The 60,948-nt window shown below is 39.1% G+C and overlaps 1 protein-coding gene and 1 pseudogene across 2 annotated transcripts; both read left to right on the forward strand.

Annotated features, from left to right (window-relative positions):
• Positions 1-31,044: 31,044 nt before the first annotated feature.
• LOC143637037 (uncharacterized) lies at positions 31,045-32,128 on the forward strand (annotated as a pseudogene). Its single transcript, XR_013154359.1, has 2 exons — positions 31,045-31,392; positions 31,466-32,128. The product of XR_013154359.1 is annotated as an uncharacterized LOC143637037 (transcript).
• A 21,266-nt stretch (positions 32,129-53,394) lies between these two features.
• On the forward strand, positions 53,395-60,671 carry LOC143637044 (uncharacterized). Its single transcript, XM_077104515.1, has 13 exons — positions 53,395-53,645; positions 54,340-54,415; positions 54,550-54,639; positions 54,725-54,769; positions 55,809-55,889; positions 55,967-56,054; positions 56,137-56,189; positions 56,747-56,857; positions 56,922-57,058; positions 57,146-57,185; positions 58,010-58,072; positions 58,185-58,372; positions 60,130-60,671. Exons 1-13 carry the CDS (start codon positions 53,395-53,397, stop codon positions 60,596-60,598), a joined length of 1,692 nt encoding a protein of 563 aa, XP_076960630.1. The 3' UTR covers positions 60,599-60,671.
• The last annotated feature ends 277 nt before the right edge of the window (positions 60,672-60,948 follow it).

A 60,948-nucleotide genomic window follows, 5' to 3' on the forward strand; every position in this document is an offset into this window, starting at 1 on the left:
GTTGAAATTGCGACTGAAGTCTGCTTCTTGCATTGCCACGACACCAATCTTCCACCTAGAAACTGACATCCTCCAGTTGTTGACTTCCGACTCTGATTGCACCCTCCATAATCAGAATCTGTGTAAGCGACTAGCTCCAAGTCTCCTCCCTTCGCGTACCACAACCCCAGCTTAGGTTTGCCTTTGAGATACCGCAAGATCCTCTTCACACCCTTCATGTGAGATTCCTTTGGGTTTGCCTGAAAACGAGCACAAAGACAAACTGCAAACATAATATCAGGCCTAGAAGCAGTTAAGTACATTAAAGAACCTATAATAGCCCGATACTGAGTTGGGTCCACATCTGCGTCATTGTCTGTCTCAGCACCCAACTTATGGTTGACGCAGATTGGAGTATCACATGGAGTGCTGTCCTCCATCTTGAAACGTTTGAGCACATCATGGACATACTTGGTCTGATGAATGAACATCCCATCCTTCTTCTGATCAACCTGCAATCCTAAAAAGAAAGTTAGTTCACCCATAGCACTCATTTCAAACCTTTTCTTCATGACGGCCTCAAACTCCTGACACATGGAGACTTGTGATGCAGCAAAGATAATGTCATCCACGTAGACTTGCACCAGCAGGAAGTCGCTTCCTTCTCTCTTGACGAACAACGTGCTATCTATCTTCCCTCTTTCAAACCCATTTTCAAGCAAGTAATCTGATAAGGTTGAGTACCAGGCACGAGGTGCCTGATGTAGTCCATACAACGCCTTGCTTAACTTGTACACGTGATCAGGAAAGTCTGGGTCAGGAAAACCCGGAGGTTGCTCAACATACACAACCTCATCAACTTTCCCATTTAGAAACGCACTTTTCACATCCAACTGAAATACCTTCATCTTCTTATAAGCAGCAAATGCCAAAAACAATCTAATGGCTTCTAATCTTGCCACAGGAGCGAACACTTCATTATAATCAATCCCCTCTTGTTGATTAAAACCTTTAACGACTAGCCTCGCCTTGTTTCTTATAATAATCCCTTTCTCATCTCTCTTGCACTTAAAAACCCATTTTGTGCCTATCGCATGCACATTCTTTGGTTTTTCAACCAAAGTCCAAACTTCCATTTTCTTGAATTGAGCCTGGTCTTCTTGCATGGCTTCGACCCACGAGCTGTCCTTTAGAGCCATTTGATAATTCTTTGGTTCAATCTGGCTGATAAAGCAGGTGTACAAGCATTCGTTGATTATGCCTGTCTCCTTAATGCTTGTGTAAACACAGGTGTGCTCATTCAAGCTACGTCTTGTTTGTACACCGGAGGACACATCACCAATCACATTCTCCAAAGGGTGATCTTTATGAATTCTCGTGGTCGGAACAGAACCGACATGCAAATTGTCTTCCAAGTTAGAAGAGAGCTCGTCAATGGTTGTTTCTTGCTGAGAGTGAAACGGATTGAAAAATTCTTCTTCAGGAGAGGCAGCAGGGGTATCGATAGCATTTGATGAGGAAGGTTGACATTTTTCAAACAGCTGTCTTTGCACTAGATTTTCTTCCTCATCAAGGATCATCTTCGTAGCAACTCTCTCTTCTTCTTCTGCACTATCCAAAAACGGTATGTTAAAAGACTTAAAAAGTCTAACATAGTCGAAAAACTCAGCAGGTCCGTTGCTTGGTTTTGGCGGTTGGTAACTTGTGATATCGGTGTTACACACCACCTCAACCTTGCCGGTCGATGTATTAAAGACACGTCTGTCGGGAGTCCCAACAACATAACCGACTAAGATTCCTTCATCGGCTACTTCACCAAATTTAGAATTCGTCTTTAAAATCGAACAAGGGGACCCGAATGGTTCAAGACCACTCAAGTTGGGCTTCCTCCCATGCATAAGCTCATAACACGTTTTATTAAGTCTTTTAACAGTCAAGACTCTATTCAGGATATAACAGGCTGTAGCAACAGCTTCAGTCCAGAACACCACAGGAAGCTTCGAATCAGCCAGCATAGTTCTGGCTCCTTCAATTAACGTTCTATTCTTCCTCTCAGCCACTCCATTCTGTTGCGGAGTATACGGAGCGCTGTACTGGTGCTCAATCTCTTTCTGAAGGCAGAAGATCTCCATTTCAAAATTCTTGAACTCCGTTCCATTGTCACTCCTGATGAACTTAACCCTTTTATACGTTCTCAACTTTGGTAATCAAATTCTTCACCATCTGAGCCGTTTCATCTTTTGATTTCAGGAAATATACCCACGAATATCGTGAGTAATCATCAGTGATCACCAAGCAATAAGAAGTACCTCCTAGACTTTTTGCATTCACGGGACCGAAGAGATCCATGTGAAGCAATTCTAGAGTACTGACAACAGAATTGACCTTCTTGGTGTGATGGGATTTCTTGTGCTGCTTTCCCTTCTTGCACGGTAGACATTTGTCTTCAAAGTTGAAACTTTTCAAGGGAACACCCAGCACAAGTCCATTCTTGACAATGTGGTTCATCTTCCGAAGATGAATGTGCCCCATTCTCCTATGCCACAATTCGGACTCCAATTCGCTCGCTTTTGTCATAAGGCATGATTCTTCCGTGGCCATTTCAGTCGACCTCATATCCATAATATACGTATTTCTATCACGTGGAGCCTTCATCACAATCCACTCCTCTGGTATCTGAAAACCAGGATGTAACACAATCGCCTCATTCTTTGTAAAATGTACAGTGTACTCCTTATCACAGATCTGCGACACACTCAGCAGATTGTGCTTCAATTCTTCGACAAAGTTTACTTTTTCTAGAGTCATCTTTCCATTAGACACCGTTCCCATTCCTGTAATCTTGCCTCCACTTTCTCCTGCAAAGCTCACTCTCCCTCCTTGAACAGGTTTCAAATCGTGTAACAAGAATTTGTTACCCGTCATGTGCCGGGAACAGCCGCTATCCACAACCCAAAGATTATTGGCAGCCCTGTTCAACTGTTCCTGCACGATTAAAGCAAAAGATTAGAATCTAGGGACCCAAGACCAATTGGTCTTGGATCTATCCATCCCGAACTTTGGCTTTCCAAAGTTAGTCTCTTTATTATTATTAATGTGAGTCCTATTAGTATACCTCCTTGTAGATTGATTTGAGGCCTTCCAAACCTTTGTGAATTGAAAGAATTATAGCTTGTGGTTTGGTTATTAGCAGTGTAAAACTGAGATTGGTTTCTTTGAAAACCTGAATTTGTCACATTTCTGAATTTTGAATGGTTTTCATTTTTACCAGTATTATGATTACCATTAGACTTATTCTCAGTTTTAGTAGGCCTCACACCTCTGAATCTCTGCTTCAGAGGGCAATCTGCAACTAGGTGCCCTAATTGATTACACCTAAAACAACACCTATGTTCAACCTTTTTATCAACAGGTGTTTTAGATGTCGAGGCAGATTGGTATCAGACGTTATTACCGATATATCCGCCCTAGTAGATGTCGAGGCATTATTACCGCCCATTTGTCTCACGTAAGGTGGGACATACGGGTTTAGCGGAGATTTCTTTTCAGATGTTTTCTTTATCTCTCCACTTTTTGGTAATACTTCCTCTTGATCTGTCTCATTTGTAGGTTCCCTGGACGGATCAACACGAGATATCTCGATCTACGTAGGTTCGGAATCCCTGCGTAGGTCGTTACGAGCGTAGAAGACACGAATAGATCAAACACGATACGATAAACAAACACGTTATATTATAACCAAAACACGTGATACGATATCACTATTACAGACCCGAACTCTCTGGTTCAACTATCGTTCAACTAACAACTGTTTCAACAACTCCACTCAAACAAAACCGTAACCTATTTAAATACACGACAACTTCGCCTGGCATGTTCAGGCGAAGTTGTCCATAACTTCGCTTGACTAACAAGTTCGCCTAAACAGCGAACTTGTCAGTAACTTCGCTTAAGACATATAAAACATAATTAATCATTACAGACTCGATTACAGACATTAGACTATGAACTACTGACATTATGCACCAACAATGTTAATGTTTATGAAAAGACAACTTGTATGTTAAGACATGATTTGATGTTTTGTAATGTAATGCATGAAGTTTTAATTATTCTGCGAAAGTTTTTATTAACTCTGATTTTAGAACTGTGTTTATGAGTAAATCCAACACCAAAGTAGGGTTACCGGGAACGGGGCCTTAGAAGTTGGTATCAAAGCATAAGTTCGAGAGAAATAAGCATCCCACGTGCTTAGACTCGAACAGAGAATGGGACTTAAGGAAGAAAAGAAAGAAGATGCCAGTCCAAGAATGCCATGTGTCTCCCAAGAAAGCTTAGAAGGTAATCATATTGTGTAAGTTGATCATGATCTTGTGTATAGTAAGGAATGAGTAAGAAAGCTAACTTAATAGCTAGATATAGAATTGCTTGTTTACGTGTGAAGATGTGAAACGTGTGATCAACCAACTATTATACATAGGAACTAGCACAAGTGGACTCATAAAGGGAAATGTGTAAGACACGGAGAGTAATGTGATCAGCTAATCACAACTGGCCACTGTTATTACCTGTTAGCCTTACTATCCCTGTACTAAACAATTCCTAAAGTGACGACGTTTGTGTTTTTTTATAGAATACGAATGGATGGTGCTAAGAAGACTGCTGGACAAGGAAGTCGTACGAGTCGACGTGGTAGACCACGTGTTACCCAAATAGCCCCTGAGCAACCGATTGTGGAGTCTGATGAAGAGAGGAGCATGACTGTGCGAGACGAAGGAAATCAACTCGACCCAGCGATTCAAGCTGCTATTACCCAAGCAATAGCTGCTGCAGTGCAGCAACTTCAACAGGAAAGCCAACTGGGAGCCGTGCAGAAACTGTCGAGAAGACTGCAGAGGGTATTAAGAAGGACGAAGAGACTGAGAAAGAGGGATCAAGTGAAAATCGGTCCGAGAAGGTCAATAATGGTAAGAGAGGCCGTGGTGGGTACAGCTACAGGTTGTTTAAGGGTTGTGACCCGCCAAAGTTGTCTGGTACAGGGGATGCAATCGCTACTCTCCGATGGATAACTGCAATGGACAAGGTTATTCGAATTAGCGAGTGCCGCCCCAACCAAGCCGTGGGTTTTTCTACTCAGTTTTTTGAGGAAGAAGCGATGTTCTGGTGGGAAACGGTTGAGCAAAGAAAGACCCCTGATGAGATTGAGGCTATAACGTGGGGAGATTTGAAGGAAATGGTTATGAAAAAGTTTTGTGCAGACGCTGAAGTCGAAAGAGCGGAAATGAAGTTCCTGAATCTAAAGGCGGGGAAACTGACACACCGCGAGTACACCATTGAGTTCAACCGCATGTCCAGACTTGTCCCTGATATGGTGAACACTGAAGTAAAGAGGATCAAGTACTACTTGAGGGGACTTCCACAAAATATCCGCACCTTTGTCCGGGCTAGTAAACTTGCTACTTTTGATTCTGCTGTCAAACTTGCAGAAATGGTTTATGATGACCTGGCTGTGGATGATGTGGTGGTGGAAAAGTAGAATGAGAAGAAGTGGGTTGCTCCTGCCAAGCGACCTGGTACTCAAATGTGGAGCCCCAGGGATAAGAAACAGAAGGTGTGGGAGAAAAAGTCATGCAAGACTTGTGGGAAAACGCACGGTGGTGAGTGTAAGTGGGGCAAGAGTAGTGATGTGTGCAACAAGTGTGGGAAATCCCATGGATGGGAGTGCAGGCTAGGGTCAAATTCCTGTTATAAGTGTGGAAAGATGGGGCATTACGCAAACGAATGTAACGCGGATCCCGCCTGTTACAAATGTGGCAAGACGGGTCATATGGCAAGGGAGTGCACTGAAGGTGAAGCTGGGGGGAGCGGAAGAAAGGATGCTGAGCAGGCTAGGCCAAGGACCAGAGCCTACATGTTGACACAAGAACAAGCCAAACAAATACCAGATGTTGTGACAGGTACATTTCTAGTAAACTGTATGTTCGCTTCCGTATTGTTTGACTCGGGTGCGACCAAGAGTTTTGTATCTACCCAGTTTTGTAAGACAGCTAAGATGAAATGTTGTCGTGTGCCTGAAACTTTTATGGTGGAAACCGCTAACGAAACCTTAGTTAAAATTATGAGATTGGTTAAGAATTGTGGAATAGAATTGGAAGGACACGAATTCCCTGCTACCCTATATGTTTTAACCTTAAGAGGATTCGATGTAGTATTGGGGATGGATTGGCTGTCTAAATTGCAGGAGTAGATTGGTAAGACTTAAGTCTTCGGATGGTGGTACAGTAACGGTTTATGGTGATAGAGAAAGTTCAGGGCTTAACGTCATTCGATGATAAAAGCCGAAGGTTTGTTAAGACAAGGGTGCAGTGCCTACCTGGCGTACGTTGTCAGAGCTGCGACCGAGACGAAGGAAGTGAAAGACGTTCCTGTAGTGTGTGACTACCCAGAAGTATTCCCTGAGGACCTTCCGGGGTTACCATCGGAACGAGAAGTAGAATTCCAGATAGAATTGATACCGGGAGCACAGCCCGTCGCGAAAGCACTTTACGTTTGGCGCCGTCTGAGATGAAGGAATTAATGTCCAACTGCAAGAATTCCTCGACAAAGGTTTTATAAGACCGAGTGTTTCCCCGTGGGGCGCACCGGTATTGTTCGTTAAGAAGAAAGACAGAAGCATGAGGATGTGCATTAACTACAGGGAATTGAATAAGCTTACTGTGAAGAATAGATATCCGTTGCCACGGATCGATGATTTGTTTGATCAGTTGCAAGGTGCTAGTTGGTTCTCGCGAATAGACCTCAGATCGGGTTATCATCAGCTGTAGGTGAAAGAGGTGGACATCCCTAAGACAGCGTTTCGGACGCGGTACGGACACTACGAGTTACTTGTGATGTCGTATGGTCTAACCAACGCTCCCGCGGCCTTTATGGACATGATGAACAGAGTATGTCGGCCGATGTTAGACAAGACTGATATCGTTTTCATTGACGATATATTAATTTATTCAAAGACCGAGTCTGACCATGCTGAACACCTGAGGGAAGTATTGGAAGTTTTGAATAAGGAGAAATTGTATGCAAAGTTCTCAAAGTGCGCATTTTGGTTGCGAGAGGTGCAGTTTTTAGGTCACATAATCAATCCCGAGGGAATTACTGTGGACCCAGCTAAGATTAAAGCGATAAAGAATTGGAAGACTCCGCGAAACCCAACCGATATACGTAGTTTCCTAGGGTTAGCTAGCTATAATAGAAGATTTATTCCGGGCTTCTCCAAAATAGCCGCACCGTTGACCAGCATGTCCCGGAAGACTGTAGTATTCAGTTGGGGTAAGAATCAGGAAGAAGTGTTCGAAGAATTGAAGAAAAGACTCACTCAAGCTCCAATCCTTGTTCTGCCCGATGGTGAAGAAGATTTGGTAGTCTGTACTGATGCTTCGCATCAAGGGTTAGGTTGCATGTTGATGCAACGAGGGAAGGTCATAGCTTATGCGTCTAGGCAATTGAAAGTTCACGAATGTACGTACCCAACGCATGACCTAGAGTTAGCAGCTGTGGTGCATGTTCTCAAGATTTGGAGGCATTATTTGTATGGTACTAAGTGTACCATTTACACTGATCATAAGAGTTTGAAATACTTCTTCGAGCAGAAAGAACTAAATATGAGGCAAAGAAGGTGGTTAGAACTGATAAAGGATTACTGTGACATCAAGTACTATCCCGGAAAAGCAAATGTAGTCGCTGACGCCTTGAGCCGGAAGAACGCAGAAGTTATCGCGACGGTCAAGTCTTTCAAGTTGGTTATCAATTCGGATTTCTTCAAAAAAATCAGCACGGTGCAGTCAGAAGTGTTAGTAAATGAAGGGTTGATGAAGAAAGAGAGGATTTTTGGGTAGTAGAACGAGTTGATAGATAATACTCATGGTGTGAAGACTAGGTTTGACCGGATGTGGATCCCATGACATGGGAAACTTAGAGTCGAATCCTAGATGAGGCCCATAAGTCCCGTTACTCGATTCATCCAGGATCTACCAAGATGTACCAAGACTTGAAGAAGGACTACTGGTGGCCAGGTATGAAGAACGAAGTAGTAGATTATGTCAGTAAGTGCTTGACTTTCTTGCTGGTCAAGGCAGAGCACCAAAAACCGCATGGGAATATGCAACCACTGGAGATACCAGAATGGAAATGGGAACACATCACAATGGATAACTAAGCTACCGCGTACAGCTAGAAATAATGATACCATATGGATGATCGTGGACCGTTTGACAAAGAGTGCTCACTTTCTGCCTATACGAGAGGCTATCTCGTCAGAAACTTTGGTAAACGTGTTCGTCAAGGAAGTGGTTATAAAGCATGGGGTGTCGTTATCGATTGTGTCAGACAGGGATACCCGCTTTACTTCAAGATTTTGGAAAAAGTTCCATGAAGCCATGGGAACAAGAATGAACATCAGCACGGCGTATCATCCTCAAACCGATGGTCAGTCCGAAAGGACTATCCAAACCCTTGAGGATATGCTACGTGCTTATGTGTTAAACTTTGGAGGAAGTACACTTGGCAGAATTCTCGTACAACAACAGCTACCATTCGAGTATTGGTATGCCACCGTTCGAGATGTTGTATGGAAGACGTTGCAGAACTCCCGTGTGTTGGGGAGAAATTGGTCAAAGAGAAGTTGGAAGTTTAGAAGTGGTGCAAGAAACCTCTTCGAGGTTTGATCAGATTAAGGCCAGAATGAAAGCCGCTCAAGACCGCCAGAAGTCATATGCCGATAAGCGGAGACGGCCGATTGAGTTTAATGTCAGAGACTATGTGATGCATAAAGTCTCGCCTTGGAAGGGAATCATACGTTTAAAAAGGGGAAAGTTGAGTCCTAGGTACATAGGACCGTTCAAGATCGTGGCTCGTGTGGGCAAAGTGGCTTACAAGCTAGACCTTCCCGAAAAGCTAGAAGGAATTCACTCTACCTTCCATGCCTCTCACTTGAGAAAATGTCTAGCCGACGACACATCCATGTACCACTGCTGGACATCGAGGTGGACGAACAGTTGAACTATGTCGAGCAACCCATTGAGATAGTCGATCGCAACGAGAAGCAGTTTCGTCGTAAGGTTATTCCCTTGGTGAAAGTGGTATGGAAGCACCGTAAGGGATTGGATGCCACTTAGGAGGTCGAAGAAGAGATGCGCAAGTTTTACCCGCATTTGTTTAGTAATAATAGTTAGGTTTCGGGGACGAAACCTCTTTTAAGGAGGGTAGACTTGTCACATCCAACTTTTGTTAAATAATAAATAACAGAATGTTTTGTTATTAACTGTGTATTGTTAAATTAGTTGTGTGTTAAGTGTTTTGATAATATTTGGAATTGGAATTGTGAGTGGGTTGTGGGGCCTGTAACCCCCCTATATAAAGCCAACCCCTCCACCCTTTCACCATTCCCTTCCTTTCACACACACATTTTCTCTCAAGACCCGAATCCGAATTCGGGCTAAAGCAAGGAAGATCTTGGTGTTCAAGCGTCTTCAAACAACAAAAGCATGTCCATATCTACGTAGTGTTCAGTTCCGAACCGAACCCGAAGAAAAAGGTGACTTTTGGTTGAACAGGTTAAGTATTACGGTCGAATTCGTCATGCAAACTGATAGAACGATAGATCGGGTTGTAAGATGTAGAAAAACATAAACTTGGTGAGTTATAACCTCATGGGTATGATATAGGACAAAAAGGCGATGTTCGGACCTTATAAAACACGGGTATACAAAGTTGGTACAACCCAAAACCCATAAAAAGGGGTAAAATCAGGTCCTAAGGAAGAGTCACAGAGTAATTTGGCTTAAAATGGCAAAAATGAAGAAAAAGAGATAGTTTCGCATAAGTCGATTTCGCATCGCATATCCATGCGAAGCGAAATCGATATTTCACATCGCAAAACCATGCAAAGCGAAATTCATATTTCGCATCGCACAGCCATGCGAAGCGAAAAAGTCATGCGAAGCGAAAAAGTCAAGCGAAGCGAAATTCCATGCGAAGAGAAATTCTTCCATGCGAAATTTCATGAAATTCATTTTCTGATGCATTTTTGTTAAAGGGCTGTTAATGAAAATAAAATTTTTCCGAGCTGACCTGGCAGCTCAACCCCAACCAGGGGCTCTACCCTTTGGACCCTGCTAGGGGCTGCCGCCCCTAGACCCCGTTACCAAGGGCACTGCCCCCGGACCCCCGTTAGTTGTGGGTTTCATTGACTTAGATGTAGGAAGTAGTAGTAATGAATAATTGACACGCGTAATGTATTGTATAGTTAACCGTGCACAACTAAGGAAGGGCATTACCGTTAACAGTGAGAGAAACCGACTCCAGGTGAGTTCTACCCCCCCCCCCCCTTATCTGTTATGTTTTCGGGGCTATGTGCATACTCCCATGTGATAGTTAATACATGTACTTGAATGGTAAGTGTTTGATACGTGTGTGACTATGTATTGAATGCTATTATTATATGATGATATATGTATGATCATGTATATATATTATATACATAAGACAGGTATGGTGGTAAGGTTATTCGAGACAGTAGGGACCAGACCCTTATAATATCTGTGATGTTATGGACCAGACCCTTATAATATCTGTGATGTTCGGGACCAGACCCTTATAATATCTGTGATGTTAGTGACCAGACCCTTCCAATATCTGTGATGTCTAAGATAGAATAGCTTATGGTATACCATAGGGTTTTATGAAAGAAAGTATGTAAGAACGTATGCATGTATGTAAAGTATGTATGAAAGAAATGATAGTAAATAAGTTATGAATACGTATCTCCGGACACGTATGAGTATGGTATGAATGTAATGTATGTTAATTGATTAACTAGAACTCACTCAGCGTAGCTGACTTTTAGTATGCACGCAGGCAAATAGGTTGAGGCAACTGGCTTGAGGAGGGACACATGGCACGAGCCAAAGAGACTGGCATCTATGAAGAAGTGTCATGACCATTTTATGTTAATGTTTATGAAAAGACAACTTGTATGTTAAGACATGATTTGATGTTTTGTAATGTAATGCATGAAGTTTTAATTATTCCATGAAAGTTTTTACTAACTCTGATTTTAGAACAGTGTTTATGAGTAAATCCAACACCAAAGTTGGGTTACCGGGAACGGCGCCTTACAAGTTGGTATCAAAGCATTTAGTTAGTTATACTTTTTCAAACTACAATTCGTATTATGGACTTGTGTGTTTACTTGTTTACTTGCTTCAATTTCAATTTCAAGTTGTGGTTTCAATAAGTAAGATCACACCCCCCCCCCCCATTTGCACTCAGGACCGTCGTGTTATGAGTGGAAAAGGGACCCCCGATCCGAGTACGTTGATTGTTACCAACTGGAAAGGACCCTTGCGTGCGTTTATCTAAGTACGTTGTTTGTTATCAACTAGAAAGGACCTTGCTTGCGTTTTACATTTGTTCATAGAATTGTATGATTTTTTTACGTATATATCAAACTTGTGTGATTCTCACCAACTACTTGTTTGTTGACTATATTTTATATGCATGCTACTGGTCCGATTATTAGAGGTTGAAGCTTGATGAAGACACTAAATTTAGGTTATCAAAATAATTGGACAAGTTGTTGAAATTTTCTCTTATTAAATGTTATTACCTTGATTTAAACTTGTGTACTTGAAGTTTGAATAAATTATTGATAATATTGTCACATAATACTATCACATGTATTTTGAACAATCTGTACGTCACATTCGGGCGTTTCCGCTTAAGTCGGGGTGTTACATTTGGTGAGCAATGGACGAGTGGTGGTGGTGTGATTTGGGATGATGATTTTAGGGCTCTAATTCTAGCCAGCAATCGTACAAACGTGGTCGAGGCTGGCAGTGGCTGTGCAAGTGATGGTGAAGGCCGGTTGTGGTGCAAGCGACAGTGGTGGTCGGCGGTAGCACAGGCGGTTGTTGGGTTGGTCTCTCACCAGGGAAGATGACATACAATCATACATACATAAGATTTTTTTACATTAAAATTAATACCTTTTGTAAAAGTCCAAAATGTCCCTGCATACCTTAATGAAAAGTCAATTTTGCCAATGAGTTAACAATAAAAATTAATAGAGTTAATAATTTGGACGTAATTGATAAGAAGTGGAAAATGTCAATGGCCCATGTGCAAAAAGAAATCTTTTTTGGACCAAATTCGCACTATTGGACATCGTGATGATTTTGTCATTATCTATATACAAGTAAAAGTGATGGCTGGCGCAGCAGCCAGCCATTTTTTGTTTGTTTGTTTTTTTAGTCTTGGTACCATAACAAACGTAACGCTAACCGACCGAACTCTTTTGTTTTAGTTTCGATATCGTAATAAATTTGACGGAACCCGATACCCAAAACTCCCATTAATTTTTTTTTGTTAGTTTTTTTAGTTTTGGTACCATAACAAACGTAATGGTAAACGACCAAACTCTTTGGTTTTAGTTTCGGTACCGTAATGAATTTGACGGAACCCGATACCCAAAACACCCATTAAGAGAAAAAAGAACCTCCCCCCATGCACAAAATAAATTTTGTGGCTGAGAAGAGACGTTTCTTTTCTCCCCACATGGATAGAAGTGGATAAACTGGAATTAATATATATATATATGTGTGTGTGTGTGTGTTTTTAGTTTTGGTACCACAACAAACGTAACGCTAACCGACCGAACTCTTTTGTTTTGCTGTATATATATTTTTTTTTCTAAAAACATTCCGGCCGTTTTCGCGTTAAAGGCGTCCATTATAAGTCGTTATGATTAAATTAATATATCAATTGGCGATTAATATCCGACATTATAGTCATTAATATGGATTAATCTTGTCAAAAGGCGTTTATTATGGAGGACTACTGTGGCCGGAATTACAATTATCGCTGCCGGCGGTGCTAGTCGGGAAAACAGGAGGGGAAACCAGTGGGTGGGGTTTAATTTGTTATTTTATTATATTTTCATAATCAGCCCCTGAAGTTTCAATTTATTTTTAAAGAGAAATAAACATAAATTACAAATTAAACCTAGTACTTTCTAGTTATATTAAAACAAAGTTTAAATATAAGTTACAGATTAAAATGTTAACTTGAAATAAGTTAAATTGAGATAAGGAAGTTATAGATGTTGGATATTTTTTATAAAATCCCCGTTTAGATTTCAACCCGACTAAATAAGAACTTTAAATCATGAGGTTTTGTTATTTGAACAAAATGAATAATTACGAGCAACAATAACCGTAAATTATCTTGAATATTAGATTAGCGATAAACGATGAACATGAATACATTGAAACGTCAAAACGGTTCAGCGCAACAAGTACGAATAAGTAAAGATACTACAATGATGATTATCACATAGAAGACGTGCAATGAAAATTAATAGCATTATATTATATATATATATATATGTAAACAAACCGAAAATTCATATTGTATCGGGTTTTCGGGTTTGGAAAGTAACGAATGCTAGTGGATTCACAACTTTTGGAAATTTCGTCCCGAAATTACAAAAAAAAATAAAATTTTAAAAGTAAACAACTAATACAAAGAGTGGAAAGCATGTTTATACACGTTATCTATCTGAAAACGGATCAGGATATAAAATATTTGAACATTTATATATGAAAAGTCCCTACAAACATAATGATTGACTACGTGCTGATGAAAGATAATTATTATCGTTGATTGATATATTGAGTGGAGATAATACGAATTGCAAAACATAATGAAATTACACGTGACAGCATGTTTATACAAACACGTTATGTAATGTTAAACATAACTAATTTGGGAGACAACGTGGTCTGTAATGGCCATGGGGATAACGTGGTCTGTGATGATTATGGGGCTATTGTGGGCGTAAGGGGGGCCACAATAGTAACAAACTAAAGTTGAGTATAGCTTATGAGCCAAGTTCTGCTGCAACTTACTAAACTAAAGTTGAGTATGGCCTATGAGCCAAGTTCTGCTGCAACTTATAAACTAAAGTTGAGTATGGCCTATGAGCCAAGTTCTGCTGCAACTTACTAAACTAAAGTTGAGTATGGCCTATGAGCCAAGTTCTGCTGCAACTTATAAACTAAAGTTGAGTATGGCCTATGAGCCAAGTTCTGCTGCAACTTATTAAACGAACTAACTTGATTATGACATGAATGTTAAGAAAATAATGTGATTATGCGTATTGTGGGCGGATGGGGAGCCACAGTATTTGGTGATACGTGATAAATACTATATGTGTATATGTGTCTATATACATGCTATGTGATTAGCCATAGGAAATACTATGTGTAGAATATACTAATTATTTGCGTGTACACTATATAATGTTTGAGTTTACGTGGAATCATTGTGGGTGGAAGGGGGGCCATAGTGGTTGATGTTAACACGGAACCGTTGTGGGCGGAAGGGGGGCCACAGTGGTTGAGTTTATGTGGAACCGTTGAGGGAGGAAGGGGGTCCACAGTGGTTGGTTAAACACGGAAATTGAAAACAGGTAGTACGAACAAACAATCACGATTTTACCGAAATTTCGAATTTATATTATAAACTTACATGTGTGCATATGCACACACAAGGATATGGCTGTACATATTTATACAAACGTAAATACATATTTTTACATACGCGCGTACATACAAACTATGACTGTGTGGTACGCAGAACTAATTTCGTTAAACTTATGAAAGTCACCAACTATTCGTAGTTGACCTGTTTTAACATGCTTTTCAGGTAATTAGATATGAGAAGTAATTTCCTATGCGTTACGTGTCTGATTGGTGATTGATGTCATGGGCATTTGAGTTAGAAGTAAAGTAATTGAAGAACCGGTTTGATTGTATCACCTAGTTTGTAAAAGATGTTAGAACGATATAATATATTGTAAATTAGTTAGTAATGTTTCTTTATGAACAATGTATTTGATACCAGTTGTATCTGTTGCATTTCCATTTTACGCTTCCGCAATTCGCTTAACGGGGTGTGACAACCAGGCTCTCGGGGCCTGATGTAGACCATAAAGAGCCTTCTTTAATCTATAAACATGCTCTGGAAAGTCTGGATCCTCGAAACCGAGAGGCTACTTCACGTATACTTATTCATGAATAGCTCCGTTTAAGAACACCGATTTCACATCCATCTGATAAACCTTAAAATTTTTATAGGCTGCATAAGCAAGAAAAATACGTATAGCCTCCAGTCGTGCCACAGGAGCATATACTTTAGTGTAATCTATGCCTTCTTGTTGATTGTAACCAAGAACGACCAATCATGCCTTATTTCTCATGATTACCCCACGGTCGTCCTTTTTGCACTTAAAAACCCATTTTGTCGGAATAGCCTTTTTCACACGGTCGGGTTTATCAATTAAGTCCCATACACCCAGTCGAATAAACTGTTGCAGGTCCTCCTGCATTGCCTCCACCCAAGATGGTTCCTTGAGTGCCATCGTGACACTTGTCGGTTCACTGTGATAAAAGCAGGTGTATTGTGCAATACTAAGGATACCCGAAGAGTGCAAATCCGCATAAGCACAAACTATCAAATCCTCAGTAGGAGATAAGTTACACTCAACTTGATCATCACAAACATTAGCTAATTGGTGTCTTGTACGAACCTCGTCGTTCACATCACCAATTATCTATTCCTACGGATGATTAGAATGAATCCTTAAGGAAGGATTAGCAGGTACAGGTACGTTATCACCCAGATTGGTGATATTTTCCTCCTCCGTGTCTAAAGAGACAATCGGTGAATCATCATCAATTAGAATAGGCTCGTTTGTGTCTGTAGCTTCATCAAATGGAACTGACGATGAATCAACAAAATCAGCTTCATCGGAAGACTCAGAAACCTCATTAGACGTTTTTGATACATTAGGAAAGTCATCTACATCGACCGAGGAAGGCCTTGGAATAGGAAGACATTGTTCTTCCAAATATGCTCTTATAAAATCTTTAGGTACTTCTTCAACTACTGATGTAAACGAATTAAATAACCTGTCGTAATTGAAAATCCAATCGGTACAACCAGAAGAGATATTGAAGATTCGTTTCTTAGGAGAATTGTATCCCAAAAAATAACCCCCAAAGACTTTTTCATCAAACTTTCCAGCATCTCTCTTCAATACAGTACACGGACACTCGAACGGTTCCAAATACTTTAAGTTCGGCTTACGATTGTTCAGAAGCTCATAACTTGTCTTTTTGAACCTCTTTATAGTTAGTACGCGTTTCAGTGTGTAGCACGCTGTATTCACAGCTTCGTTCCAGAATTGAATGGGTAGCTTAGAATCAACAAGCATCATTCTTGCAGCATCAATCAACATACGATTCTTTCTTTGATACACGCCATTTTGTTGAGGAACATAAGGCGCATTGAATTCCCGATGAATTCCTTTCTGAATTCAGAATAAATCCAATACATTATTCTTAAATTCAGTTCCATTATCACTCCGTATTCATCTCACTTTCAGCTTGTAAAGTGATTCGATCTTCGTGATAAGGTTCTGAATTAAGATAGGCGTCTGATCTTTCAACCGCATAAATAGAACCCACGAGTATCGTGACAAATCATCAGTAACCACCAAGCAGTATAGATCACCAACGATACTAGCACGATTCACTGGACCAAAGAGATCCAAATGAAGTCGTTCTAGTGGTGTATTAATCGAGTTAAGAGACTTGCTCGGATGTGATTTCTTCTTTTGTTTCCCTTCTTGCATGCAACGCAATGATCATTAATCTTGAAGTTCTTAAGTGAAACACCATCCACCAGTTCATTTGAAATGAGAAAATTCATCTTTCGTATGTGAATGTGCCCCATGCATCGATGCCAAAGGATAGATTCCTTTTCTGTTGCTTTTGATACGAAACACATAGCCGAGGGCAAAACACTTACATTACAACTCATATCAAGTACATAAATATCATTTGATCGAGGTGATCTCATGACAACCATATCTTCAGGAATCGTGTAACCCGGTTGAAGAATAACACATTCCGTGTTTGTGAAAATTGTGGTAAACTTTTTATCACATATCTGTGATACGCTCAACAGATTATGATCAACCTTTTCACAATAATTAACCTTGTCAAACGTCGCTTTCCCATTTGAAACTTCTCCTTCCTTAGTTATCATCCCACCGTTGTTACCAGCAAACGCCACGTAACCCCCTTAAATATCTTTGACGTTATTCAGAAGGTCCAGGTTGCCAGTGATATGCCGAGAACATCCACTATCCAATATCCACATGTGATTTGTCACGGATCTAGATGAGCTCTGCATAACAAGGTAAAGATATTAGTTCAAAAAGGCAACCCAAGCCTCAGTCTTAGGCTCTCCCTTTGAAATTTTTGGAGATTCATTTAACTTAAAACTGACATTCGGGACTTGAGAATAAGTAACAGGTTTCTTGGTTTTCTTCTTTAAGTACCCATCACGTATTCTTCCTGAATCAGTATTTTTACAAATAGGTTGAGCATAGTCAACGAATTTGTTTGATACATTAACATAATCAACCCGAACCACTTTCTTCGAATTGATATTAGAATACATTATGACACACTCATCAACTTGATTTTCTTTTAAATTTTGAAACAAATCAGTCTTTTGAGTTGATGAATGTTTGATATCATCTATCTTTGTTTTACATCTCTTTGAAACATGACCAGGTTCACCACACTTGAAACATAATCGAGGATCTAAAGATTTGAGTGGTGAACTACTTGTCTTGTTTGGTAGCAAAGATTGATTAGTATCAATCTTGGGTTTCTCAAACGTTACCGGCTTTGGAACTTCATGTTTTAACCCCTTTTTGTTTTTATAAAATTCATGATTTGTTGAGTTCGAAGAATTTTCCAATCCTGAAGATTTGACAAATTTAATGTGTTTGAAAACATTACTTTGAGATTCCACTTGAACATTAGCAGATTTTGATTGATAGAATTTTTGTTCAAGTTTGGTAACTTTTGAAGTGTCATCCTGATTACACTTTCAAACATTTCGGATTTGAGAAGGTTCAACGGAACTTCCTTGTCCAAAAAGACTTTGGATAAACCCTTTAATTTAAATACTTTCCCATTTGAAGAAACAGACTGAGGATTGACGAATTTCATCAACTCCTCATCAGTCACATTCGGTTTATCTGACTTCTTCGATTTAGGAATTACATTAGAAATTTTCACTGAATTACCCAAAGGCTTTGAGCCATAAACGGCTTGCTCAAACTCTTCAGGTTCACACAAAATAAGATTGTCAGCATGTATACTCTTGTTTTTGACAATCTTATCTGGTTCAGACAACTCCTTGATAGAACCGTCCAATTCATTTTTGGTAAATACAACTTTACTTTTGATATGAATATGTTCTCGAGTAGTTTTGGTTGAATCAACATCCTCAGATTCAACAGTAGGCATTTCTGAACATTTTTCCACATCAGGAATGCTACGGTAATCTTTCTTAAAGGAGGAGGAATCTCGACATATCCCAAACCAGCTTTTCCATTTTTCTTATATAAATTGTTTACTTCAATGATCTCATTTAACAGAAACGAGGAATCTCGAAATTTTCCAAGTTTATTTTTAAGTTCCATAACTTCATTTTCAAGATTTGAAATGCAGGTTCGAAGTCGTAGAATCTCCTTAAAATGTTGATCAACCACAATTATCTTACACTGAATCTCAACTTTGAGATCATGATTGCTTTCAGACAGATTTTGAATTTTTAGAGTAGATTGTTCTAGTAATTTGGATTTCTGTCTATAGCATTCATGGATCATAAAGTGATCTTTTGTGAGTTTAGTGTTCTGATTTAAAGCTGTTTCAAGTTTAGCTTTGAGTTCAGCACATTCAGAACATTCAATCTCAACATATGAGGGTTCAGATACATTAACTTGAGATGTAGGACATACCTCTTCGATCTTAGCCAAACAAGCATAAGATTCAACTTGATCAGGAATTGACTTAATCAGATTCGATTTGCACAGATGAACTCTGATCAGAATCAGTTTCAGAGTCAAAGGAGTCACTTTCCTCCGATACATTATCACTACTTGCATCTTCCAACTTCTCAATTGGTTCAACAACAGCAAGGTTGGCTTGATTTCCCAATAACCTTTGAGACCAGTCTAAACCATAATTTGCTACAAGAGCTTGAGTGTTGTTTTACTTATTCTTGTCAGCTTCTGATGAACTCCTTTTACTTTGATCACTTCCCGATGAATTCTTACTTGGAGATCTCTCAGAATTGCGTGGACCTGAATACTCTTTTCTTGGTTTATCACATTCTTTGGCAAAGTGGCCAAAGTCCCCACAATTATAACACTTGACCTTTAGTTTATCAAAACCAACTCGCTTGTTAAGAGTAGGAAGGTCTTTTCCGGTTCTTTGCATAAACCTTTTAACTTTTCTGACAATCATTGCCATATTCCATTTGAGATCCATCAGTTCAAGGTCAACGGGATCAATTTGGTCGTAGTCTTCATCGGTCAACTCTCTTGTTGCAATCTTGCTACCAACCAGTTGTTCATATAAAGTCATGAATGCACACACAAAAGCAAATTGTTGTTCAGCTTTTTGAAGATTTACCTTTGGCAACGAACTTGAAGCATTGGCAGTTGACTCAGACTTAGCACCCGTTTCCATAAAGCATACATTAGGTGAGCTGTATACATTAGAGTTCTCATCTTGAGCTTGAACGAAGAAAGCATTAATTGGAACAGAACTTGAAGAATTGTTTGCTGGCATTGCTCCCCCATAAAGTGAAGGATTATGGGTTTGATTATCCTTCATTGAGTTTTGGCACTTCAACTCAAATTCTCTTTCTTCTATTTTGTTAATAAATTGCACGGTAGTAAGCTCTGTGTTTCGAAAGAAACCGTTCTCTTTTAACATAAACAGGAAAGTAGAATATGATGAGGGCAATGCGTTCTTCAATGTATCAATTTTATTGGCTTCAGTTGGCTCAAGATTTCCACTTGCCATTTCCACAACAAGATGACTAAAACGATTAATCATCTCTTCCACAGTTTCATTCTTCATCAAGATAAAGTTTCTAAACTGAAACTTTACAAGAGTTTTCTTACTCTCAAGCGTATTACCCAAGCTTCTTCTTTTCAGGGTATCAAATAGAGATGCACAAATCTTTATAGTGCTATATTGGTGAAAGATTTGCTCAGGCAAAGCCATTGTAAGAGTCGAATACGCTTTTGTCTCATTCTCAAAATCTTTCAGTTCTTGTGCTTCATAATGTTTAAATTCCTTTGGAGTCCAACCCATATTGTCACTACCAACAAGAGGTGCTGCATAAACAACATCGAGATACCGTACGCTGCTTGGACGAACCGACCCCAAGTGAGCACGAAACCTTGGTTCCCACCGAGCAAAATCTAAAAGTTTCAGAAGTTTAGGACACTTGTTGTGACTACCAATCTCGTTGTCCATCGTCAGCATTTGTTGCATTAAAGAATTCTGGGATGCTAATGCATAGAACGAAGCATTCTGAGAAGCCATGAGATAACTCTTTTGAAACTTAGAGGACTAAACTTGTCAACCCTTAAAACTTATGGTTACTGTTCAAACGAATGAGAGAACTGTGACATTTGAGCCAAAACAAGGTAAACCTAAGTACGTATTTACCGATTAAGCAAATAAACGCCTTTTGTGTAACAAACGAACGATTAACCGAACGGGTCGGGTTATGACCCAGATATCTCGGGGGGCCATCTATAAGTGATATACGATCTATACAAGCTAAAATATTAGAAATATGGTCTTAGTTTGATAGCAAACAAGTTAAACGAAAATATGCTCGTTTAACTACCCGCTATAGAATTAAACGCGAAAGATAGTTACAAACCAAGCATTTTATCATCCGATAAGCCGAAAAAGACTTACCAAACACTTACTTGAAATGTTTTAAGCGATTCGTGAAAATATTTTTGATTTTTATAAACATATAGTATGTTTTTATAATTTTACACAAAACTAGCCGAAAAACACTCGTTTTCGCGCTGTTTAACGCACTCGATAAGTTTTTCGAGCCAAAAACCGAACCCGAACTAAATTTGGACTGGGCTTTTCGTATTTGGGCTTGAGAAACCAGATTATTGGGCCAAAACAGCCCATCTTGGCCCAATATTTCTTCCGGCCGCAGCCGCCACCCCCCCCCCCCCCCCCCCCTTTTTATTTTTTCACATTTAAACATCATTTCTTGAAAACTATGGACACAACTTCTGCTCCAGCCAGAAAACCTCCAAACTCTAAGGTAAAGAGCTTAAATAAGTAGCTTTTGAACTTGTTTAATACCATAAAAACATGTCTTGGTTACTAAAATTCATTCCTAACCGTGTAAAAATCCTAAAAATGGTCCATAAACATGTTTTGATCATACACATGGTAATGAATCTGTTTTGATAGTTTTTTTGGCCATAAACACGGATTAAAGGGTTGAAACGACGTTTTTACGGTTCAAAAGTTCGTTTTTGTGCACTAGTCGAAACCCTAACTTAAGGGCTGTTATGTTGATGAAATATTGCTTGGTTTGTGATATAGGACTTGTACCTAGCTTTCTTAGGAGCACAAGAACCTGAAAACTTGATTAAAAGGTCGGAAACGAGCCAAACCCGCTAAGGTAATGCCGAACACTCGCTTACAGGCTATTTAGGTTAAGGTTGTGATGTGAATATTTTTAGGACTTGAAATTTATCAGGGACATCAGGGACCAGGTCAATAAGTTCCTGTTAAAATTTGGTAATTTTTTGACCATCCGAGAATATTTGGCGAATTTATTACCAAATTGAGACGTTTATTTAGGAAAAACAGCTAAAATACTTCAAAAATTATGATATTTTTCTGGGAATTCAGATTTGATGTATTTTGATCACATATGAATTTTGGGATCATTTGGAGAAGTTTAAAGGTATTTTGTTTATTTGCGTTCGTGTGAATTTTTATAGCCGAATTTGGGCCGAAAAGAATATCGCACGATCTTTTTACATTCTGGAATTAATACAGATTGAATTGGGACATGAATTGAGTATTCAGGAATTTTTGTGGAATTTTTGGAAATTGTTTGGGGTAAACGGACGATTTTCAGGCGAAATATAGCTGATAAAATGAATTTTTATAAATTAATAAATCAGTAAATAAATTCCAGAAATATTTTTATAAAAATATACATATTTTAATTGATAAGTGGTTAAATTTTCATAATTTAATGATTAACGGTTAATTAATTATGCTAATCTGAATATTAAACAAATTCAGTTTTTATAAAAAAACCGGCAAGTTCGTGACTAGTGAATCTGCGGGAATATCAAAACACCAAGAGTGATCAAAAATCATATTTTTGGACTAATTAAGTAAAAATGAATTTTTCTATGAGAAACCTGGACAATCCGGGTGGATTGTGCGCGTTTCTTCTTAAAACAAACTGAATAAACGGAAACGGGCCCCGTGGCTAATCCGGGACCCCAGTATGTGATCCTTCTTTATAACTTAATCATTTTATTAACCAATACATTTACCCAAGCTTATTTTCCCATAGCTGTTTTCTGAACGCCTAAACGAACAACTTGGCCCAGCTGGGAAAACGGGAATCTGAGCCAAGTTGAGTTCTAAGTATTAGACATTGAACAACATCACAACCTAAGCCTATTGCCACTTTCTGGGCGTTCCAACTACACCCAGATTAGTTATACAGCCCAGCTTAGTATTGAGATTATAATAATATTAAAATATTAATATTATTATAATATTGATTATATAAACTACTGATGGCGGACCGAACAAACCACGAACTGATACAGTACCGAATATCTACTAAACCGTGAGTTTCATGACCCCACTTTTAAACTGTTTTATGAACTTTTGGGGTGAAAAGCATGTTTGATTACATATACATACCTGAAACATGTACTGATGTGAATTATCTAAGTGCTAACACACGAAAATCCCCACGATCATAGTGATTAACTTCGAGCCGGTGGCTTGTGAATAGTACTATTGGTTTGACAAACCCAAACGGAATCGGCCTGGTTGCCGTGTCACATAGCGCCGTTTGCACATGACCATATTTATACAAACATGCTATGTAGTGTTAGACATAGCTACCGGGGCATGTTGTGGGCGGAAAGGAGCCACAGTGGTTGATTGAGCGTGGGAAATGGAGGCACGCAGCACGAACAGTCCAGGCTTCACTGTAGCTTAGCATAATTACATCACATACACCATTTACATACATACATACTTATTTCATGATTACAGGTGCTGAATTGTGAATACTCATTCCTGTTTACTTGAAACTCGTGAAACTCACCAACTCTAGTAGTTGACCCGTTTTAAACTGCTTTTCAGGTGTACCTAAATCGGAATGATTGGGTGATCTGTCACTTGCCTGAAGTGTGTGGTTGATGCTATGTGAATAGAAGCAAAGGCGTTAGTAGTAAGAACGTTTAGTTAACAACTAGTTTTGTTTGTACCACCTAGACTGTAAAACAATGTAGAACGAAGAAATGTAATATAATGTAAATTAGTTTGTAATGTTTCTTTATAAACAATGTGTTGATACCAGAGGTGTCTGTTACATTCCCGTTTTACGCTTCCGCATTGTGCTAGTCGGGGTGTGACACAATTAAACCGTGATAACAAACGAATTATATAAAGAAAACAAATTGAAAATCGACTATTCATATATCACCATGACTTTTCATATTTTTAATTCAAAACCCAAAACAGCAATTGAATATATAAAGAAAATGAATTGGAACTCGATGATTCATGTATCACCGTGACCTTTCAAATTTTCAAATTATAATAATAGAATTTATAAATAAAGAAAATTGGTTGAAACTTGACAATTCGTGTAATAACACAAATTTTAGAAATTTCTATGAATATATAAACACAGAAAACAAATTAAAACTAGACTATTCACATAATCCAATGACTTTTCAAAACCGTAATATAAACAATTCAGTCTTGAATCACACGTTGTAAGAATTATCATATCTTGTATGTTCCAATAAAAAAAATGTGTAATCAGATCGAACCAAAAGTGGGTTATTCATGTATCGCCACGACTTGTCTGACTTTTAGTTAAAACGCATAAATCAAATGCGAAATCAAATCTAACCAAAAGCTGGTTATTCATGTATCACCACGACTTGTCAGACTTTTAGTTAAAACACATTGTAAAACATAGAGGGTCGGAGTCACGCGTCGCATGAATCACCATGACTTGCGTGACATCCTTAGGATTGTAACCATATTCTTTTCACAAAGAGAACATGGTCACGTTTGAAAGCATAAATTTATGATTCGTATGGCGTTTGATGTGGTATGCTTTGGCTTAATAGGTTTCATACCCTTTCTGAACTCTCCAGGTAAGCAACCGGGTCCGCGTCTGACTGGATTTGTACGTATTGCTTATCCTTAGGTTTCAATAATATTGGTGTCAATAGTTCGGAAAACAAGCACATCCCCCTTACAGTTTACCACATACCGGCCACGTAGAACCGTCTTTATGAAAATGAAATATCGGAACACCGAAATAAAATGAATTTGAAAATATTTGTTTTAGGCATAGGCCTTGGAGTTTGTGTGTGCATATGTGTGCATGCAACGCTATAAAATATTACAAATATAAATAAAAGCGAACGAATGAACTTTTAATATAAGTGCAAGCACATAGCACATAGAGTATGCATGCAGTTTGGGCCCCAAAATAAAAAATAACTATACTAGGCCGATACGTCTAATAACCTATCTTATAGTTACGGTTCTGATAACAATGTGTAACACCCCGGCTTTAAGCGGAACGCGCCCGGGTGCAACGTACAGATCAGTCATAAGCTCGTAACACTATTAATAGTGAGTCAGTGACAATATATTTATTATATTCCATAGTTTCGCAAGTACACAAATAGTTTGATAATAAGACAAATAACATTAAATCTAAATGAAACAAATATTATTCATTGAAATAATCCTAAGGCATAACTAGTTTTCTTGTCCTGACACTTCATCGTATCAACATGCAGCGCGTTTAAAATAATATTTTTTGTCAACAACACATGTTGGTGAGTTTTCATAAGTTTTTGTGAATATAAATATATACAAAATGCGTGATTCAACGATCGTCATGCGATATATACTCAAACATAATGTAAATGAAATCAAATAGTGTCGTCATCTCGTTCATTTAGCCGAAGCCATAGAAGTCAGGGAAATGAGAACCACCTTACGTAAACAACCGAAGTCGTAACGTTAGACTACGCAGGCACGTCCCGTCTCCCACTATGTGTATGCGTTTGCGTTTGCATAACTTTCACCATAAAAACAGTAAACATGTTGCACATAAGTCACGTATAATCATAAACAATATGCAAGAATAATATTAACATGTACGATAAATGTGAATCGGTTTGTAAACAAGCGCATAACTAACTGAAATAAAACCTTGTGACATGCTACACCCCAAAAATTTAAAACGTTAAAAAGAGGTTATGAAAAACTCACCTTTGAAATCAAAGCGGAAAAAAAAAGATAAAACCGAAATGCGTCAAAGGAACCAAAACGATTGTACTTCTCGAACTATAAAAATAAATAAAAACATTTAAAGACTAACTAACGGAATTATTTAAAGTTAATTATTGTATAATTTTGTTGGGAAATATGCATTACTTTATTCTAACTTTTATTATTTTAAGGTATTTTATATTATAATATAATATTATATTTAAACTTTAACGAAATTTTAACGAACTAAATACTTTATTAATTTGAGAATACTAGCGTTTATGGAACAACAGTTTTAACGTAGTTTTTATCTCGAACGAATATAACTAAGTTATTTGAGTTAAAGTTAACGAACGGATTAAAATCTAACGAATTTAAAGATGACGAGTTAATGTTTACGAATTATAGGCTAACGGATTGAATCTAAGTGAATTAATGCAAAGTAACGGAGTTCACTTATTTTAACGGTGTAATGAATTATAAAATTAACAAAGTAATGGAAATATAAATTAGTTTTAAATGGTTTAACAAAGTATGAAAGTTAGCTTTTAGTTAAAAACGATATATAATAATTTATAAAAAAATTATTTAGTTTAAAAAAATAATTTTAATTGATTTATTTTGATTTTTAAATAATTTATTTGATTTTATGCTAAATAAAATAGAAAAGATAGAATGTGCAGTGACCCGGGTTCAAACCCAGGTCTGAATTATGGAAAACATTTGTCTTAACCATTGGACCAAGTCACATGCTTGATGAATCACCAGAAACAAAAATATAAATATATTATCACAAGTTCATCTTCTAAAATAAAACCCTAGATTTCAAATCATTCAATCCGTTCTGTGTTTGTTTGATTAATGATAGGGGTTTTGTTCTACGGCTTATGACAATTCAAATGCATATAAAACTACCTGTAGATGTTAGGAAATGATAGAAAGCCAGGGTCACCGGAAAACGAACTTAGACGGATTAATTCGGTGATATAGAGTGTATTTTAGATTAGAATGATTGTTTGAGCGAGTTTATTTGAAGGTACATGACCAATTTATAGTTATAATTGGAGCATATACGATTTAATGGTCGTAATTGAATTTCTAAAATCATTCCGGCCGTTTTCGCATTAAAGGTGTCCATTATAAGTCGTTATGATTAAATTAATATATCAGTTAATATCCAAGATTATAGTCGTTAATATGGATTAAACTTGTCAAAATGCGTTTATTATGGAGGATTACCGTGGCCGGAATTACAATCATCGCCGCCAGTGGTGCTAGTCGGGAAAACGGGAGGGGAAACCAGTGGGTGGGGTTTAATTTGTTATTTTATTATATTTTCATAAAGTTTCAATTTCTTTTTAAATAGAAATAAACATAAATTACAAATTAAACCTTGTACTTTCTAGTTATATTAAAACAAAGTTTAAATATAAGTTACAGATTAAAATGTTAACTTGAAATAAGTTAAATTGAGATAAGGAAGTTATAGATGTTGGATATTTTTTATAAAATCCCTGTTTAGATTTCAACCCGACTAAATAAGAACTTTAAATCACGAGGGTTCGTTATTTGGACAAAATGAATAATAACGAGCATCGTAAATTATCGTGAATATTAGATTAGCGATAAACGATGAACACGAATACATTGAAACGTCAAAACGGTTCGACGCAACAACTACGAATAAGTAAATATACTAAAATGATTATCAAATAGAAGACGTGCAATGAAAATTAATAACATTATACTATATATATAAACAAATCGAAAATTCAAATTGGGTTGGGTTTTCGGGTTTGAAAAGTAACGAATATTACAGTTTCGGTACCGTAATGAATGTGACGGAACTGATCGAAACGTTACGCTAGCTGATCGAACTCTTTTGTTTTGCTATATATATATGTGTGTGTGTGTGTGTGTGTGTAACAAACATAACCGAACAAACTTTTTTGTTTTAGTTTTGGTACCGTAAAGAACATCATGGAAATCGACCAAAGTCATGTAGACTTACTCGTCTCAACGCCCAGGACCGACATTGCTCGGGTTTTACCAACACACGATTTTATCGACTGACACCACCTTGTTGGCCCGCCTCAATATTTATATTGTTTGTGTTTTTGTGTTTGTTTTTGTTCTGTCATCGTAACAAATGTAACCAAAAGCATAATGAACATGACGAAACAGACCAAAGTTGCATAGACTCATCGCCTCAACGCACGGGACCGATAGTTTTACCCACCGACATCACCCCATTATGAATGTGACCGGAACTGACCGAATTCACGTCGAGTTCAAGCCCAGAAACCGCACAACCCCGCGGGTAAATTACTAGTATACAAGTAAAGTTGATGGTTGGTGCCGCAAGGCCCTGATTGGGCGAAGTGGCACCACCTCAACGGTCCAATTTTTTTATTTTATTAGTTAATTGTTATTTCTTTTTATTTTTTTATTTTCTAGATTCGTAACAAACGTTTTGTTTTTTGTATTACCAAATTTGTGCCGGCTCGTCGCGCAACGTCTAGTACCGACAATGCTCGGGTTTACCTACGCCCGGGTTTTACCGAACTTAATTTTAGTTCCAGTACCGTAACAAAGGTAAACGAAATCGACAAAATTCACATTGACCCTCTGCCGGAAAGCTCGGATTTTACCAGCGCTCTAGTAAAACTGACTCACCACCAGAACGCCCGAATACGAGTCGACTCGGTGTTGCAACGATTAGGTTTTACCAATGGCTGGGTTTATAGACCAAATAAACATTGTTTTAAATATGTTAAAAAAAATTATAATATGTTACATGAGTCACGTAGAGTCACTGCCTCAGCGTGTGGGACCGACCGAAGTCACCCCATTGGCTCACCTCAATTTGTATTTTTATTTTTTGTTTTTATTTTATTTTAGTTCCAGCACCATAACGAACATAGATAATGCTGACTAAATTCGTGTTGACTTGCTGCCGTCGTCCGGGACCAACCGACACCACCCTATTGGCCTATCTTAATTTTTATTTTTATTATTTTGTTTCCATTTTGCTTTACTTCCAACACCGTAAGGAACATAGCTACTATTGACTGAATGCGCGTTAATTCGTCACAGCAACACCCGGATTTTATCGACCAATTTTACCGCACGGGTAGATCCTAGTTTACTCTAAAATAAACAATAAACAATTCCCCGAACCCCATTTGAAAGCAGGCAGGCAGTTAGCCACTTCGGTGGATCTCGTGAATGCAAATTGGGGCTAAAATAAAGTTTAAAGAAGACACGAATGATTCGAAAACCCTAAATCCTAAATCGCTCTTGTGAATTTACTCCGCAACCCCTCGATTCTTCTGTTTCAGGTAGTCATTGTATTTTGCTTCCAACATTGTATTTTATTCTGTTCTGTTCTGTTCTGTTCTATTATCAATTATCATATCAATCAATTAATAATAACTAGTCCCCTGCATGTGTTGGATCTGTATAGCACCCACCATATTACATCGTTGCCAATGTTTCATAAATTACAAAGTAATATTTATATAAAAGTAAAGGAAAAAAACATTACTGCAGCTTATACCTTAAATGAGCAACGAGCACCAAACTTCAATCTTCATCCATAAAATAAAGAGCAATTCACAACCTGATACACGAAATCGCAACCCAAAGCATCCAGATACTCATGCACAAATAATTAAAACTGAAATAAAAATTAAAAAGAAAAATAAACAGCATCACAAAACTGTAGGGCTAGTAGATTGGGGAATATTTGTGAACCGGGTTGTAGGTTTTGAGCTAGCACGGAGCTCATCGCAGCCGTCTTCTCCAATGAAATTAGGGGCTATATCTGTCTCATCTGAGATGAAATTGAAATCAAAACCAAAAGAATAGCTTCAAATTTCGAATAAAATCAAAGCCCATAGATAAATATTAACAAAATCCGGTACCGATGACGATGGCTTCATTGTCGGGTGATTTCTGCAGATGCAAGCTTAAAGTTCTTTCAATGGTTAGTAGGAAGGCTTCACTGGATTTCGTAGAGGTGGAGAGAGAGAGATAGCATGATTCATCTACCACAGTACCATGCGTCATGAAGGAGAAGATGCAGATGGAAGGCGTGGATTGGATAGATCTGCGGTGAAATCCTAAGGTGGTCCAATTGGATATTCAAAACTTGTAGTTTGATATGTATTTTAATTAATATGATATGGTACTAGAAGTACTTGAATTAGTTAAGTATGCAGTTAGTTGAATTAACCACATGTAGGCTATGACAATTGTTATTTTGCTTGTTATAATTTTGTATTCAATAACAACTTCAATGTTTCTAAAAGATAAGATTATACACTATGATATTCAAATATAGGTTTTTTGCTGCACCTACTTTCTCTTGACCAACACATGTGCAGCAAACTCTGTTCAACCCTGCCTGATATAGACTTCTTCTGTCTAGGTAATAGTAATAAGGCAAAGCTAATTGGCTAATTCTCTTATTGATTTTCAGTCCGTTTATGTGTTTTGCTTTTATACTCAATTTCAATATGCAAAATCTTCATCACTTTCCATCCTGTCACTTATGAGTGTGTTAGTGTGTGCTAGTAGTTAGTTATTCACTTATATTCATTATTGTCTTTCTCCCTTGTAGTAAGTAGTTTATGTTCTACAAATAATTGGTTTAACAAAGTACATTATTAGCATTTTCCAACATTTATACCCTATATTCTTTAGAAATCAGACATCAAATGTCTAGGCCTTTCCCTCATCTGCCACTGTAAACGTTTGCTTCTATGTAATAATTGTTTCTTTTTAATTAACTACTATATATATTTTTTGAGGCAACTGGCAGCAAATTGAATGTTTTAATTTTGATGATTCCATTCTTCTTATAGTGCTTTATTTCACTTTGACCATTTACCCGCCAAAACCATATATCACATTAATCGAACAGTATCTCAAGGTCTAGGTTACAGATTTGATATTATCACTCTCACGGGTTCGGTACTTCGGTTAATGGCCAAAATCAATTTTTGGCAAAAATCTTTACTTACAAGTTACAAGTACATGAAAAGGAGATATAAAATACATGAAATGGAGGTATAAATACATGAAATGGTGGTATAAAACATAGAATACATGTAATGAAGGCATAAAAGCTAGAAATATATGAAAATATGAATGGTTTGTTTCGGTTCGGTTAACCGAGGGTACATAAAGTAATTGATAACCACTTGTCGGTTTTATCGGTTTTCGGTTCGGTTTGGTCCGATCCGGTTATTTTTCACCTCATAGAACAACTAAGAATCTCAATTAGAACTGAAATGTTGACTAACTATATGATGTGTCCAAACATTGAAATAGATATGTCAAAAGTGGTCTTAGAATAATTCATTGTAGTATTTCGTTTTGATTTCGTATTGAATGTCATGGTTTCAATTAATTGGTGATTTGGTTCTTTTTTTATTTGTGTGCACATTAATTTTATTTTGCATAACCATTTACATATGTAGTTACATATGCGAATTTTATTTATGTTATCTTGTAGAAAGTTATCATGAGCAAACACGAAGCAAGTGGAAAGAAGGAACAACTAAAGTGGACGAAGAATATGGATAATGCATTCATACAATCCATGATAACACAACAGGTTAATGGTAATAGGGTTAATGGAAATTTTACTACAAAAGCATACAACAATATGGTTGAGGAGCTAAGCACAAAGCTTCAAATGAATTTTACCAAAAATCATTTGAAGAATCGTTTAAAAACGTTGAAAGCCCGTTTTTCTCAATGGTACGATCTGCTTCGCGAAACCTCGTTGAGTGGGTTCTCATGGAATTCAACTACTCATTTAATTGAAGCAAGTGATGAAGTCTGGGAGAAATTAATAGATGTAAGTCCTTTCATTATTTACTTGAATATTTAGATTATCTTTTATAATACTAATTATCTTGATTTTTAAATAGTCAAACCCTGATGCTGCAGCGTTGAAGGCAAGGAAAGTCTCAAACTTTAATGAAATGCTAGAACTTTTTGCAAGTGATAGAGATTATGGTGCACAAGCCGAAACTGCTAAAGAAAGAAATGGCCGAATGCAGAAGAATGGCAGCATTAAGATTGAAACGGCTCTGGAAATGGATGATTTCATAGCTGCCAATGATGCAATACTGGAGCCCATACAATATTGATGATGATGTTCAAGTGGTACATCATACGTCTTCTCTACCTGAGCAATCTTCTAGTGCAAATAAATGTAAGAGTAGAAAAAGAAAAGTTGAACAAGAAGATGAAGATTTAACCTCTATGATTATGAATAGTGTTGGCAGCGTGGCTAATGCTATTTTAGAAGGAAATAAAGTTCTTCAGGAGAGCAATAAAATGCTAGAAAGAGTTTATCATCGCGAGTACACGGGTGAGGAAATTTACAATGCCTTGGTGGTGATGGGTTTGGAATCCCATAGAATACCGAGGGCTTTAAATTACTTGGCGGCCAACCAGGCGAAAGCAAGGACGTTATTTAGTTGTCCTCACATACGGTTGGATGTGCTAAGAGACATGATGTTCTGGTGACTAAGCGAGTTTAGGATGCACTTATCTAGTTGTAAGTTTTTCTTTTTTAGTAACTTCGTACAGTTATGGCTTTTATGTCTTTGTTGGGTATTTTATTATTTAGTTATGGATCATGGGTTTGTTTATGATGCTAAATTACTTAAGCTCATTTTAATTACTGAACCTGTCCTATTTTAATTTTTTACTTGCTTTTGTGATTGTTGTGTATTTGTGGTCCTGTTGAAAACCAAGAGAATAAAATGTGTTACCTGCAATAACTGTTGACGTTTGCTACTTATTTGTTAGTATACACCTTCCATTTTATTCATTTTATACTGCAGCAGATAATGGTGGATGTGAGGTTTCTGTTGCATGAACTTGGGAGTTTCATTCTTCGATCCAAATTAATTTCCGAGTCCTTTAGAAGTAGTAAACTCGTTTCACCACTAAATGGCTTAATGCTTGTATACAGGGATGCAATCAAATGTTTAGCATCATCATGAAGCAAGTCAAATAATGGCTTTGTACCTTATGATTTATCTGATCAACGCGTTGCGTTGCGTTTGCGAGAGTCGATACAAATATTAGTGCTTCCAAAATTGATATTTGCACTCTAAAAGTATAAAATGAGAGCATCAAGAGTTGTATAAAGGACAGATTACCATATTCTAATAGTGTTGTCACTTTTAACGAAAACTAACCCAACCCGAACTCGAGAAAAGACCAACTTGAACTAGAACCAAAGTAATTCGGGTTGGTTTTTGTGTTTAATTTCTGGGTTTTTGGCCTTTTGGGTCAACCTGAACAACCCGAATAAACATTTTTTTTAAGCTGGTATTATTGGTAGGTTCAATCGAGTTCGATTATGATATATTATGTTTAAGCAATTATGATTTTTGAGGTTGTTTCAATAAGAAGTTCAATTATTGTGTATACTGTTTGATCAATTAGTAGGTTTAACTGAGTTCGTGTTTGATTATGGTATATTCTATTGGACTTAACTGTTTAATCGAGTATGGTATAACCAGTTATGGTATATTCTATTTAATAGAGTATGGTCTAAAAGATTTTTGAGACAGCTTAATCGATTAGTGGTTCAATCAAGTTTGATTATGGTATACTCTATTTGACATAACTTTTTAATCGAGTATGATATCTTACGTTTAATCGATTTTGATATTGTAGTTATATATCTAACTATCTAAGTTGTTTTTATGTTCGCCAAGTTATTTTTTTCTTATTTCTTAACACTAGAAACCCGACTAACCCAACCCAAAAAAACACCCGAACCCAAAAAAAACCATCAGAGATGTGGGTTATGTTTCAGGTCAAGATTTAGAACTTTGAAAGCCGAAAATGCCCGAACCCAAAAAAACCATCAAAGATGTGGGTTGCATTTCATGTCAAGATTTGGAACTTTGAAAGCCCAAAAAACAGAACTGAAAAATAATAATAAAAAAAAAGTACCCGTAGGGAAAATGCTAGTGCCATCTAAATGACCTTTCATTTTTATAACCTTTCATTTATATTGATTTCTTTGTTTTTATTTTTGTAAGAACACGCTAGTGCTATCTAAATGATTATATATTCAAAATAATTCATTTGTATGTACATATGCACGTATACACACATGAAAGATACAAAAACAATTCCCACATAAAAAATAAAAAAAAATTGAAAAATAACTTTTGTAACCCCAAAAAACCAAGAAAAAGATTTTTAAGCAAAAAAATAAAAAGGTAAAAAAGAAAGAAATAAACTAGGACGTTTCTTAGGTGTAGCAGATAACCAATGGTTCGGTTTTAATAAATGTGAAAACAACTTTATTAATTTAGTTTTGGGTATAAAAAAAGTACAAACCGAATAATTAGATAACCGAACCATGTACACCCTTTAGCTATACCCGTCTCACATGTTTTGGGTTTCATGATTTTGTCATCCTGTCAGATGAAGACCTAAACAACGGGACGGTTCATTAATAACCACCCCATATTTAGCAACTTTAATTTGTTTAAGAAGTAGAAAAGTTTGAAACTCCATCAGCATACAATCAAACACAAATTATCACCATCCACACAAAATAACATTACACAAAAAGATAGGAGCACACTCATATTAACTTCAATCGAGTTTAGCATCATCGGCAGGTAATGCTCTATTAGCGACATCAGAAACAATAACATTGTGCTCTCCTGTACCCTACAATCAACATTATCCATTTAGAACTTGTGACAAAAAATGAAGATTGTATGTAAATGCTTGATGAATCACCTTAAAACAAATTATCAAAAAACATTTGACCACGTTATGTGTCGAGTTGAATGTGTCAAACAAAAAGCTTCAGCTAAAAGAGGAAAGGGTTAACCGGGCTCGACGCCTATGTTTTAATGCATAGGACTGCCTAAATTGATTTATTCAAAGATTTAGATTAGTATTGTAATAATATCTTTTTTAGGGACATGGGTTAAAATGTCCATCTTATATGGGAGTTAAAGATTTCACTTCGTAGTTTCAAAGTAACGTGAGTGAAAGATTTGCGTCCAACGTTAAAGTTTTCGAAAAGATTATTATTTAACAAATGTGGACATAAATTGTGCACCGCGTTTGTTATGGTGGTCATTGACCCTTCTGTTTGACTTCCACAGTTCCATTATTAGTTTTGTATCTCTCTAAGTTTTGTTACACCTGTTAACTAACCATGTTTCTTTCACGACACGTTAGAAACAAAGGCAACAAATTCTAGAAAAAAAATCTGAATGATGTAGTTATTTTACTTTAGTAAGAATACTAGTTAGTTTTGTAAGGTTGAAATTAGAATGGTTGTCACCTTTTGAATATGAACTTGATTTTAGTTAGTTATTATAAGCATTTATTTGTATTTGATTATGTTAAGGTGTCCAATTTTGTTTCATCATTATGTGATCACCACATAAAGTTTACTTTAGTTCTCAAAAGAATTAAGAAGAAAGTATCTAGCTGACAAAATATCTTAGCATATGTAGGATCAAATATCAATAGATATATGTTTAAAACCTTGTGTGAAAACGATAACAATAATCAAAATCAAATAGCTGACTCCATGAATCACGAAATAGGAGTGAGCAATAACTGAACAGTTAACCAAAACCGAACAGTTATTAACCAAAACCCGAATTAACCAAAAAGCGTTTATGGTTTTTTTTTTACCCTCAAATAACCATATTAACTGAAACCGAACTGAATCATTCATATTTCCATATAATTCTAGCTTTTATACCCCCATTTTATTATAATTCTAGCTTTAATAGCTCCATTTTGTTATAATTTTAGCTCTAATGCCTCCATCTTCATATATTTCTAGCTTTTAGACTTCCTTTTCATGTATTAATACCTCAATTTCAAGTATTTCTAAGGAAAAAGTTGGTTGGCTCATTATGTAAAGTTAAAAATCTGAGCCTAAGTTTCATCATCATCGTCGTACTCAGTATATCCCACCAACAGCAAAGCTATGGCAGGGTTTGAGGAGGATAAGATGTAGACAGCCTTACCTCTACCCTGTAGGAATAGAGATGCTGCTTCCGGTGAGACCCCCAGCTCGATAGTAGTTTTGCATCAAGCCTTGGACATAAGGCACATAACACTCAACCATCGGCACACCGGTCGACTGATGCATGTACCCTTGTCTTTCGGCTATCAACGCCACCACATGATGCCTAATTAACCTTCCGCCACTTTTAACGTTATTTTCACGAGATTAGTAAAATAATATCAAAATTAATGCAATTTCACTGAGCCTAAGTTTGGTTTTGGTTATTAGCCCTAAAATCCGGCATACTAACCAAACGGATTTCAGTTATGGATTTTCGATAAAGCGATTATCGCTCTGGGTTGGTTATTCATGAAATGTAAAAAACTTAAGTGAAGAAATCCAACATAAATTCAAAATTAAAAAAAGAAAATAAATTCTTACATTTTGAGTGGTGGTGTTGGCATTAGGTTTATAGGGACAAGCTGCCGGAGTACGGTCAGGTTTGCGGTACTCCCATCCCAAAATCCTGTAAACTCGACCCTGCAATAAACATACATACATATCAATCAGGAATGATTTGTTAATAAAATTGATTAAATACATAATACATACGATGATGAGGTCAAAGAGGAGCGGTAATAGGTTTACGATGGGGACAAGGAAGAGCGGCAACAAACAAGCTATGCACACCTGTTTTCATCAACACAACACTAAGATATATAAACCATGGCGATGATTTGGGTCTAGGTCAGGAGATAAGAAAATTACCATTGTTGGAGATCGATCGTCTAGGTCTTCTGTACTCCCTACGATAACGTCGACTCGCCTTCTTTTATTTTGCTTTAGGCGGTTGGGTTACAAGAGGATGTGGCACGTGACGAAAATTTATACTATAGATATTCTATAATGTTTTAATATTTTCATAAAGCAGTGGTGAGTGAACGAGAAAGAAAATATGATAATAAAGATATAAAAAAGTATTATTTAATTAAACAGGAGAGAGAAAATACGGTGTTTTTTAGTGTAACTATATGATATATGTGGATATAGGGTAGGGAACGGACTGGGAATGCTTTATGAGCATTCTCATCCAACCCCTCATTTTAAGTGAGGGGTGTTTTTATAATTTAGAGAGTGATTTTGGGTAGGGGTGAGCAAGATAAGGGTCATATCCTTAAAACCCTTTTACCCGACTCGTAAAACCCTTAATTAGACCCGAATATATAATAAGGGTCGGGTAAAGGGTATTTAAATTTCATCTTAAAGGGTAAAAGGGTTTCAAGGGTCCGACCCTTTTCGAACCCTTAACCTGTTTACTAGTTTCTAGATAGATATACATCCGATTCGCGATTAATCCGAAATGTAGGAAATGTTTGTATTTTATATATGATTCATCATAAATTTCTCAACTACTAAGAAAAATAAAAATAAAAAGCCGTACTACTGACTGGAAACACACACACACATATATGTATGAAAATCGCTGAATTGTTCTCTACATGTAATTTGTGAATGTGAATATTATTTGTATTGATTCAAATGGTTGATAAACTTTCGAAGCTAGAGTTTAGTGTGTTATTAAATGAAAGTATAATTAATTCTAGGATTCATATATTAAAGTCAATATGAGATATGCAATTAGTAAATGCAGAAAATGAGTTTCGATTACTGCTTTAAGGGTAAAAGGTTGGACCCTTGAGACCCTTATTTATACCTGACCCTTTTATTGTTTAGAGGGTAGGGTCTCGGGTCCAAATTTCTTCGTAAAAGGGCAAAGGGTCTAGGTAGGGTATTAGGTTAAATGGTAGGGTCCTACCCTTTGAACAGTGTTAATTTTGGGAGTTTTGAGTGAATAGTTTTTATATTTTAGAAAAAACAGTGATTTTTCTATATATTTGAAAAGTTACTGTTCACCCTCTATAATTTTTTAATATTTTTTGAAAGTGGTTGTGAGTGAGAGAAAGAGAAAAGTTAATGATAAATGTATAAAGAAGTATTATTTAATTGAAACGGAGATAGAATATATATTGAGTTTTAGTGTGATTTTTGGTTTAGAGATAAGGGGTTGGATGAGAATGCTCTAAGTGTATAAAAGTAATCTAGCCTATTTGATTTTTGATATGAATGGATAGTGAAATCAATTGTTACATAAGTGACAGATTTGTTACTTTCTCACCCTATCCAACATATACGTCAATTCCTCTATTATTTTAAACATTCCATAACTTTTTTGTACAACATGTTTTAAAAAAAATTAAAAGCATTATAATAACTAATGTTTTTTTGTCTTTTATTATATAAGTACCATATTACTATATAAAATTTAAAAAACATTAGTTGTTTTTTTTACAAATTGTGTTTTACAATAATTGTGTTTTAAAAAATTGTGTTTTATCAAATTATGTTATACAATTGTGTTTTTCACATTGTGTGTTTTTCATTTGTGTTTTTTTCATGGTGTTTTCTGACGACTATTTTCCGGCGAATTTTTCCGCAAACAATCCCGATGACTTTTTCGGCCAAAAAACTCCGAATTCCAATGATTTTTGACGAAATTTCTGTCGACTTTTCGGAAGATATTTCCCGACAACTTTCCGACGAGATGGTGGTGCCGGGTGACGGTTGTGGTGGCACAGATTCTTCAAACACACGAAGACACCATTAAGTGCAAACGCCCGAGTGTGACGTACAGATTGTTCAAACACACGTGAAACCATTATATGGCAATAATATCATTAATTTATTTAAAATCTCAAGTACACAAGTTTAAACAATGAAATACATTCAAATAACGTACTTCAAGAAACGAACATGTTGGAACGTTGGGATCGTGGCATATTTTACGAGGTTGGGTGTGTATTGGAGTGAAATGGATGAATGGGGTTTCACCCTGTGGCTGTCTATTTATAGGCAAAAATTGTGTTCTTACGCGTAGCGCGAAGTACCCTCAAACGGTCTATTCGCGTAGCGAGAAGGACAAGTTAGCCGAGTCTAAATATTTTATTTCTTCGTGTAATGCGAATGAATTTTTATTAGGTGCTCGCGTAGCGCGAATGACAAAGTAGGTCTGGTGTGTCATCACCTAGACCTGCCACGTGTTGCTACTTGTCAGCATATGGTACGATTACTTTGTGACTACTTCGCGTAGCGCAAAGATGAAATAAATGGTTCCTTCGCATAGCGCGTAGTAACTAAAATTACATAATTTTTAATTTAGTTCCTTGACTTCTAAACTTTACATTTTTTGCTCAAATATTTAAAGATGTTGCATCAGCCTTGTGTTGACAAATATATCTATTTTGTACGCATGTTTCATGTTACCATATGGTTTGAAGTGAAGTTGAAGATCACTTAGAACTGACTTTAGGCTATTTAAATAAAGAGAATTGATTTCGATATTTTGGTTGTTTGTTTTTAGATTTATTTGTTATTTATTTTGAATGATGTGTACTTGATTTGAATTTAATAAAATAATTAGATATCGTAACTAATATTCTTATGTTAGTGCCTTGTGAGCTGTGAACTAATAATTCATGCCCCTGCATTTCTGTCTTAGGTTGGAGTGTGGCGGTTGGATTGGTATGATTTTAGGGGCCTGGTTCGCTGGTATAAATATGAGATTATAATATTATAACACTAACCCTAATCAATCACAATATATCCACCAATACCACCAGCTCCTGCCCAACCTATGGTTCCCCGACGCTGCACATACAGTGTGCTAGCCGACACTCCAGCCAGATCACCGCCGCTCACTGCTTCTTTACTTGCTGTCACCTCTTCCTTCGTGCACTTCCGCCTCCTCGTTTCATTGGTTCATGTACCAGCTTCAACTTGTTAAAACCCGGTGTCTCGAAAGGTTAATTATTAACTACAAGGTGTAACTATTATCGAACCGGGTTTTTGATAATAAAATTTTGAATGATCATCACTGAAACTCAATACCGAGATTTCTTTTAGTTAACAAAAGTCAAAAGTTATCATAGCATTCCCAATTCATCTTCTAAATTATGTGAGTCCATTTTTTAAAGGTGGTTGTGAGTGGAGGAGATTAAATGTTACTCATAATGAGTAAATTTGAAGAAATACCATTTATACCGTATAATTTTTAATATTTGTTAAAAGTGGTCGTGAGTGGAGAGTGTAAAGATAATAATAATAAAGGTGTAACAAAGTTTTTTTTAGTTGAAAAGGAGAGTTTGGGATTCATTATTTTAGCTCCTTATAACTTTTTTCATAAGGGGGTGTAACTTATTATCATATCCCTCATAATAACATGCAATATCAAACACCTTTTAACTTTTTTCAAAGTTAATAAGTCATAAGTTACTTAAAATAAGCAATCCCAAACACACCAAAAAAATAATGATTTTTAGTGTAATTACATAGATTGAGACAGAGTTTCTACAAAAAATTCTTCAATGGGGTGTTTGAGATTCCTTATTTTACCTTCTGACTTATAAGAAAAGGTTGACAAGTCACATCACAAAATTTTAAATTATTAACTTTTCCTTTCACATAATACTAAAATAACTGATCCCAACAACCTTTAATTTATTAAGGGATGTGATATTCATGCATCACCTACTGCTGAGTGGACATGCCTATACGGTTTGTATAAGCTACGCATGACTGACAAATGTATGGAAGAGACAAAAAAAAAAATTTTTTGCAGCCTATACAACCCGTATAGACCTATATGGTATTTATTTGCTAGTATACCCCCTGGGGTACACCATAAAACCTATATGGGTTGTATAGGACTATATGACCGTATAGAAAACTTCTGCAGAAAAACGTCCTAATATGATCTTAAACGAAGGTTCTCAGGATATGCTACGTAAATTTAAATTTAATTTATTCTATTATATTATTCAGCATTTCAATACTTTATTTACCCATATTCAAGTCTTTATGTAATTATTATAATCTCACAAGACAGTGTATTTACACTCTCTCTAACTTTCGGAATAAAGATAAAAAAAACACATTGAAGAAACACTAAGTGAACCCTAGACAGATTATAGATAATCTGGGGGTTAAGTAATGTTTCCCACGGATGAGATCTAGCTGAGAAGGTTGTTCTTCAGGAGACCTGCAAAACAGACACCGTAAGCTCGTCACTGAGAAGTGGGGGGTTCCTCCTTGTGACCACCCTCCGGCGTGAGAATCAGACTAGATTGCTCTGAATATAAGAGTATATTAAGAGATTGCTAGATAAGATTGAGATATCAGATGATCCTTACCATTCCAAGGTGTTGGAGTATTTATAGCCGAAGGTAGGTTTCCAAGCAGGTACAGCCGGCTGAATAGTATTCCTGTTCTACCAACAGTGGACGTATGCACAGGCCATGCTGGTTGGTGGATAGGTTACGGCCAACAGTAACAAGGTCGGCTGTATACTGTTCCTTTACTGCCGGCTACGCACTGTTCCACCAACTGTAGGCTGCGCACGTCCCCTCGTAAGGGTTGGTGAGTAGGCAGCGGCTAATAGTGACAAGCAGTACTAGAGGGTGCTCCTCCTCGTATTGTTGTCGGTGAGCTGTCACCCTGTGATTAGTTCATGGGTTGCTCTGGTCAAACTGTCTGTTCCGTCCATACCTTAGTAGGTATAGTACGAAAGACCTTCCAGAAGCATACGGACTGGCTCATTTAGGCGGGAGTGTTCCCGCCTTGCTCATTCCTTCATGTGACAACTGAACTAACGAATGCCTTGTGCGTGTAGCCTTGCTGTTAGTGCGGGTAGCCTTCCCTGATGGCTTGTATCCGCAGCTGCGGGGACAGGCGGGGTACTTCACCATTGGGAGGCTTTCCCTGCGGGTACAGCTGGCGTACTGCGCGTAAGGTTCTTTGAGCATGGTGGGTCCTGCTGGAGCAGTTGGTCATCGCGCAGACGTCCCTGTTCAAGGTGAGTCTTGCGGGTCCAACTGGGCTCTGCTGGGACCTACCTCTTCAAGTCCCCCCAGTCCAATGTTCTTCTCATGAATTATTAATAAGTGAGGTGAACTTTTGGACTTAGCAAGGGGTTTTGAAAAGGGTTTAGTTTTTCGGTTTTCCGGGGTGATTCATCCCGCGGTTTTCCTGATGTCACGCAGAAATTCCCGACTTTTCTGCTTGACCTTTGGGCGTGAAGCGGGTAAGTTTGTAACCTCCTCGCGCGTCAGGAGTGTTGAGTCCCAATTGTGTGGATTCTCCATGAGGTTTTGGTGGTTTTCGACATAGTGATCATTTATGCTAAAACCACCAATTCCATTTTGGAGTTTCAAACAATATAGTTCTCGACGTTCCCGTTGTGCGGGAATGTTATTCACGTTCCCGCAAGCATGGCCCAGAAGATCCTTCTTGGTTTGAATTCCCTGCAGAGTGCTATGTATGTGAAGGGTTTTGCCTTGACACTGTACCCGCACTCGCCTTATGGTTACTTTACTTCCAAGGTATTCTTGGCGTCAATTCTCTGCGGGTGCTAAGTATGTGAAGGGTTTTGCCTTGACACTGTACCCGCACCCGTCTGATGGTTACTTGGTTGCCAAGTTATTCTTGGCTTCAATTCCCTGCGGGTGTTAGGTATGTGAAGGGTTTTGCCTTGACACTGTACCCCGCACCCGTCTTACGGTTACTTGGTTGCCAAGGTAAGGGGTATTTTCCCGCTCACTTTTGAATCTTTTTGAATTTTGAATTTTTTGAAATTCGAAGAGTTGGTGGAAAGATAGGAACAGTCCAAACATCTGAAACGTCGTGCGACGGTTTCTTCTGACTGTGTCAGGACGTGCAGGAAGTTATGGTGACGTGACAGTACATGGTCATTCCAGACGCTTTTTCAGGCGCGTGGGCGCGATTTTTCGGGCGCGTGGCCGCGAAATTAATGGTACGCGTCCTGTCAACAGCTGTTGCCAGCCTGCTTTTTGCCACGTGTCATAGTTTCATTGCACCTTCGATTTCTCTCTCCTCCGCATTAAATTCATCGCATTAATTGCGATTAGTATATAAAGGGGTAGAGGGCTCTTTGCAATCCACACCTTCACCCTTCTCTTCTTCTTCTTAGCGATTTCCGGCAAATACTCCCCTTTTCAGGCAAGCATTTTCCCGAAATCGCTTTCTTTCTGCAAAATGTCTTCTCGTGATATCGATTCCACAGCTGACGACAGGAGTACTGCTGGTGAGTGCCAGTGTGCTCTTCCTGGCGATCTGTACCGGTATGTTGTCAGGAAGTTCATGCTCGAGTCTCTCGAGCCTGAGTTTCCTGAACCCCATCAGACCGTGTACGATGCCCCCCGAGGCAAGATCGGGGTTTATGCAGCATTCTTTGTCTATGGGAATCTTAGGTTCCCATTGACAAAGTTTGTTTACCGTGTCCTTGAGAGGCATGGTGTTCACTTGACCGAGTTGCACCCCATGGCGATCACCAAGATTCGCCATTTTGAGTGGGTGTGCCGGATACTGGGCATTGAGCCCTATGTCGACCGCCTGATGACCTTCTACACTTGGAGGTGCATCCAGGGGTGGTACACGCTGACAACCCGGATTAAGGGTTTGAAGATCTGTGCGACCGAGCGCAGTCTTCGCGCGTGGAAGAGGGAGTTTTTCTTCATATCCGCCCGCGCCATCCCCATTGCTATGAAATTCAAGAATGGGCAGGCCCTTCCCAGCCTTCACGCTTCCAGCTACCAGGAGGCGGAATGGTTTGCCCAGATATCTCGGGTCCAATCTCCGGTTTACCGGTTTGCGGAGTCCGGGATGGTAATGCTGGGGATGAGCCGGGTGTAGAAGGAGGCTGATGCGCACAAGATTCCGATCGTCCTCGAATACGGTTCGAACTCTGTTCCTTACGGTATGCCTTTTTCCCTTTTGTTGATTTTGATTTTCTTCTAACTTTTTTCCTGTTTATTTCAGAGGGGAACGACCTGCAGTCGCTCCTGAACCCGCGGGAGGCTGACGGTCCCGCACGGATGGGTACTCGCGCTCTAGATGAGAACGAGTTGCCCATCCTCGAACAAATGGCGGATCGGTTCGTGGAGGTCTATCCGCTAGGCCATGATATCCTCAGTGCCCGTCGGCCAGGTAAGGCGCTCTTCGCCCCTCGACCTCTCAATGCTGAAACCTCTGCTGGAATTCCTCTAATCGTATGTTCTGATGAGGAATCCGCAGATGGTCCTCCGTTGGTGCGGAAGAAGAAGGCTGCCGGCGGGAAAGGAAAAGAGAAGGTGGCCTCCACTGCCGATCCGGTGGCTCTGTCTGACTCGGAGACGGAGAGCGAAGAGGTGGCGGGGAATCCCGGTGGTGGTAAGACCACAGCTCCGGAGGTTGCGACTGTCCCCTCCGGAGAGCCAAAGAAGACGACGGTGACCGGCGCAAAGAGGCCGGCTCCATCGGGTCCGTCCCCGCCTCTCCGTACCTTTAGGCTCAAGAAAACCCGTAAGTACAACTCTCTTAGCTTTTATCTTCATAGTTTAATCCTTAGTCTTTTAACACTTTTCTTCTTTACGCAGGCGTGGATGTTGGCGCATTCCAGGGTGAGGGGCCGAGTATTACCTCTTCGACAATGACGGTAGGCTTGGTCAGCCTACCTGAGGCGTCGACCCAGGCGCCTGCGCCTGCTTACGCTGGTTCAGTTGCTCATTCTGAGCCGACTGTTCCAGCCGAGATGACGTCACCGCCGGCTGTGAGTGCGATTTTTACAGCATTCTTCACAGAGCCGGCGGTTACTTTTGCCGCGGATTCTGGGGCAGCGACCGCGGCGGCGACCACGGCGGCTGCTACCATGCCCCGTCATCGGCAACGACGGCCGGTCCCTCAGGTACGCGTGGGGCTTCTCGCATCTTTCCGCCACCTTCCCATCTGCCTGACCTCTTGGATGGATTTCCATTGGGTTCAGGTGATGGGTTCGGCGGCTATCGGCCTGTAATTGACCCTACAGGTGCGTAGGGTTCTTTTGGCCCATTTTTCTATATATATTTTATCATCTTTTCCTAACTGCTTTTGTTTTCTGCAGTGTCGGATTCCAATGAAGTGTATGTTCCGCGATGGAACATACGCCGAGGAACAACCCTTCGTACCCCTGTGGAGTGCGTGGAATGGGCTCGCCACGCTGCTCCCCATAGTGCGTTGGGGGAAGCCATGGCTAGCTACCAGGAGGGTAGGCTAACCAACGAGCTTCGGGTTCTCCAAGCCCGGATGCAGCCGCGCGTCGAGCTACTTTGTCGTGAAAACGACAAGTTGAAAGCAGCTCGCGCCAAGGAAGTATCTCAAGCGCGGGCTCTTCGGGAGGAGAACCAAAAGCTGTCCGCAGCTGCTGCGGAGAAGGAGAAGGCCTTCAAGGCCCTCGAGGTTGAGGTTCAAGCGCGACTCGAGGCCCGCTCCAAGGCTGCCCAAGCTGTTAACGAACAGCTTCGGCTGGCTAAGGAGACTGCGAGGAACGCAACCGAGAGGGCCACCAAGGCTGAAGCCGTTGCTGAGCCTTTGCGTGTGGAGAATGAGGAGCTCAAGGCCAAATTAGAGGCTCTCCAACGTGCTCATGATGCCTTGGCGATGGAAGATGCCAAGAAGCTCCAGGAGATCTTGGACCAGAGGGGCGTGCTTGACCATACCGAGCGGAAGCTTAAGGGCGTCGAAGAGGCTGCCGCAAAGGAAGTTCTACTTGCCAATCTTAACAAAAGCGAAGCCGAACGCGCCTGCACCCAAGCTCAAGCCGCCCTTCAAGAAGCTCTGGTTGCCAAGGAATGGCTTCTTCGAGAAGCGTTGTCTCAGGTAAGTCTATCTTCATGTCTTCACGCTTTTCTTTGTAAATAGGGTGTTGACACTTGTATATTTTCTTATGTAGGTTGTGCATCGGGTCTTCTCAGAGACATCCTACGACGATGCTATGAGCGCAGCCCTCAACGCTTCTCACGAGGATGGGGAACGGGTCGGCTTCCTGCTTGGTCTAGGGTTTGTTGAGAAAGGCGTCCCGCCATCCAACTTCCCTTTGTACAATGTAGATACTGAAGCCATATATGACCAAGCAGTAAATCAATACGCCGCCTTCCCGCATCCGGTGGTGGAGAAGGTGAATGAAATTGCTGCTGCTGATGATGGGCTGCCTATCCTTAAGGCTTTCCTTGAATAGCCACGCTCTACTGACGGCGCTGGTCCAAGTGGAAGTGGCCCTGAAGCCTGATCCTGAAGATCCCTTCCCGCTGCTAGGATAGATTTAGTTTGTATAGATTTACTTTCTTGTAGGCGGGTAGTCACCCGGCCATTCTTGTAACGAATATTTATGAAATGTAAATCTTTGTGCGGCTAAGACCGCTTGATTCATTGGATTCCTTGCTTTATAAACTTTATATGACTTGCATACTTTAGTTTAAATTAGCAATTTTCCAAGTGTTTAGGATAAGTTAACCTTTGAACGTGGTAGATAGGTGTGAAGTTTTGCTTCCTCTTCCGTGATTGTGCGGGTAGGACCGTCACTTGCACGTAGTAGGATGGCTAAACTTTACCATCTGACCTGCGTGTAGGTTTTCCTCATCTTTGAGGATAAGTTAACCTTTGAACGTGGTAGATAATCGGTGTGAAGTTTTGCTTCCTCCTTCGTGATTGTGCGGGTATGACCGTCACTTGCACTTAGTAGGATGGCTAAACTTTACCCATATCTGACCTGCGTGTTGGTTTTCCTCATCTTTGAGGATAAGTTAACCTTTGAACGTGGTAGATAATCGGTGTGAAGTTTTGCTTCCTCCTTCGTGATTGTGCGGGTATGACCGTCACTTGCACTTAGTAGGATGGCTAAACTTTACCCATATCTGACCTGCGTGTAGGTTTTCCTTATTTTTTTTTTTTTTTTTTAGGATAACCTTTGAACGTGGTAGATGATAGGTTGAAGTTTTGCTTCCTTGTTCGTGATTGTGCGGGTAAGACCGTCACTTGCACTTACAAGGATGGCTAAACTTTACTTACATCTACCTGCGTGTAGGTTTCCCTTAACGTTGTGTTTATGCGGGTTTTGCGGCTTTCCACACGTGACGACTTAGTTCTTCCCGTTTATGCGGTGAATACCGGTACCCGTGGGAAGTTCATAAGTATAAAGGTAAACACATTATGAAAGGAGAATCATTTCCATTAGAAGTGGCTCTAGGCCTTTTCTTTACAAGTTTTGGAATTGATCTACATATAACATTTGCGTAATTGAGCTCCATTCCATGTTCTTGGGATGGGAGTGCCATCGAGCCTTTCGAGCCGGTATGCGCCCTTTCCAAGGACTTCTTTGATAATGTATGGCCCTTCCCAGATCTGGGCCAGCTTTCCCGGGCGCTCTTGGTTTGAAGCCTCGTTGTTACGCAGTATGTAGTCTCCTATATTGAAGTTGCAGAATTTTACCCGCGTGTTGTAGTACTTTTGCATTTGTCGTTTGTAGTTCTCTTCACGCACTGCGGCTAAGTCTCTGCGTTCCTCGGTTAGCATAAGATCCAACCGTCTTTCCGCATCATTGTCTTCTGGCTGAATCAAGACCCTTGGTGAGGGTAGACCAATTTCGACCGGGACCATGGCTTCAGTGCCATAAGTGAGGCTGAACGGGGTTTCTCCCGTACTGGCCTTCTTTAGCGTTCTGTTTGCCCAAAGGACGTGCGGAAGCTCGTCCACCCAGCCGGATCTGTGTTCCGATAGTCTCTTCTTGATGCCTTCGACGATGCTCTTATTTGCTCTTTCCACCTCACCATTACCTTGCGGGTGTGCCACTGAGGTAAAGGTGTGGGTGATTTGAAGTTTTTTTAGCCACTGTTGTAGCTTCTTGTCAGCAAAGTTGGTGCCGTTATCGCTCACCAAATTCTGTGGAAGTCCAAAACGACAAATAATAAATTCCCAAATAAATTTTTTGATATGTTTCGCGGTTGTTTGGGCTAAAGGTTTTGCTTCTATCCACTTGGTGAAGTAGTCGATGGCTACCACTAGGAACTTAACATTTCCTGCTGCTGTAGGAAATGGGCCTGTCACATCGATGGCCCACTTCTGAAATGGCCATGAAGAAGTGACTGGAACCAGTTCATTCTTCGGGCGGTGCGTGTTGGGTGCGTAAAGCTGGCAAGACCTGCATTTTCTGATGTATGCCAGTGCATCCGTATGCATCCCCGGCCAAAAGTATCCCGCGTTGTTTAGCTTGGCTACAACAGCGCGGGGACCTGCGTGTACTCCACAGATGCTTTCGTGTACTTCCCTTAGGAGGTAGTCAGCATCTTGGTTGTCCACGCATCTTAAGAGTGGGCCAAGAAAGTTACGTCTGTAAAGGATGTCATTGACGAGTTGATAATTCAGTGCTTTACAGCGTAGTTTTATTGCCTGTGTTTTTGATTCTGGTAGTGTTCCTGCCGCAAGGTAATTTATTATTGGTGTCATTCACGTTTCTGTACCGGTTTGGATGACACAAATTTCCTTGTGCGGGACTGATGGTGCTTCGAGGAGTTCAATGCGGATGTCCTTTCCCAAGTGGGTGAAGGCTAGTGATGCAAGCTTGCTTAACGCATCCGCAGATTTGTTTTCGCTGCGCTTGACGTGTATGACTTTACAATCATTAACACGCATAAGGGTTTTTGCCTGGGCGAGGTACAGGGCCATTGTGTCGTTCACAGCCGTGTACGTCCCATTTATTTGGTTGGCCACCAGCATGGAATCCACGTGGGCTTCCAAGTTTTTCACTCCCATCTTACGCGCAATTCTCAATCCGGCCAAGAATGCTTCATATTCGGCTTCGTTATTCGTACTTGGAAAATCCAACCGAATAGCGTAAGTATATTCTTGGCCTGCTGGGTTGGTTAATTTTAACCCTGCGCCTGAACCCTCGTTACTGGCTGCTCCATCAGTGTAGAGTCGCCAGACATCATTGATGTCCTGTGCTGGGGAGGGTTGAGCCTCCTCCTGGCACTCTTTCTCCCGCGAAGCGGGGACTTCTGCAATAAAATCGGCCAGGACCTGGCCTTTTATGGCTGGTCTTGGCTTGTACTTAATTGCATATTCTCCCAATTCAATTGCCCATTTGGCTAGACGTCCCGATAATTCGGGTTTGCCTAGAACGTTTGAGAGTTTGAAGTTGGTGAGAATGGTGATTGGGTGGCCCTGGAAATATCGTCTTAACCTGCGTGAAGCGTGTATAAGTGCTAAGACCAATTTTTCGAGGGTAGAGTACCGGGTTTCTACGTCTGTTAGTACACGGCTAACATAATAGATTGGCATCTGGATGCCTTTTCGTTCTATTAGCAGGACTGCCCCGGTTGCTCTATCTGTTGCGGAAAGGTATAGGATTAACTCCTCTCCCGCTTCTGGTGCTGTAAGTGTTGGGAGTTCGATCAGGCGTGACCGAATCTCCTGAAAAGCTGCTTCCGCTTCTGGTGTCCAGCGGAAGTGCGTTTTCTTTAAGCAGTTTCTCAATGTTGACACGAAAGGAAACGACTTATCCGCATGGTTTGCCAAAAAGCGATTAAGTGCGACTAGTCGTCCATTCAGTGTCTGAGCCTGTTTGATGGTGGTAGGTGATTCCATTTTAACAATGGCTTCGACCTTTTCAGGGTTCGCTCTGAAGCCATCTTTAGTAACAATGACTCCCAAGAACTTCCCTTCTTCCATCCCAAATGAACACTTGCTCGGGTTGAGCTTCATGTTTATCTTTCTGAGCGTGTTGAAAGTTTCTTCAATGTCTTTCAACATCGCTTCTGGCTCGGGGCTTTTGATGACCAAATCATCCATATAGACTTCCAAGTTTCTCCCGATTTGAGCATGAAACTCTTTGTCCATCAGTCGTTGGTACGTGGACCCTGCATTCTTAAGTCCGAATGGCATCATTTTATAACAAAATGTACCATCGGGCGTCCGAAATGCGGTTTTGTCCTGATCATCAACGGCCATGTGGATTTGATGGTACCCCTTGTACGCGTCCAGGAAGCATTTAAGGCGGAATGGTGCCAACGAATCCACCTTAAGATCAATTTCGGGTAACGGATAACAATATTTGGGGCATGCTTTGTTCAAATCTTTGAAATCTATGCACATGCGCCATTGTTTGTCATTCTTCGGTACCATTACGGGATTTGCAACCCAAGTTTGATACCTACTAACGCGTAAGATGCCTGCGTCAAGAAGTTCCTTGACTTGGGTTCTACACGCGTTAGTTTGTTCTGGCCCCATTACTCTACGCTTTTGTACGATCGGTGTGACAGCCGGATCGCATTTGAGCTTATGCTCTGCCTTACTCCGGGGTACACCAGTCATGTCAGCTGGTGTCCACGCGAAGATGTCGGCGTTCCTTTGTAATAAGCGCTTAAGTAAGTTGCGAGTGGGATCAACAATTGTTGGGCCAATGGTAACGGCCTGGTCAGGGTACTTGCCATTGAAGGCCCATCTTTCTGGTTCGGTGATGGTTGGTTTAGCCATCTTTGGTTTGGGTTTAGATGAGACAGATGCGATGCATACCTGGGGAATGCCGGTGATCATCGCTACACCCTCAGCTGTTGGCCATCCCATCATGCCGTGGACTGAGGATACCACGGCGTTGAATCTTGCCATCCCGTCTCTCCCGAAGAGAATGTCGTATGTGTGGTGTGGCTTCCTCATCACGACAAAATCTACATCCTCTGTGCGGGAGTGTTTTCCATCTGTAAGAGTGACGGGGAAAGATAGGATACCCAGGGAGGTGCTTGTGCTGCCATCAAACCCTTCCATCGAGGCGCAGATCGTCTCCAGGCGCTCCTTGTCTTCGTCATCTAGCTTGTCGAAGAACTGCCTGTACATCACCGTTGACGAGGCGCCGTTGTCAGCAAGAGTGCGAGAAGTGATGTAGTGCCCCAGCTGGCTTTTTATGACGATAGGGCCTTCTTTGCTGGGTCCTCCTGGCACTCGCGGGAAGCGAACCTCAGCTTCCTTCCATGCGCATGGTTCTGGCGTTCGCCTTTTTCTTCCTCTGATGTTGCCATGAACCATGTTGATGCTGATGTCGACGGGCTTTCGTCCGTTGCCCCGGTACCGGTTGTCGTTCCGTCCTCCCTTCTTGATTGATGCCACCAGGTGTGCCAATCTTCCATCCTTGACGAATGCTTCGACAATGTCTTTCAAGGATGTACACTCTTCCGTACCATGACCTTTGGTCCCGTGGAAGTCACAGGATTTGCTCTGATCCGCATTAGGTCGGTGCCGGATCGCTGGAGCTTTTGGCCACTGTAGCTTTTCAGTGGCAAAAATTTCTGTGACGCTTTTGGTGAGTGGCGTCCACCGGTGCTTTTGGCTTGAAGGGTGTGTGTGACTTCTTCCGCCAACAAGAGGGCGAGAGCTGGATGAGGTGTCAAAGTTTACCCTTGACTGCCAAATACCTAGCTTCCGTTTCTTGTTCTGCCGGGCGATCCGGACATTGTTCTCTCTTGTCCTCTGCGTGTAGAGGTGTGTACTCTGGGGAAGATCCCTTCCCAGTTGCTTTTCCGTCTCGGCAAAGCGCTTTGCCGCCGTCATGATGGCATCCCATGTTGATGGCATGCCATCCTTACCCGTCAATGTGCGGATAAGTTCTGGGTATTCGGCGCCTTGGATGAAAGCGGCGCGAACCAGATCCTCACTTATGTTGCCGAGACTTAGCTTTTTGGAGTTGAAGCGGGTGATGAAGTCTAGTAAAGATTCATCCTCCTCTCTCACGCAGTTGAGGATCGTCCACTGCTCTTCAGTGTACTTCCTCTGTTGGCTGAAGTGCTGGCTGAACTTGTTCTGAAAGTCCGCCCAGTCATATATGTGGTGGATCGGTAAACGATCGAACCATGCCCTGGCCGCTCCGACCAGAGTCATCTGGAACATGTAGCACCACGTGGGTTCCGTCCAGTTGCTGACGGTAGCCCCCGCAATGAACCTGTTCAAATGGTCGTCTGGGTCGGATAGACCATCATAAGTGCCAATGTTGGACATCTGTTTGGCACTTCTCGGGGCGATTGCCTCCGCAATGTCCCTTGCGAATTTTGACTTTCCTGCATTTGTAGCAGTTGGTCTAAAGGTTTTGGAGAAGTCACGCGGGTTTCTCTCCGCAGTTGGTTTAAAAGCTTCCCCAAAATTCCTTTTTGGTTGGACGTCCGTTTCCTTACGCTTCCCTTTCGCCTTATGGCGAGGGTTTGCGTCGGTATCGGACTCCCTCTCGTCATCTGAGTACTCGCACTCACTGCTCATATTGAGGTGTTGGCGAGTACTGCCGAATTCGTCAGCCTGTTGAGCTGAACGCAAGCGTTCATCCAATTCGGCTTGGAATTCTCTTTGACGTGCCTCGGCCCACGCCTTCACTTGATCTAGTGTTTGGCGAGGGGCCCTTGTTCGTTTTTCCAACTGGGTGTCAGTGAACCCCAGTGGAGTATTTACTGCACTTGCCCCGGCTTGGGTAGTCGGGGTAGTGTTCGTAAGATTTGTGTAACCGCCGGTGTTCCCCCCAGTTGCTGGGGTTGTGGTTACCGGGGTTTCTTGGTCGGTTACTGGCCTTTGGACCGGAGTAACGTTAACCATTTCTTCAGAAATTTTGAAAAAACTAAAATAGTTCTAGCTTTTATGCACGGATGGCGCCAATGAAGAAACACTAAGTGAACCCTAGACAGATTATAGATAATCTGGGGGTTAAGTAATGTTTCCCACGGATGAGATCTAGCTGAGAAGGTTGTTCTTCAGGAGACCTGCAAAACAGACACCGTAAGCTCGTCACTGAGAAGGGGGGGGGTTCCTCCTTGTGACCACCCTCCGGCGTGAGAATCAGACTAGATTGCTCTGAATATAAGAGTATATTAAGAGATTGCTAGATAAGATTGAGATATCAGATGATCCTTACCATTCCAAGGTGTTGGAGTATTTATAGCCGAATGTAGGTTTCCAAGCAGGTACAGCCGGCTGAATAGTATTCATGTTCTACCAACAGTGGACGTATGCACAGGCCATGCTGGTTGGTGGATAGGTTACGGCCAACAGTAACAAGGTCGGCTGTATACTGTTCCTTTACTGCCGGCTACGCACTGTTCCACCAACTGTAGGCTGCGCACGTCCCCTCGTAAGGGTTGGTGAGTAGGCAGCGGCTAATAGTGACAAACAGTACTAGAGGGTGCTCCTCCTCGTATTGTTGTCGGTGAGCTGTCACCCTGTGATTAGTTCATGGGTTGCTCTGGTCAAACTGTCTGTTCCGTCCATACCTTAGTAGGTATAGTACGAAAGACCTTCCAGAAGCATACGGACTGGCTCATTTAGGCGGGAGTGTTCCCGCCTTGCTCATTCCTTCATGTGACAACTGAACTAACGAATGCCTTGTGCGTGTAGCCTTGCTGTTAGTGCGGGTAGCCTTCCCTGATGGCTTGTATCCGCAGCTGCGGGGACAGGCGGGGTACTTCACCATTGGGAGGCTTTCCCTGCGGGTACAGCTGGCGTACTGCGCGTAAGGTTCTTTGAGCATGGTGGGTCCTGCTGGAGCAGTTGGTCATCGCGCAGACGTCCCTGTTCAAGGTGAGTCTTGCGGGTCCAACTGGGCTCTGCTGGGACCTACCTCTTCACACATTATAAAAGTGTCTAATTTAAAAAAAAACCGTATAGACCTATACGACCAGTATAAGCCTATACAACTCGTATCGCTTAACACATACTGACACAACTTAGCCGGTGTAGTCCTAGCCATATTGACAAAAAGTGGTGTGGGAGAATGGTGTATAAGGATACTAATAATTAAATTAATTTAGAGGTGAAAACAATTTCCCGCCGAATGATTTAGGTTTCCCCAATTTGCGAGTTGTCGGTTCCAAACTATCCTCCTTTCCTTTTGTTTATATTATTATTATTATTATTATAGCGAAGAAAAAAAGGAAGTGTGCGAGTGGAACGATGTCGAATGCCATATGGATTGAGCTTGAAGCAGCCCAAGAAGAAGCCGAGGAAGAAGAAGCCGAAGAAGAAAGCGACACAGAGGATGATGAGTTGATTCCGTCACCTAGGGTTTTGAATGAGGATTTGGTAACTCAGTCCAATGATAAAAAGCCTAAATTGGACGTCGACTTGGATGATCTTGAAATCGACGGCTTAAATTGTCCCATTTGTACCCAACCATGGACTAATGGCGGACTTCATCAAATTTGGTATTAATTGAAAATACTTATTATTAATTACATATTTACATACTAAGTCAATGGTTTTATATTTGTTCGTTTGTGTTCATTTTCTTTTGTTCTTATATGTTTGTTTATATTTGTGAACTTTTCGTTTAGATTTTAAACAAACAAACACGAGCATGTTCATTCATTTTTTAAATGAATGAACATGAACACAAATATTTGCCGATTAAGTGTCCATGTTCTTGTTCGTTTAGAGTTAAATAAATAAACGAACACGAGCATGCCCTTGTTCGTGTTTCTTCGGTTCGTTTACATGCCTAAATATGGTTGTCACAGTTACTAGTAATATGTAAAAATTTGTTGTATTTTAATATACATGACTGCATGTTAAGTTGATTTATTTTAATAATCGTAACTATGACCTACCGGATGAGAATCAGCCATAATTGTACTTTGATCAATGATAATCTTAACTTTCACAATGATGATTAAGCATGAAATGGAGAAACGCACAAGCGAAACCGACTATAAATCATATGTAAATTGAGTGTAATATGTATAATGATTATGTTATCGAGATTGTTACCAGCAACAAAAGTAAAGTTAGGATTATTATCGTCAAATATGGTTAAGATTATTAGAATCCAATTTTTATGCATTCTCGTCAGCTGCGTGTGTTTTGGGGAAATTGAAGTATTTGATTTTAACTCTTGTGCAGTTGTCTTCCTTGTGGGCACATATATGGATTGTCATGTATAAAGAAGTGGATTCGACAACAGTCAAGTGGCGGAAAGGTTTGTCTGTCATCAGCTGTGTATATTTTATTTAAATAGTGTGTTAAATGTGTAAAATTTTATAAATCATCTTAGAAAAATTCTCACTGGTTTTGATAAATTTTAAAAGTCTTGTAATCTAAAATTGTTTCCAGTGTCCCCAATGCAACAAAAGATGTACATTGAAAGATGTTAGAGTACTTTATGCAGAGCGGCTTTGCGTTCTTGATGCAGAGTTACAAAAGGTAAGCTTTTTGGTGTGTAAGAGTAGGAGATAGCATGTTTTTTATCGTATATCTGCTACTAAAGAACCCTTTTCTTTGCTTGCAGCAAGTGCATTCACTCGAAGCTAAATGTGCCTCTCTTGAGCAGAAGGTGGTATGACACTATAACTTACCTGAAGCGAAATATGTGATTAGAGTTTTTCTTTTTCCAAATTATCTAATTTGGAACATATGCATGGACTATTTCAATGCCAGAGTGATATAGTAATATGTCTAGGTAGATTTTATTACATGCAGATTTTGGTGTAAACCAATATAATGCTAGCTTTTGATTGCCTGTGTAAAGTCATTAGAAATACATTACGTGCCAAATCGTAGGCCAAGTTTTCTTACCAACCAATTTCAGACCTGATATATGTAATATGTTATGTTGTACACAATAAAGACAAATATGAATTCGTGCTTGTTTGAAGGTAGTACATTACTGTTTGAATTCTGCATTACCCGATCTAACTGAATAGCTGATCAAATATTATATCAGTCTTAAAAATTCATTCATCTTTTGTCTTTGTAATAAATGCTGTTATAAATTATTGGAGGATGGATTACTGATAATATCACCTTCTCAGGATACCTTTTCTAACCTTGCATATTATGCATGTGTGTATATTTATATGCGTCTGTGTGTGTGTGTATATACATATGAATATGTATGTGTGTGTGTGACTACAAAACACTAAATTATTGATAAAACGAAAACAACAAATATATTCGTTTATTTTTTAATCAATGCTTCACATTTTTAATTTTGTACTTCTTAAATCACATGTGTATGTCATAAACACAAAATCACCAAACTAATTTGTTCATATGTTATTTAGAGTCTAACAGCTTACCTAAATATGTTTTAAGTTATGTGTAGGTGAAATGATCTTCACATGACTTCACATTTATCGATTCTATATAATTAATCGAAATTTTGTTAATTTTTATTTTTTGAATTTTAGGAGAGATGAATGAACATTTAATTTCAATCATTTTCTCATATTTAAAATAATTTTAATATTGAAAAAATGAATAATTTATTTTGTCATGCGTGTTTTTGCAAAAAACTGTGTACTGTCCAGAATGTTTGCTTCTATATGTGTGTGTGTGCGTATTCTGAAGATTGTGTGTCGTTTTCCTAGCAGAATGCTGAGTGCTGCAAGAAAGAAGCTGAAGCCCAGGAAAGAGAAGCTGATTTGCATCTTAAAGTGAAGAAGCTAACCGAGGCATGTCTTTATACTATTTATGTTTTAAGCTGATTGTAGGTTTCTGATGCATGTTATTTAAACATAAACTTATGCAGAAAACAAAATATTTAGAGACTTTGCTAAAGAGAGAAAGAGAGTCATCCATCAGTAATCCGGGCTATCAAAGAGGACTAATAAACGGTAGTACAGTACCATTATAATATTTTAACTATTTATGTTTTTGTTGATCTATGATCTTACTGGAAAGCTATTTGTTTGGACACAGACATAGGCACTGGGTTTGGGAGTGAAGTTTGTTCAGGAGTATTCACACTACAAGTAAGTATTCACCGCGTGCTTTCACTTTTTAAAATAATAATGCAAGTGAACTCTATGCCTTTTAATTTTTTTTAATTAATTCATTGTTGTATTATCTATATTCATTAATCGAGCTGCTGCAAAAGGGTTTCTGTGGCTTTTAATTTTTTTAGAGTTAATTACACAGAATGTCCCTGTTGTTTGATTAAGGTAACATTTGGGTATAAATTTTCAAAAGTTGCATGTTGAGGTTTCTGGTTTTAATTTTGTTTCGAGTTTGGGCATTAACACTAACTTATGTTACCTTTTCTTTTGAGTCTAGATAAAATGACCAAAAGTCAACGGAAGCTAGTGTCAATACGAAAACTTGAAAATTAAAACCTCAACTCCCATACATCTTTCCAAAGTTGGTACCCAGGCCTGTTATTTTGTCTATACTACAGGGACCATTTGTGTAATTAACACATTTTTTGAGTAAAAAATTCAAATAGTCCCCAATAATCAATTGCTTGATAAATTACATAGTTCATATTATGAGTTAAGGTATAAATAAACTAATTATAATATTATTATTCTAGAGAGAGTTCCAGGTAGACGGAGGTCGATATTTTGACTTGGATGCTTCCGGTCAACTTATGATAGTAGCTCGAAGGCTAAACGGATTGGGAGGAACGAGTGTACTCTCAAAAGTAAGTTTAAATATTACGCCCGAATATGCATTTGTGGTTATTTACCTCAACATTTTACATTCAGATAAGTTTGGTAGCTCCAAATGAAAGAGAAGATATTCATCTTCCCGCGAATACAAAAGCTGTTCGGGCTCTTTGTGTTAAACCTTGTACCAGACTTGCCCTTGTTGCTTCCTTGGGGAAGAAGTTATCAATTGTCAGGTGATAATGTTTTATTTTGTTTCTCTCAATCTAAATAGCTTTCTTGTTCTGAACAGAGTCTTTTCTTTTTGTTTGTGTTGACCTCAGTACAGAAAGCAACACCACCGTTCTTACATGTGATTTGCCAGTAAGTTCCCTTTTCATATAAGGAATTCATTTATGGTTTTAAAAGCTTTGAATCAAAATCTTTTATTAACATAGGATAACCAGTAAACGCAACCCCCCCCCCCCCCGGGGAAAAAAATACAAAAGAATGCTTTTATAAATATGACTCTGTTTTTAATAATTTATATCAAAATGCTGTGGAAAAAAATTATCACTTTTTTATAACAAAAACTTAACTAATGGTTGTTATTAGAGAAAAATTAAATCGGTTAAAAAAGTATATTGTTTAGTATAAGGGTCGAAATTCGAAAACAATGGAAACGAATGTAATACCGGTCTCGATAATACCGATACAGGTGTCTATATTATTCGTTCGACATCGGTTCAGTTCGTCATGGTACGGTAAGTCAGTAATGGCACTTGGTATAGTTTACGATACTGAAATATTTTTGGTTATTTAGAATAAAAAGTTGTTTTTATTAAATCCATACCGGAACGCTGAGAAAAAAATTAGCTACAACTGTGTGTTTAGTTTTTTTTTAAAATTAATTAACACAAATTATTAGAGAAAAATAAAATTACTAAAAGTTAAATGTGCTAAAGACGTTTATTATTTATATTATACTATAAAACGTGGAACTGAAATTTTGGAAAAAAAATATTTTTTTGAAACTACCGTTCATTGTTTTGTGACTTAACTGCTATTTGCTTTTTATATGTATATATAATAGCCATTGGGTGTGTCCAGACCGAAATATTGCTGTGAGGTGTTAACGCGTTATTATAGTTTTATGCTGGTTTTTCAACAGTTATGACTTCATTTGTATTCTGTTGATATCTCTATAGGCTCCTGCTTGGTCATGTTCATGGGATGTTGACAATTTACATTATGTTTATACAGGATTACAGGTATTTCCTATAACCTCTGACTAAGCCAAATTTTCTTTTTGTTTTTTTTTCAAGTTTGACTCGTTAGAGATAAAACAGTTTATGGTTTGTTTGTGCAACTGTGCATGTGCAGAACGGGATGGTTTTGGGATTTGACACACGTCAAACAAAGACTCCATTTGAAACCAGGACCGGGTTGTCTTGTAATCCCTTGCACACTTTGATCTCGGTGGAACCCGATTCATCAAATGGTTCAAGAACCCTTCTCACTGCTTCTCAAATTGGTATCTGTGAGTGGAACATCGGTAGCAGTGAAGAAAGGTAATTATAATGTTGTTTGCCTTTTGACGCTCTTAATATATAAAAACGTAGTTTTTAGAAACGATTTGAACCCGTATTGTTACCCATCTTGATGTTAATGGGTCGTGCTTGTGGGTTGACCAGTTAAGCCCAACACAAAACTGGAAAGTTGACACGCTGTAAGACACATAAACACGAGCATTACATGATTTTTTGTTGGTTGATGCTAGCACGGTATGTTTTAACTGGATATTTTGTGTATTTGTACTTCAAAATTACAATTTTACAACAAAAAGTACAAATGTATAGTTGGCACGTACAATTTTTTTTTAAATATAAACCGCTTAGGGGATGTAGACAAGCCAAGAGCCCGAGCTTGACTAGGCTTGAGCTCAGGTCGTTTAACTTATGAGAGTTTGTTTCGCGCTCTGTTTATCTAAATCTCAAGCTTGGTTAATGAGTAATTTTTTAAGCTTGTGCTTGGATTGTTTATGATTTATTAATTACTTTATTTATAATTTAATTATATAATTATTTTTATTTATATATATATAAATATATATATATTCAAGCTCAAGTTTGGCCCATCCATAAAATTTTGTATATAATAAAATAATGGTTATTAAATAAGGGAAAAGTTAAAATGCAAAGGGAGACAAAAATGAGAAGTGTGGGAAGGATTTGTGGCCATACAAAAACCCCTAAAAAATAATAAAAAAATCATAACTCAAAATATAAATAAAAAACGAAAAATTTAAAAAACCAAAATGTTTCCCAGTCCTTTCCGTTCCAAAAAAAAAAGAAAAAACCGGCCGGAAAGACACAATGCCGAAATAAACGAACCACACAATGATAAATAAAAAAAGACACAATATGTCACAAAATATAACACAATGTTGAGTATATAACACAATATCAAGAAAAATAAGACACAATGTCAAGGAGAAAAGACACAATTAATGGCGAAAATAAACAAAAAATACAATGATAAATAAAAAGACACAATGATCTTTTTTCCTCATTATGTCTTTTTCATTTATTTTTGTGAACGAGGAAGACGGTGGAAACATTTGTGTTTTTTACATTTTTTGTTTTTTTATTAAATTTTGAGTTATGATTTTTTTTTATTAATTTTCACTATTTTGTTTGAGGGTTTTTTTTATTAAATTTTGAGTTATGATTTTTTTTATTAATTTTCACTATTTTGTTTGAGGGGTTTTTTTTGTGGCCACAAATCCTTCTCATCCTTCTCATTTTTGTCCCCCTTTGTAGAATAACTTGACCCAATAAAATATAGTTAATGTTATATGAATAATAGGTTTGTTTAGGCTCTGGAGCCAGCTGGAGCTTGATGAGTGAAGCTCGGGCTCGGGCTCAGGCTCAAGCTTGTTTAAGCTCGGCTCAATTCGAGCCTTTTGCAAGCCGATCTTGAGTTGCTTGTGAGTGGCTTGGCTCGTCTACGCCCCTAAAATAGCTCTTTCTTTATATATATTCTAAAACCGTTTTAAAAAAATATGCTTTGTGGCATAAGTTAAAATAAACATGTGTAAAACCTAATGCTGGTTTCTATATTTTCTTTTTAGTTTTAGCATTAATACTTGATTACTTTGCTATGCCATAAAACATATTTTTGACCAGAAATTTAAAAATAAAAGGTCAACCAGCTGAACCTGAACATGACCTGTTTAGTAAAAATTGTTTGGGGGTTTGACCCCGAAACTGACCTGAACCTATTTATACTAAACCTAATCTTTTTGACTTTCTTATGCTTATTGAAGGCCATATTTGATTCCTGATTTGGAAAACGAAGGTCGGGTTTGCATATCCCTTGCACACTCAGGCGGTGATGACATTGTTGCTTCATTCCGTCCAAAGCTTGACATGTCAAGTCACATGTCCGTCTCTCAATCTCCCACCTTGTCATGTGGAGTTGAGGGATGTCATGTAGTTTACAAGAGGGGTGGGGCCCACAGTTATCACAAAACAGAGTCATTAGTAGCCGAAGTCGATAGCATTAGACTCCCAAAATGTAGCATTATAAACAAACCAAACCATAGTCCCATGTTTGTTACGGCAAATGAGGTAACCTCAGACTTGGTGTTGCATGATGTGTCCAAGTTGTCGGTGGTTCAGCGCCTTAAAACTCCAAAGAACCAGATTTGGGATGTCAAGTGCACACAGATATGGAACTCTTGTGTGATGGGGTGTTTGAGTGGTGATGTTGTGCAGCTTTTTACATCACCCTAATACTAATGCTATTAGTTAATTTTCATATTTTCTGTTTAGTCTATAAACTTGTGTTTTTTACATGATTTTGTATAAACTAGGAAATGGGTGTCATATGTAGCCAGTTTAATAAATATGCCGTGCATGGGTTAACATGTTTAAGTCATTTTAAATAGTGATGCGCTAAACGTAATCCTCCTGTCTCATTTTTAGCTGTACCCTCGCTACAAATTTCAGAAAAACACAGTTCAAACATTTTAGTTTTGTTTTGTTGGTTTTCTAGCATTCCAAAATGAAAAGCCTGTTGTAATGGATGTATTTTAAGGTACAATTATGATGGCATATTGGTTCCAAGAGAGATTTTGATTTTT

This window comes from Bidens hawaiensis, unplaced genomic scaffold, assembly GCF_021521415.1.
Source record: "Bidens hawaiensis isolate Kalapana, Puna unplaced genomic scaffold, B.hawaiensis_p1.1 tig00008100_1, whole genome shotgun sequence".
Classification (NCBI taxonomy): domain Eukaryota; kingdom Viridiplantae; phylum Streptophyta; class Magnoliopsida; order Asterales; family Asteraceae; genus Bidens; species Bidens hawaiensis.

What these genes read in the sequence shown, in the direction of transcription:
- LOC143637044 (XM_077104515.1), top strand. Translation starts at nt 53,395, where the DNA reads ATGTCGAATGCCATATGGATTGAGCTTGAAGCAGCCCAAGAAGAAGCC. An exon ending in CAGGAGTATTCACACTACAA is followed by an intron (nt 56,190 to 56,746) that starts GTAAGTATTCAC and finishes TTATTATTCTAG; the next exon opens with AGAGAGTTCCAGGTAGACGG. An exon ending in TTCTTACATGTGATTTGCCA is followed by an intron (nt 57,186 to 58,009) that starts GTAAGTTCCCTT and finishes ATATCTCTATAG; the next exon opens with GCTCCTGCTTGGTCATGTTC.